General features: G+C 41.6%; 4 protein-coding genes and 2 long non-coding RNA genes across 6 annotated transcripts in view; 3 read left to right on the top strand and 3 right to left on the bottom strand.

Annotated features, from left to right (window-relative positions):
* The window catches only part of LOC134453889 (E3 ubiquitin-protein ligase TRIM35-like), a 31416-nt gene extending 13009 nt beyond the window's left edge, over window positions 1-18407 (bottom strand). The window contains exon 1 of the mRNA XM_063204641.1: window positions 18273-18407. The gene's annotated coding sequence lies outside the window, so the exon portion shown is untranslated. The remainder of the gene's footprint in view (window positions 1-18272) is intronic.
* On the top strand, window positions 9087-12227 carry LOC134453975 (TBC1 domain family member 8B-like). The gene is made up of 3 exons (XM_063204723.1): window positions 9087-9448; window positions 10978-11109; window positions 11480-12227. Exons 1-3 carry the CDS (start codon window positions 9428-9430, stop codon window positions 11711-11713), a joined length of 387 nt encoding a protein of 128 aa, XP_063060793.1. The 5' UTR covers window positions 9087-9427; the 3' UTR covers window positions 11714-12227.
* LOC134438977 (uncharacterized) lies at window positions 12440-15423 on the top strand. The gene is made up of 2 exons (XM_063188783.1): window positions 12440-13074; window positions 13374-15423. The coding sequence occupies exon 2, from the start codon at window positions 13427-13429 to the stop codon at window positions 15347-15349; it is 1923 nt and encodes a 640-aa protein (XP_063044853.1). The 5' UTR covers window positions 12440-13074; window positions 13374-13426; the 3' UTR covers window positions 15350-15423.
* Window positions 18408-23014: 4607 nt separating the features above from the next.
* LOC134453746 (microfibril-associated glycoprotein 4-like) lies at window positions 23015-48123 on the bottom strand. The gene is made up of 6 exons (XM_063204524.1): window positions 48046-48123; window positions 32980-33032; window positions 32630-32830; window positions 32350-32446; window positions 25452-25616; window positions 23015-23279 (listed from the first exon to the last, which is right to left on the bottom strand). Exons 2-6 carry the CDS (start codon window positions 32983-32985, stop codon window positions 23026-23028), a joined length of 723 nt encoding a protein of 240 aa, XP_063060594.1. The 5' UTR covers window positions 32986-33032; window positions 48046-48123; the 3' UTR covers window positions 23015-23025.
* On the top strand, window positions 40498-47225 carry LOC134438932 (uncharacterized). The gene is made up of 8 exons (XR_010032692.1): window positions 40498-40576; window positions 41781-41850; window positions 42118-42210; window positions 42655-42739; window positions 42930-43005; window positions 43114-43327; window positions 43595-43739; window positions 45561-47225. It is a non-coding gene; the product is annotated as an uncharacterized LOC134438932 (long non-coding RNA).
* Window positions 48124-61763: 13640 nt separating the features above from the next.
* LOC134438874 (uncharacterized) lies at window positions 61764-68510 on the bottom strand. The gene is made up of 3 exons (XR_010032684.1): window positions 68402-68510; window positions 63116-63190; window positions 61764-62066 (listed from the first exon to the last, which is right to left on the bottom strand). It is a non-coding gene; the product is annotated as an uncharacterized LOC134438874 (long non-coding RNA).
* Between the last annotated feature and the right edge of the window lie 3579 nt (window positions 68511-72089).

Below are 72089 nucleotides of genomic sequence, written 5' to 3'. Positions count from 1 at the left end.
GCATCAATCAATTCATTTACAAGTGTTATGGTTTCCCTAGAATTTGCTTTGTCATTCACAGGGTAGCCATCTTGTTTTCACTATTAAGGTGACATCAGAGCCATGGATTTGAGAGTTGCGACAAGTCGGTTGGTGACATGGTCCTCATAGCTTCAAGTAATTGTAGCCAATTGAGATTTTGAAGTCCGTTATAAAAAGAATGAGGCAAAACACCATCCCAAATTTTTATATGTTGTTAAAAAAACATCCTCTTTCAGAAACACCAAACAGAAAGTTCCTAACTAGTGTCATAGATTGGAAATATTGCTCCAAACATTGGTGCAAATTATTTTTTTCCCATCTTTGGACCTCTGTATCTCAACAGCCATTGGAGCCTTTTTTTAGATATACTATGATGTGAAAGTCATGGTACATATCAGACCATTTACCAAGGATGAACCTTACATGTAGAACTTTGAGGTTTTTACAGAAATTTGGAAACCCTAGAACATATGATATCTACACAGAGTAGAGGCACATTATTACGGTGTGATTTGACTTACAGTGCTGCAAATTGTAATATATGATATTCAGGTCTGCGACTCTTAGCCCTGAAAATATAATGAATCTGACACAAATAGTTCTGGAGATAATTGAGTCTGAACATGGTCACTCATGCAATGACGCTAAAACAAGCGTAGGGGGTGTACTTATTTACAGATTTTTTGTGCCAAAAGTATCCAGAGCTGAGTTCTGATATTGTGGATATGATCTATTGGATGTTTAAGCCATCACATACATTTTTTCAGGCAAATCCGAGGGGGTTGAGTGGGAGATTTTTCAGAAATGTGCTGATTCCAGCTGGAATGACCTATGAGCGTTCAATGTGGGAGCAGGTTCGCACACCAAAAGAGACAGTAGGTCAGGCACAAAGAGTCATGTTGTTACTTTTTTTGACCAGCAGATGGCAGCGGAAGAAACGCATAGAAAACATATTGCTCTCAATGTGCATGGTTCCCATGTTCAGGGTGGAAATTAAATGAGAAAACATCACATAAGACAAGTCTCATTGGTATTTTTAAAAAGAAGAATTAATGGAGAATGAAGAAAAAAATAAAATAAAAATCTGTGGACAATCCCACAAGGGGTTCTGGAGCTCTGAAAATGACACCCAAAATGATTTGTCAGACTTGTGAGGTCTTCTTTTCAAACACTGATGGGGTTTCCTTTCTATTTATAGCTTTTTATGAGAGTGTTCCTACTTGTCTCTACAAAGGAAAAAATTCAAGAGGCTATGTTGGGCACAAATATGTCTTCTGAAGGCCTAAACAGAGCACAGCCAAAAACTCCAGTACAATTTGTATCATCTCTGAGGGAATGCTATGACAATGCACGATCATACAGACCAAAACTGACAGTTTAGCAACAAACTATTCCTATCTATGAACCAGCATGCCAAATTTGAGCTTCATACATGGTTTAGTTATTGAGCTAGGGGCTTGTGAACTTTGACAAAAAAAAGAGTGTGAACAAAATGGGCACCCCCCTCCCCCAGTAAAATTGGCTGTAACACGGAGAGTATACATCTTACATTCAAATAAATTTACAGTGTTTCTCTTAAGTACCATGGGTACACTTGGTAATATTTTCAGAATTTTTTGAGACCTAAGTGCGCGGGCACTTGTTGATTTGGCGTGGAATGACCCAGATATTTTCAATAGCAGCTATTCAGCTCCTATTCACACTGTACCGTCCTGTACTGAGGTGAAATTGCTTGTTGTTACCCCATGTATGCTACACCAGCAGTTCTTAATCTGAGGTGCACCAGAGATTTCAGGGGGTGTGCTGATTTTTTTGTGCTGAGGTTGTGACCAAAATTCTGCATGGAAGCATTATAATTAGGCCAAATCTAAACCAGAATACGAATGTAAAACATGTTTTGGTCGCCATGGAAAGTCATTAGGGTATCCTAAAACTTTGGACCACATTCGACACAGTATTTTGACATATGAGTAAAGCTTTGATGGTCTTCCAATAGTGTCAAACTAAAACAGATTTTTTTTTTTTGTCTTTTCTCTTCTATGTGGTGCTATTGCTTACATCAAGAAATGGGAAATGAAAACTTTGTGTGAAGTGTTATTTAAAAATTCTTTTCTGTGGTAATTTCGGGGTAGTCATGGGTAAGTGGTCAGGACTTCAGACTTGTAGGCCAATGGTTGCCGGTCCGAGTCCCGACTCGCCAGGTTGGTGTGGGGAGTAATTAATCAATGCTCTCCCCCATCCTCCCTGACTGAGGTACCCTGAGGATGGTACGGCCCCGCCACACTGCTCCCTTTCGGGCACTCAGTGAGTGCGTTTACATGCAGTTCAGTATCCCGAATATGAGGCTTATCCCGGTTATGATCATATTCGGGATAAGGTGTTTATATGAGCACAGAGTGTTATATGGCCGTTATAGAATTCTCTTCAAATGCGTGTAGCCTGGATACCAGCAACAGCGTTCCATGGGAAGCCCCTGTATTCGGGATAAGGTGTATACATGCGTCAGTATCCCGGCTTCTTTCGGAAAACCCCACCTAGCATATCCCGATTTCTCAGTATCCCGAATAAGAGCTTATTCGGGATACTGAAGTGTTTATATGCGCAACCGCAAATTCGGGATACTTAATATCCCGATCATATTCGGGATACTGAACTGCATGTATACGCACTCAGTGTACTCTTGTGTTGTGGAATGCTGTGTCACAATGACAATGGGAGTTGGAGTTTCCCAGTTGGGCTTTCACTTCACAGATGGTGTATTAACCCATTGATGCTGGATGTTGCGTAGCGCAACATTCACCGTGACCCTAGTGCCTGGAGCTGCATGACTCAACATTCAAGCTCATGAGATTTCAGATTTTTTTTATTGAAGGACAGTTTACACAAAGAAGAGTACCACACTGCTTCTTCACGGTTCACCACTTTTTATTATCTCCTCTTTTTCCTGCACATTTTATTTCTATGTATATGTTGTGTGTCTGCCTATTGGGCCCTGAGCCTGTAATAAAGTTTATATTTATTTAAGTCCCTTGAAAAGCTGCACCTGCTGAGAAAGAAGCCTTCAAGGTGTGCAGGCTCTCACAGAACTTTATTGAAGGACAAAAACCAACAAGGTCGGCTTCTGTGCCTACACTTTTGATTCATGTATTGCTTGGTGCGTCCGCTCCAAAAAAGTAGTTATCACTTGATCCAGTAGCTACTGGAGACATTGAGAATGGACTATGTCCGAAATGTCTGTTGCTCCAGTTTTAACCTCTGTTGACTTCTGTTGTACATTAAAGGAATGTACTCATTATTGGTTTGCACTGTAGCATTCAAATAGACTGTTAACATACATTACAATCTGTGTTGAGCTGCTGTAAATGTATTGAGAATTGTTACAATCAGACAATTGCAATTTACTTTTCACATGGAGATTTACTATGAGTTAGATGAAACCACTTTTGCCACTTGTGATAGCGCTCAGACAGTCATTGTGATGTAATCACACAGCATTCACATTCATACTAATAAGGACATACGGAACCTTTATATTATTTCATGCCTTCATCTTTAAGTAAGTTACGTAACGTACTGTGCAGTTAATTAACTGTAGGCTATTGTTCTGCAGAAAGTTGGGGTTAGGGGCATTGCTGAATTGAAGTTCGGTCACAGCAGAAAGTGTAGGGAGACCACACAATTTTTTTCCCCAACACCCCAACAATTTGGGCATGGTTAACTCAGTAGGCCTACAGTACATGTGACAGTAACGTCAAGCAGTACATTAATTACCATTCTTTTATGGCAGGGGTGGGGAACCTTTTTCATTCAAGGTGCCACTTCAAATTCATCCGAGGGACGTTAAAGTCCTGCGAGGGCCATATTATGAACACAAACCAGGATTTCCCTCTGCACGTTAGGACTATATTAAGCCCATACGACTTCATTGCGAGCGTCGACGTTGCGCAACGGACGTCAGCGAGAACTTGTTGTCACGATGTGGGTGTTATTAAATACAGCGCATTTAAAGTCGGCCACAAATATGAACGAGACGATGAGCTCGCACCGGTTTGCTCTACTAACACACCACGTGTGAGGAGTGGGGGGACAGGCAGTGAGGAGGAGCTGAAGTGGGGACCTGCGCAAACTTGTGTAGAGGTGTGAGACAAGACCCATATACACACGTGAGTGAGTTGTTGACCAACCAGTTCATGGGCGCGTGACCTCGGAGGCAGTCCGCCGACGAGCGCCGACGAGCGTTGAAGGGGATAAGCAACTGCAGAGGTTGCAAGATCTGACTGCAGCCGCATTCATCCCGCGATAGTTTTACACCATGTGACATGTCACCTCGTCAACGCAACGTCGACGAAATTTCGAAGTTTGACAGGAAATCTAACCGTCATGCAGCATTTTCCACCCAGGGTGCATTGCTGTCTAAATGCGCATACATGCGTTGACACATCTCGATCGCACCTATTGAAGCAGTCACCTTTAAAACAGACCCCACCTTCTCTAGGTTCCCTAAATATAACTTAGCTGTATTGCAAATGTGTTTTCTAAAATTGCTTTACAATGTCATATTTCATGTGAAGCTGCATAACATTAAAACTATATGGGGGGGGCAGATAAAACTGCCTCAAGAGCCGCAAACGGCCCTCGAGACATAGGTTCCCCATCCCCACCCCTGTTTCATGGGCTTTAGCTGTGGGTGTACCCTCCCGGATCGGCTACTAAAAAGCCCTTGCATGCAAGCCCAAACAGCCACCTTAACAGTTTCGTCAGAACGACGCTAAACGAGGATGGGATGACTAATCGTTCCCTGGCTGTTTAGATATTGAATCAATACATTTCACTCAAAAATAGAAGCTCAAATATTGTAGTTCCAGCGCTCAAATGTGATTTGACGAAGGCTAACCTAGCCTGCCCATCTTGACAACAAGCTTGACGAACGGCATATGAAAAACAAAGTTTGACACGACCCAGCTGTCAAGAATGCCAATGCATGTTACAAAAATATTGATAGTTTGATAGTTGATAGTTGATAGTTTGATCCTATTAACGGCATCAATGTAGGCTTACCAATAAGGACAAAGAGAGAACAATTTCACCGTGGAAGCAAATTGTCAACAACTTGGCTGTCAACTGCTACAGGCATCCGCAAGGAAATGACATCATTGCAAGCGCAATCATTTCCAAACTTCATTTATTTATTTTTTAATCCAAAAAAACAATCACGTCCATAAAAACAGCAGTAGGTTAAATACTCAAAAAATGCGACATTATGGGCAACTATTCGATTAATCCAGCACATTTTTTTCAAATTTCATAGGCGCACGCAAGCCCTCTTCAGGAAATGACATCATTTCTATTACAGTAGGAAGCAAATGTTTAGTTTTTAATTCATCCTGAAACTAATCCGATACGGTCCGAAGAACAAACATCGGGGGAATAAATATGCCTATTAAAAAGGTATGCAATATATGCCGCATCTACTGTATAAAACTTTATTCGGATAAAATATTATTTGCATAGTCTATTAATCAAATTGTCCATAAAGTTCGATATTAAATCGTGGCTTTTTAGGATAGGGCTTCGATGGAAATGCTGTTGTAGTGAGAAAGCAGGTAGCCAAAATAAATGTTTATTTCTGTTATAAATGCTTGCCTTCATGGACCAGAACAGCCTTGCTGTGCATGTGGATAAGAAAGCTTTTCGTTGTGCAGATTGCAGCATGAAACTGCCTTCGCATCGGATACAGACGCAAATGGGCTGCCTTTCACTCGAACGCCGACGCCACGGGTCCTGACAAATCGTCTGTATTCGAGGTAATGGGGGTGAGAACGTGTTGGTGATTGTGGTACTGGCAAAGTGCTACATGCTATTGTGAACTTACTATGCACTGTCCTATAAATGCACTTATTGAAGGTCAGAAGTTGCTGGTCACATTGTTATAAACAGTTTTGATGATTGGCAGCATGCCCTTATTACCATTTAAAATTTCACAGCTATTTCATATCACACTTTAAAGACTAAGTGGAATTATACCAATTGTATCAGCCTAATCCAGCCTTGTGCTTACTACAAGATAAAAATCAACCTACTTTGAAAACTTGTGATCACATGCTAGTAGAACTGTAGGCCTATGATTAGTGAAGGGAATGTAATGATTTTGACCAACAAAACTGAAACAACCACAGAGACAACCATATGGTTAGGCCTGTTTTTTGCCTACGATGGTATGCATTATTCTCATGGGCCACTGGTTGGCCTTAGCGCTGTCGGCTGAAGCGTGAAGCGGCATTTCCTTCTAGGAAAATCACTATCACCGTTGTTAATCAGTCTAGGCATTGCTGTCGGGCTTTGTGGTCCATCTCGCAACTGGGGTTAAATTGAGTGAAGTGTAATGCATTTGACCAGCATTGTGAACTTGCACAGCCACAAATTCCATATTGTTTTGGCGATGGTAGCCTACCTAGCCTAATTAATTCGACATTATTGTCAACCGAAATGATCTGCGGTGGTCACTGTCCATCTCACAGCAGTGCACCTCCACTTCACACATAGGCCTATTCTAGGCAGGCAGCGGTAATTCATTTCACAGGACTGTTTGTTAACTTCAACGAGGGTGTAGCCAAAAGGGTGCCTGCTGATGAGCAATTTTTTAGGTTGATGGCAATGGTTTTGGAGCTGGCGTCAAAGGAGACAGTCCTTTTCCTTATTGCTTTGGCGGCACACCCGATTGGAATATTCGCCGGTGCTCGGCCATTATGCAGACTGTCGGGCTTTCTGATCCTGGTCCATCTCGCAAACAACTTGGGGTTAACTTTAAATGTAGCGAAGGGGATGTAATGAATTTTACCAGCATTGTGAATGTAAAGTCATAAATTATTTTGGCAACGGTAGCCTAATTAATTCGACAGCATTGCGAACCTCAGTCACAGTCCACAATAGCATTGTGAACTTACACAATCACATTCCATATTTTTGACAATGTACTTAATTCGACATTATTGTCAACCGAAATGATCTGCGGTGGTCACTGTCCATCTCACAGCAGTGCACCTCCACTTCACACATAGGCCTATTTTAGGCAGGCAGCGGTAATTCATTTCACAGGACTGTTTGTTAACTTCAACGAGGGTGTAGCCAAAAGGGTGCCTGCTGATGAGCAAATTTTTAGGTTGATGGCAATGGTTTTGGAGCTGGCGTCAAAGGAGACAGTCCTTTTCCCTATTGCTTTGGCGGCACACCCGATTGGAATATTCGCCGGTGCTCGGCCATTATGCAGACTGTCGGGCTTTCTGATCCTGGTCCATCTCGCAAACAACTTGGGGTTAACTTTAAATGTAGCGAAGGGGATGTAATGAATTTGACCAGCATTGTGAATGTAAAGTCATAGGCCTAAATTATTTTGGCAACGGTAGCCTAATTAATTCGACAGCATTGCGAACCTCAGTCACAGTCCACAATAGCATTGTGAACGTACACAATCACATTCCATATTTTTGACAACGTACTTAATCCGACAGCCTTGTGAACCTAAACGATCTGCGGGGGTGGTCTCCATCTCGCAACAGCAATGATAACATATGGGCCACAATCACACATTCCATATTTTTGGCAGCGGTGGTAGGCCTAATTAATTTGACAGGTTTGTTTCCTGCATGCGGATGAACAACTTTTTAGGTGAAATCAAATGCACTTTGTGTTGGAGCTGGCGCGGCAAAGGAGACTCTCTCCCTGTTCCTTATTGTTGCTCAGAAAGGCGCAGGCACGCCGGTGCTCAGTAGCCAGGCTGCACCCTCCTAGTGACGAAACACCTTCGGCGGCAAGTCTATGATAATCAGGCAAGGTGCTCAGTGCTCACCGTGCGCACCTTGTGACAGGCAGTGAAATAGCAGCGCACGAACGAATGAACAAACAAACACAGACAACACACAAACCCAGGCGATCACAATACAATAAAGTTTCCCCGCTGTCAGCCTAGCTACAACAACGTTTTGGGGACTTTTCCCTATTCAACATCTCGATTGCAAATTAGAAAATGATCTTTGAATTGCCCTTTTACGAGATCATCATCATCACCATGAGTCCACAAGCCCAGGGGAAGACAGGATAATGGAGAGAACCCATTATCAGTCCTAGTAGAGTTGTGAGTGGCACATTAGCAGCCAATGCCACCTTATCGTCGCAGTCTCAGAGGTGAGGGACACATTGGCTACGTTTGCATGAGACATTTAATTCTGAATTAACTCCATTTAATTCTGAATAAAGCTTAGTTCTGCTTTGAAAACATCATGTAAACACCTTAATTTGAAGTTTAAGGAAAGATCGAAGTAAGCTCGACGGAACTATTTAATTCTAAATTATGAATTCGGAATTAAAAACATCATGATACTGATTAAGAGTTAAAGGGGAGGTGTGAATGACACATTAAGTGTCCAAGCGGAGGGGTGAATGCCACATTACCTGCCCATTGGAAAATGTGAGGGCCACCACATCATTGGTGCGATCAGATGTGAGTGCCAAAGGATGCTTTAGCAATACGGTGAGAGCTGTGAGTGGCGTGTTCTCATCCCATTTAGAGGTGTGAGAGAGACTCATCTACGGAGAAGTGGGTCACTAATGTAGCACTGCAACACTGCAACTGTAGCACTGTAAATAGATATTTTTGACCTTAGCAACCCATATATCCTGTGGGCTTATGATACATTTTGCGACAATGTAGACTGTTGTCACCTGGGTGCAAAAATGTGTCTTTTTGTGACCCACTAAAGGATGTATATTCTCCTTTGTGTGGATGTGTGCATGCCTGTGCCTGTTTTTGTAATGGAGAAGCCGGCACACAGCCACATTTACTAGAAGTTATTGTGTTGCTAACCCCTTTCCTGTTCTTGTGTGTATAGGTGCTGTGGTAGCAGTGTTAGCCGAAGTTACTTTGTGTCAAGTAACCCCTTTTGTGTGTGTGTGTGTGTGTGTGTGTGTGTGTGTGTGTGTGTGTGTGTGTGTGTGTGTGTGTGTGTGTGTGTGTGTGTGTGTTTGTCAGATCCTGAGTGTGGAAAAGACCACAGCAGCAGGGCTCTGAGGTGTATGTGTGTGTGTATGTGTGTGTGTTAGATCCTGAGTGTGGAGAAGCCAGACCGCAGTAGCAGGGCCCTGTAGTGATATGTTAAGTAACCCCTTTCGTGTGTGTGTGCGTGTGCGTGCGTGTGTGTGTGTGTGCGTCTGTATGTATGTATGTATGTATGTGTGTGTGTGTGTGTGTGTGTGTGTGTGTTAGATCCTGAGTGTGGAGAAGCCAGACCGCAGTAGCAGGGCCCTGACAGTGTGCCTGCGGGGGAAGAGGGCGCTGCGCTTCTCGGAGGTCAGAGACTACGAGCGGCTGGCCAACACCATCCGCAAGAGGAGCGGCAACACCGCCAGCCCCATGCACTCCGCATCATGCCAGGTCACATCACACCTGTCTCTCTCTCATGCACTCTGCATCATGCCAGGTCACATCACACCTGTCTCTCTCTCATGCACTGTGCATCATGCCAGGTCACATCACACCTGTCTCTCTCTCATGCACTGTGCATCATGCCAGGTCACATCACACCTGTCTCTCTCTCATGCACTGTGCATCATGCCAGGTCACATCACACCTGTCTCTCTCTCATGCACTGTGCATCATGCCAGGTCACATCACACCTGTCTCTCTCTCATGCACTGTGCATCATGCCAGGTCACATCACACCTGTCTCTCTCTCATGCACTGTGCATCATGCCAGGTCACATCACACCTGTCTCTCTCTCATGCACTGTGCATCATGCCAGGTCACATCACACCTGTCTCTCTCTCATGCACTCTGCATCATGCCAGGTCACATCACACCTGTCTCTCTCTCTTTTCTACCCCTGTACAGCGCTACTTCTCCCCCTCTTTCCTCCTCTTTCTCCCTCTCTCCCTCTCGCTTTCAGTTTCTCTCTCTCTCTTTCTCTCTCTCTCTCTCTCTCTCTCTCTCTCTCTCTCTCTCTCTCTCTCTCTCTCTCTCTCTCTCTCTCTCTCTCTCTATCTCATGCCAGGTCATATCACACCTCTCTCTTCTCTACCTCTCTACAGAGCTCCTTCTCCCCCCCTCTTTCTCCCTCTCTCCCCATCACTCCTTTCCATTGCTATTTCAGTCTCTCTCTCTTTCTCCTTCTCTCACTCTCTTGCTCTCTCACTTTCATTCTCTCTCTCTCTCTCTCTCTCTCTCTCTCTCTCTCTCTCTCTCTCTCTCTCTCTCTCTCTCTCTCTCTCTCTCTCTCTCTCCCTCTCCCTCTCCCTCTCTGCATGCCACTGTGAATTGGCTGACCTCTGCCTCTGCCCTACATTTTCGCCTCTCTGCCCTCATGCTGCCTTCTCGTAGTTGGCACATGTACGCAGGTGCAGTTGGAATATTGATGCTCTTGGAAAGCCTGAAAAGGCTTGGTGAACAAAACTGTTTTTGTATGAACCTTACCAAAAAACATGGATATCCATTCACAAACAAAAAAATGTGAGTGAACGAATACAAAGTACATGCACTGTGCTCCAGTTACGTTGCATACTCAAAAATGAGAGGAAACAACTAACGCACTTGATGGTTTGGAAATGTAATATATACAGTATGCAGTCTGATCAAGTTTGTTTGTGAGAACTAAGAATTATGCAAGCAACTCAGAGTCTGTGTGTGTGTGCGTATGCATGTGTCCGTGCGTGTGTGTGTTTGTGTGTAGGCACTGCTGTGGAGTGCAGTAGTGTGTGTGTGTGTGTGTGTGTGTGTGTGTGCGTGCGTCTGCGTCTATGTCTGTGTGTGTGCGTATAGACACAGCTGGGGTGTGGTGAGGATGAGGAGGGTCTGATGATACTAATGTAGTGTGTGTGTGTGTGTGTGTGTGTGTGTGTGTGTGTGTGTGTGTGTGTGTGTGTGTGTGTGTGTGTGTGTGTGTGTGTGTGTGTGTGTGTATATATAGGCGCTGCTGGAGTGTGGTGAGGATGAGGAGGGTCTAATGGTGGGTCAGAGGGACAGCAGTAAGACGGTCAGCACTGAAGCCCTCATGAGCGTCTTCCACCCCCAGGACGCAGAGAACCTCGACCCCAAAATGGTGAGCCGGCTTTTCAGTGTATTTTGTGTTTTGTGTGTGTGCATGCGTGAGTGCCTGTGTATTTGAGCCCCATTAATCAATATTAATAGCAGAATGCATGTCATCAGGGATTCTGACTTTTGGTGTTCAGACACTGTTGCAGTTTAGTATTTCATCCGTTAGCCTATAAGAAAAGGGTTCGGTGAGCTGTATATTCGCTTTTGTTAAAAAAAACAACTATATAATATAGTAATAATAATGATCTTTTATAGTAATAATGATCATCTTTTGTCTGTAGTGCATTTCGTACTGCAAAGTGTTTGAACACTTACACCAGCATGAGAGTTTTGTTTGTCTAGGGTGTTAACTTCTGTACTTGTGTGCTCATCAGCTGAAGGAGAAGATGAAGGAGCAGTCGTGGCAGATCCACTTTGCGGAGTACGGCCGCGGAACCAGCATGTTCAGCACGCGCAAGACCCGCGACCTGATCGTCAGGGGGGTGCCTGAATCTCTCAGGGGGGAGCTGTGGTTGTTATTTTCAGGTACGTGTTGTAGTAGACCGCCTACTGAATTTATCAGGGGTGGTTTACGATTGCCAACAGCCATTTATTGGCCGTATAGGTAGTCCATAGCCAATCGTGTGTCTGTTGTATTCAAACAAACTGCAAGCTTCCATTTGTCAAGTAATACGTACCATCATCTTTCCACCCCTCCCCACTCTCAGATTGTCTCCCTAGTACCTCAGGCTAGTGCTCTGGGACAAACATGTCTTGTCTGTCTTTCAGATGGGAACGATTGTGCAATTCAGCATGGGATTTTCCAGGCTAGTACAACACAAATAGTAGATAAATATCCCACACATTGTCCATTACACATTTTTATAGCTGACACAACATGAAAATTCACCTGTAGAAAGTCCTTCACGTATCTGAATGTTAAAAACGCTGTGAGGAATAAAAATGCAGTGTTGAGTGTAATGGACAGTGTGCAGACAATAGATGTACAAGACAGTACTTAAGGTAATGGAAAGCATACAAAATTAATGTACTGAAGCAAAACTGCACACACCTGTGGTGAGTCCAAGTGAAAATGAAAGATAGCTTCATTGTCAATTCCTCCTCGTAGCAAATGTTACAGAAAGGGATGTTTGGGTGACTGGCCGTGTGTATTGACCTTATGGAGCCAGAGCATCTTGTGTGTGTGTGTGTGTGTGTGTGTGTGTGTGTGTGTGTGTGTGTGTGTGTGTGTGTGTGTGTGTGTGTGTGTGTGTGTGTGTGTGTGTGTGTGTGTGTGTGTGTGTGTGTGTGTGTGTGTGTGTGTGTGTGTGTGTGTGTGTGTGTTGAGTGGACATGTGAATGCTTCAATCCTGCAGTCGCAATGAATCATCAGTTGAGTGTACATTTTATACTTTTTAGCTTAATATTTTCTATATTTTATTATTGTTAGTTATACTGTTAATATGATCTTTACTTTTGTGGGCATCTGTCGCTTACTTCCAAACAACATATCACTGTATCTATGTAATGACAATAAAGCACTGAAATGGTGTTACAGTCCATGTTATTTTATAAACGGAACTTGGTGATGATGTCACATTGGGGACTCCCCTCAGCAGAGAGGCTATAGAATCTTGGGCCTCCAATACCCAACATGATGTCATGCACTGCTTTATGGGGAAAGAATAACGGCCACTTTTTCCATATAATATATTACCTATGTTTTGTGGTACCCAACCAATTCAAATATGATGGATAATACCTAAATGTGTACAACTAACAAGAAAGTGGTGAAAGTTCTTTTAAATTCTGTTCTTTTAAACCTGCACAACCACCTTTAAACTCTGTTTAGACATACAGCTGTATCTGTATTATGACATCACAATAGCTGAATATTCCAGTTTCACGAATCTCATGGTTCACTCAAGATTGATCATTTCTGAAAAGCATTTTCCTGGAATCGGTTGCTGTATTATGTATTTGTATTATGGTGAGTAGAGTAATTATTATATTTTTGAAATACTGAGTTCTTTTAATTCCTGCTCTATGACTTACTTATATTAGAAGTACTAAACCAGTACATTTTGTGTATTGAGTTTATGAACAATTTAATTTCTTCTAGTTTCTGGCCTAAATGTTAATTAAATGTTGTGTGGTTTGGCACAGGTGTACTGTATAACACCTTGGCTGGGTGCACTGGTCTTATTAATGTAGAAATCAAACTCTCTTGGCAAATATGTTTTCTCATTATTGTATGTCCTCTCTGCCGAATTCATTTGTCCCCTTCAGAGATCAAGATTTGAAGCCTACTGATACACGTGGCTGTGCACACACAAGCCATAATGGCCAGAGGGCCAGGGGGTGACTGCCCTGCACAGCACCCCAAGACAAAGGACACGAAGGCACACAGATGGAGGCTACTAATCCTCAGCTTCCTCTGCTGTGCTGTGACACCTCCCACGGAGGACAGTGTGGAGGTGGGTGAGGCCCGCCAGAAGACCCACACTGTTCTCAACACCCCCGACACTGACAACGGCCAGAACATGCTGACTGCCCGAGAGATTAACAGGAGAGTGAGGGAGAGGAAAGCCAGGAGGAAGCTGCAAGGCAAACGCAAAAGATCCAAGGCTGCCCCATCCGCTGACGCACACTCCACTTCCGTTCCACACACCCAGCTGTTAAAGGAAACAACCCCTGCCAGCAAAACCAAAGACACCGAAAGCCAAGACCAAAAGATCATGGATGCTGAGACACATACCAACCAGACTACTCTTCCGCATACCCAGCTGTTGATGGAAACGACAACCCTTGCAAGCGAATCCAAGAAGATTGAACCACACCAAAAGATCGAAGATGCCAACAACCATAAGAGAGTGGGGAGCTTCCCACACCCACCTCTGAGGAGCGAAGAGCAACCAAAGCCCAGCAAGAAGGACATGGAGACGCATCGGATTGTTGACGAGGGCAGAAAAGAGCAAGAAGCAAAGCCTACCAAGAAGCTCAAACAGCACCAGGTTGTGGACGAATTCTCACACTTTGAGTTCATGAAGGACCTCGCCAAGCTTCTCCTGTACACCCTCTTGGTGTTTGGCTTGGTCTTTGCCGCCCTCAGCTTGCTCTGCTGTGCTGTGGCACCTCCCACGGAGGACAGTGTGGAGGTGGGTGAGGCCTGCCAGAAGACCCACACTGTTCTCAACACCACCAGCACTGACAACAGCCAGAACATGCTGACTGCCCAAGAGATTAACAGGAGGGTGAGGGAGGGGAAAGCCAGGAGGAAGCTGCAAGGCAAACGCTGGTACTACCGCCTTTTTAGAAGATCCAAGGCTGCCCCATCCGCTGACGCACACACCACTTCTGTTCCAAACACCCAGCTGATGAAGGAAACAATCTCTGCAAGGAAAACCAAAGACACCAAACAAGACCAAAAGATCATGGATGCTGAGACACACACTAACCAGACTACTCTTATGCACACCCAGCTGTTGATGGAAACGACAAGTGCTGCCAACAAAACCAAAGTCACAGAGCAAGACCAAAAGATCATGGATGCTGAAACACACACAAACCAGACCACCATTCCGCACATACAGCTGTTGAAGGAAAGAACAACCCCTGCCAGCAAAACCAAAGAGACCAAAAAAGACCAAAAGATCATGGATGCTGACACACACACACACCGGACTACTCCTCTGTACACCCAGCTGTTGAAGGAAATGACAACGCTTGCTAGCAAATCCAAGAAGATTGAACCACACCAAAAGATCGTGGATGCCAACAGCCATAAGAGAGTGGGGAGCTACCCACACCCACCTCTGAGGAGCAACTTGGAGGAACCAAAGCCCAGCAAGAAGGACATGGAGACGCAACGGATTGTTGACGAGGGCAGAAAAGAGCAAGAACTAAAGTCTACCAAGGAGCTCAAACAGCACCAGGCTGTGGACGAATTCTCACACTTTGAGTTCAAGAGGGTGTCCAGGAGAAGGTTGGTGAGGTCCTTCATGGTGTTTGGCTTGGTCTTTGCCATCCTCAGCTTCCTCTGCTGTGCTGTGGCACCTCCCACGGAGGACGGTGTGGAGGTGGGTGAGGCCCGCCAGAAGACCCACACTGTTCTCAACACCCCCGACACTGACAACGGCCAGAACATGCTGACTGCCCGAGAGATTAACAGGAGGGTGAGGGAGGGGAAAGCCAGGAGGAAGCTGCAAGGCAAACGCTGGTACTACCGCCTTTTCAGAAGATCCAAGGGCTGCCCCGTCCGCTGACGCACACAGGACTTTCCAGGACTTTATAATTTGAAATAATAAATCCTGTAACAGAGTTATGCAACATCACCTCAATTATATTACCTCAAAATAAATATTTTCTGTTTTGATTTTAAATGATGATGTGTTCTCTGTGGTGATCTGTTTTCATTACATAAACATGGTATGACGATTGTCTTTAATCTTACAAAGCTTTAGAGTTAGGCAAACTCAAGGCTGAAATGGGGTCCGCTGATTTTTACCAGCAAAATTAAAAGCTTACATAGGGCTACCTGAGAGAGGAAGAAGCCAAGGGAAATGGCAGAGGGAATGAATAGAAGAGAAGAACACATTTACATGTATATTATAATCAAACCAAAGACCAATGTAGATTGTTGATGTGTGATAGGATGCCTTTGTGCAGTAATGGTTTTGTATGAACAGCTCTGTAGACTTGGCATTCATGAGAAGGGTAGTGTAACCCGGAGAAAATTTAGGAGAAGAGTGCAACGGAAGTCTATGATTTTGATATAATCACAAGCGGTAGAAAGAAGAAAGCTTGGTGGATTAAGTCAATATAGTGTAGAGGGAATAGAGCTCAAAATACCCCCAAATCTCCACCAGCTGCATTGCTACCCAACTCATACTTCAGCTTGATTCATAAAGATTCATCTGATGGCGACGTGAGGCTCTGCACAGCCATCTGTTGTGATCAGGGACAGATTATAATTCCATGGGCCCCTAAACCAAGAAGAAAGCCCCCCCCACACACACACACATACATACAGTGTTGCTAGTTTGCAAAGCGCTTAAGGGTTTCAGTCCAGGTGTGAGAGTCTATGATTTTGGGGGTTTGTCCTCAGAGAAAATTAGAAAATTCAGTTAGAAGTGTAATTTCTAGTACAATATGAGAATGTAAATATAAAGGCTTGGGCTTCAGGGCCTACTTGACTCTTGGGCCCCTGGGCCTGGGCCTGGTAGGCCCGTTCAGTAATCGGTCCCTGGTTGTGATTAGGGATGTTAACAGGTAACCGTTTAACCGATAGTCGATCAGATCAACTTTAAGCGGTTAAAATTTTCTGCCACCGGTTAACCGGTTGTAATAACAATAATAACTAGAAATGCACCCAGAGTGTGCAGACCTCCGCCGAGGACCTTCAGTTTATTTTTAGACAAATAGGATAGTATTTGTGTGATGATGTGGTGTCATTTATGCAGGTTTATACACCATTAGTGTGGTCAGAGAATTAAACAGTGAAGTTGTAACTAAATTATATCTGTCTTTTTTATAGGGCCTAATTAGGCTAGGCCTACCATGTCCTTGATTAACTGTGGTCTGTTAACATGATTAACCTTAAATGCAGTGGTGTAGTCTACGTAGAACGCAGGTATACGGAGTATACCCACTTCTAAATTTTAGGGGCTTCAGTAGGCCTATCCACTTGAAATTGATTGATCCATTATTTTGAATGGCATAAATATATACAGTATACCCACTTCAAAAAATGCTCGAATATACAGTATACCCACTTCAAAAAAGTAGACTACACCACTCCTTAAATGTAATGAACTGGATAGGTCTACCTTTCCCTCCTTGGCGCTGCTACCTGATTAAACTGTTCGTCGTTATTAATTTCTCCACTCATTCATTATTCATTCATTATTTGTAAAGTAGCCTAGGCTAGAAGAACCAGTCTGTGTTTCGCATGCTGTTAAGCAAAAGGCTTGCTGTAGCCCCTTAATGCGTGCCGTACCTCATGTGGCACGCTGTAATAGTCATTGAAATGTACCAACCTACCATAGCACTACAATAGTATGACACAACACAGGCCCTTTAGTAATGCACCACGACTTGGTCACCATACTGGTAACAACAAATGAATAAAGCCGCGTCTTAAAACTGACAAACTTCAACTGGACAGACGAGACAAGGGTGATTTGTTGACAGGGAAAAACTCGGAGAACAATAAACTCAGAGAAAGCTGCGACGATATGCCTACGAAGGGTGGATATTAAAAAAAAAAAAAAAATAGGGCGGTGAACAGTTCCAAGGATCCAGTTCACTACATTTAGCCTACATTTGTAAGCTACAAACTTCAACTGGACAGACGAGAGAAAGCTGATTTGGTTGACAGGGAAAACACTCCGCGAAAGCTGCGACGATATGCATCACCCTGATTGATTACATTGATAAGGCTACATTATGTTTTGGTGCTATTGGCTACCCACGCACCTGGCTTCAGCCATGCAGGCACAGCAAATCCGCGCGTTCTGTGTGCACTCTGTCTGCCTGGCTTTGTGGTGACTGTCGCAGCACAACTTTGATTAACCTTTCATGTAGCCTGTAGTGAACCGGGTACCTTTCCCTCCTTGGCGCTGTCTGTTATCCGTTATTCGCCGTTATTAATATTATCTCCAGCCTTCGTGAACTTCAACTGAGCAAGGAAACACTCGGAGAACAATTAACTCCGCGAAAGCTGATTTGGTTGACAGGGCAAACACTCTGCGACGATAGGCCTATGTGTGTGTGCCATATTGTATATTATTATTATTATTATATATCATTTGGTGTGCTATTGGCAGCCACGTAGGCACAGCAAATATGCGCGTAATAGCCTACATTCTGGCTGTGGTCACTGTCAATCAATCCACCTCGCAGGCACGCCCTGTCATAGCTCAATTCACCTCGGCCACCTAGCTTGGATAATGTGGTTGGGCAGCTTTACTGATAACACTAGAGTGGACCCCGCCCCCCCTTTTCATGTGCTCAGTGCTCACCCGGCCACCTCTTGGCAGGCTGTGAAATAGCAGTGCGAACATACAATAACGAACACACACACAAACCCAGGCGATCACATAACCTCCTGGCGGAGGTAATAATGTCAGGTCACATACCCTAATGTACAGTAATGTAACGTAACATAATACAATGCCATGTAATTACCCCCAGGTGTCCCAGGTGAGACGAGGCCCAGGCTAGGCCCAGGCATGGCCCACACAGGCTGTGGCCACAGGAGAGGAGCAGGGGGTCATCAAAGACCTCCTGACACACTGGGCACGATAACTCTGCCTCCAAAGACGCCATTGCTGCACAGAATAGAGCAGTCAGGTAAGGGTGTGTGTGTGTGTGTGTGTGTGTATGTGTGTGTGCATGCGTGCTTGTGTGGGGGTTTGTGTGTGTATGTTTTTTTTTACATTATAAAAGTACATTTGATCCATGAAATCCAATTTAAAAAGCAATCAAAGTGTCTGAGAGTAATTTTTTTAACTTACCACTGTCTTCTTATTTCAAATCCAGTGGGCCTATACTGCGTCATGTGCTGACCATGTTACTCCATCAGCCTGTGAGAAGCGAGTTGCTTTTCCTCCTGTTCCTTGTTGAATTCTACACAAACATTCTACAGCTTTCATGGAACCTTTCATGGAACCTTTTTTTTTCAAATCCGTCATGAAATCATAGTGAGAAGTTTTGAAATGTTCTAAGTTCTAAGGTTGTGTTTTTTTTCATCAGCATACTCCCCTCCACATTGTTGTAGTCTAGTTGTCTGTCTGTCTGTCTCTCTCTCTCTCTGACTAAAATGCCCCTCAGCTATCTTACTCTCTTCCCTCCCCTCTCCCCCTCGTTGCTCTCTCTCTCTCTCTCTCTCTCTCTCTCTCTCTCTCTCTCTCTCTCTCTCTCTCTCTCTCTCTCAGCTGTGGACCAGATATGGTACTGTAGCTCCTCACTCCCTATAGCACGGCAAACTATTTGTTGCTCTCTCTATCTGTATTTGTATCTGTTTATTTCTCTATTTCTCTATTTTCTATATTTCTCTCTCTCTCTCTCTCTCTCTCTCTCTCTCTCTCTCTCTCTCTCTCTCTCTCTCTCTCTCTCTATCTCTCTCTCTCTCTGAGCCATAGACAGCCATATCAGTAGGTCAGCAGTCACGTCCCAGTACAGACCCACATGAGGAGAAGCTAGATAAGAGGGTGTATGTACGTACTGCCACAGCCACCGCCACAGCCACACAGCGCGCGTGCGCACACACACACACACACACACACACACACACACACACACACACACACACACACACACACACACACACACACACACACACACACACACACACACACACACACACACACACACACACACACACACACACACGGCTCATTGATTGATTGATTGATCTTGATCTTTCAATCCCTTACAATAAGGCCACAGCCGGGTAGATATGACAGTCAAGACTTCAGCTTTATGTTGGCTTGTTGTGCCTTTATTGACAACAGGACGGCACAGATAACAACAGGAAGAGACTAGGAGAGAGAGATTAGAGAGAGATATGAGGTAGGGCTGGAAAATGATATACAGAAGGCCGGACGTGAACCTTATCCTCATGGGCATACAACCCCATTTGTATTTGGGTGGCTTCGTGCGCTGTGCCAGAGCACTCTGACAAACAACTCTTGACAACTGTTCTCAGACGACTATGAAAAGAACAGACCAAAAAGAAAAAAAATACACAGACACGTTTCTAAAGAACACTATGTCTGACTGTGTCAGACTGTTGATTGAGACAGTAAATGACAGCAAATAGTAAATGCAAGTGGTTTGATTAAATGATGACAGTTCTACGCAGAGCATTTAAAATGTAAACAATTTGTTATTTGATTCCTTAGTAAGTGGATAGCCTAGATTAAATAGATGCTAGTCTTTCAATTAAACAACATTAAGTTCTACACAGGCCCTTCAGGGTAGTGTTGCTATGGCATGCCCTCTGCCTCCATCTAGTGGGCACTCTGCTGAACTAAAGGAATTTGATTTTTTTTTTCTTGCAGTGGAAAGCACCAGAGGAGTATTAAGAAATTGTGAAGTGTGAAGTAAACCTATCTAAATTAACCTACAGGGAGTTTTAAGCCTGCTAATACATGGTCCACGTGTGCCCTTTAGTTAACGGAGTACAACAGGCTTGGCTAACTTCACTTGGTCACTGCTCGATGTTCATCTCTATATGATGTGAGACACAGCCTCCTGGGCCTGGAATAGCCATATTGTGTGACATACACTGTAATGTTCATCTACATGGAGGACAATGAAATAATCAGGCATTTCATCCCAAGAGGGCATGTTTTGGGTTGCAAGTATGCTAATAAACTCAGAATCTGCCTGACAGTCTCCATTTGACCAACCGGCGGGACGGTACCATGCTCAGGGTACCTTAGTCATGGAGGAGGATGGGGGAGAGCACTGGTTGATTACTCCCCCCACCAACGACCTGGCGTGTCGGGAGTCAAACTGGCAACCTTTGGGCTACAACTCTGACACCCTAAACGCTTTCCCATGACAGCCTTTTGGATCTCCCTTTTGAACTTTCACCATGTAGTACACCTTCAAAGCCCCCAAAGTGGTAAACCACTTCCAGGTTTTATTAATTATTTTACATTGAAAAAATAGGTAGGCTAGCTGTGAACACAGCATCGGACAAATGTGCTATTTTGCTTGACTAAAACAAAGCTCTGACTTGCTCCTCCTGTGCTATTGTCTCACTTCAAACTATTTCAATAATTTACAGACTTTTGACGTCCCCATCGTTGCGATTTGAATGTCAGGGCTACCTACAAAGTCTTAAACAACTTTGAGCTTTTTAATTGTTATTTTACAAACTAAGTCTAACTGCTTTCATAGCACTGTTGAGAAATCTTACCTTTAAGTTCACGAGCAGGCTTGACCGTGCAGCAAATGAGCTCATTGCAAAACTAGTTGATCCTATTCATAGCTTAAGATACATGTCTCTAGGAACAATTGTATATGTGTGTCATTGGCTTCCCATTTTATTATATGTATGCAGGTTTAATGTATTGTACAGTATACAGTAAATGATGTAATGTTTTCACTGTGGGCCTTAAGCCTATAATAAAGTTTATAATTGTTCAATGGCCCCGACCAGCAGCTGCTTGACTATGAACTTCAAATCGTTTGCCAAGACTAGATACCCGCTTTTTTCATTGTCTCAAGCTACAGTGCTGCCAGTTAGTATTGGCACCCTTGAAGCTTAAGCACATTATGGGGCATATCTCCAGACAACAAATAATACCAACCATGATTTTTCTATAGATAGCTTGTGGTTGATACTAAATGTAAAAATGATCAACAACAATGAATACTACATTACGAGAGGGGAAAATTTGAAGAAGCTAAAGCTCCTGGAACCACTGGTATTGGCACCCTTTACTGGATACCGTTGTGGAAACCTAATTTGACTCAAATATGATAGATAACAAATGGGCAAATTGCTATTGCCCATAGGACATGAATTAGGCAAGGATTTTTTTAATATTTGTGTTTTAAATAGCCACCTGTTACATCTTGTGCGTCTTTGACAAATGTGAAGACAGATGGGCTGCCTGAGGACACCATAAATACAATTATTTGCAAAAACAAGACCTCCAAATAATAAAATGTCATCTCAAAAGACCCTAGTATACCATTTCCAACACTGTGTTGTGTTATTCAGAAATTTGCCAAACAGGGAGCTGTAAAGATCATCCTTGGATATGGGGTTAAGGGCAGAAATGATGATAGAAGTCTGTAGAAGTCGGTGCAAATAATGACAAAACACAGGGTCTAACATCTACAGACCTGAGGGTCAACTTTGAACTATAGGAAGTTTTTTTCCAATAAGCATCACAAGTTTACACTACACAAAGTTTTGGTTTTTGGTTGGAGGCAAAGGCAGAGCACATTGCTTAATGAAAGTCATAAAAGGGAACACCTGAAGTCTGTATAAGAGAATACAGGGAAAGCACAGCCCTTTTATGAATGTTTTAAGGTCAGATGAAGCAATAGTACAGCTTTTCAGTGATGCACACAAACAGCATGGTTGCATATTCTGCAAGAAAGTCTTTAAGGAAAAGGACACCCTACCAAAAATCAAGCATGGTGTCAGATCTACTGTATAATATTATGTCACCCCATTGATGCATTAGGTATTGGAGGCTTTGACCATATCACAGGTATCATCATTTACAGGAAAATGTGTAACCATGTACAAGAACACTTGGTTTGAGGTGAAGATCATGTTCAGCAAGACAAAAACCCAAAGCACACATCCAAATGCACACATCAAAATGCCACTAGAGAAGTGCAAGAAGCTCGTAGACGAATACCAAAACCTTTGGAGGCTGCTTTTGCTGTCTAATGGTGTGAGACCAATCTGTTAAGGAGGGGTGCCAATATTCATGGACATGCCCTTTTCATGTTTTTGCTTAAAATTCGAAAATTAATTTGGAAAAAAATACTTTGCTATTCTAAATATCTTTGGATCTTCAATTAAAAGATCCTGTTGGTAAAAGGTGTTTATATTTTCATTTATTTCTGGATATACTGCACATTTTGTAAATAAATTTAAGGGGTGCCAATACTGACTGGCGGCGCTGTACATGCCTCATCTACAAAGAGGAGAGAGAGAGAGAGAGAGAGAGAGAGAGAGAGAGAGAGAGAGAGAGAGAGAGAGAGAGAGAGAAGAGAGAGAGAGAGAGAGAGAGAGAGAGAGAGAGAGAGAGAGAGAGAGAGAGGAGAGAGAGAGAGAGAGAGAGAGAGAGAGAGAGGAGAGAGAGGAGAGAGAGAGAGAGAGAGAGAGAGAGAGAGAGAGAGAGAGAGAGAGAGAGAGACCTTGAGATACCCTATCAGACACAAACCTTGCCTTGCATCATGACTAAGCTACTACAGGTTTAATCTTCATAGTGATAGACTTGAGTGAATAGCGGTGTCCCTTAAAGGCATACCAATTTACCCCGAGGGCATAGTGGCTTGCAGCACCCCACAGGTACACCCCATTTGGATTGGAAGAGTGGCAATCCCCGTACCAATATCCTCCCAAAAACAGGGCAGCACAATTTGAAGATGATGGGTCTTGATCCTTATCAAAAGTGCTGAATTTCATATCATTATGGCCAGAGAGTGAGTCCCCTAAAAAAAAAAAACACACACACACACACACACACACACACACACACACACACACACACACACACACACACACACACACACACACACACACACACACACACACACACACACACACACACACACACACATGTGGCTCATTGATTGATTGATTGATTGATCTTGATCTTTCAATCCCTTACAATAAGGCCACAGCCGGGTAGATATGACAGTCAAGACTTCAGCTGTTTATGTTGGCTTGTTGTGCCTTTATTGACAACAGGACGGCACAGATAACAACAGGAAGAGACTAGGAGAGAGAGATTAGAGAGAGATATGAGGTAGGGCTGGAAAATGATATACAGAAGGCCGGACGTGAACCTTATCCTCATGGGCATGCAACCCCATTTGTGTTTGGGTGGCTTCGTGCGCTGTGCCAGAGCACTCTGACAAACAACTCTTGACAACTGTTCTCAGACGACTATGAAAAGAACAGACCAAAAAGAAAAAAAAATACACAGACACGTATCTAAAGAACACTATGTCTGACTGTGTCAGACTGTTGATTGAGACAGTAAATGACAGCAAATAGTAAATGCAAGTGGTTTGATTAAATGATGGCAGTTCTATGCAGAGCATTTAAAATGTAAACAATGTGTTATTTGATTCCTTAGTAAGTGGATAGCCTAGATTAAATAGATGCTAGTCTTTCAATTAAACAACATTAAGTTCTACACAGGCCCTTCAGGGTAGTGTTGCTATGGCATGCCCTCTGCCTCCATCTAGTGGGCACTCTGCTGAACTAAAGGAATTTGATTTTTTTTTAATTGCAGTGGAAAGCACCAGAGGATTATTAAAAAATTGTGAAGTGTGAAGTAAACCAAATGAACAAAGCTCTGGCTTGCTCCTCCTGTGCTATCGTCTCACTTCAAGCTATTTCAATAATTTAAAGACTTTTAAAGTCCCATCGTTGCAATTTGAATGTCAGGGCTACCTACAAAGTCTTAAACAACTTTGAGTTTTTTTTAATTGTTATTTTACAAACAAGGTCTAACTGCTTTCATGGCATTGTTGAGAAATCTTACCTTTAAGTTCACGCGCAGGCTTGACTTTATTGAGCAAATGAGCTTATCGAAAAACTAGTTGATCCTATTCATGTCTCTGGGAACACTGGTATATGTGTCTTCATTAGCTTCCCATTTTTATTATATGTATGAATGTTTAATGTATATACAGTGAATGATGTAATGTTTCCACTGTGGGCCTTGAGCCTGTAATAAATTGTTTAATGGCCTCGGCCAGCAGCTGCTAGACTATGAACTTCAAATCGTTTGCCAAGATACCCGCTTATTTCATTGTCTCAAGCTACGACATGCCTCATCTACAAAGAGGAGAGAGAGAGAGAGAGAGAGAGAGAGAGAGAGAGAGAGAGAGAGAGAGAGAGAGAGAGAGAGAGAGAGAGAGAGAGAGAGAGAGAGAGAGAGACCTTGAGATGCCCAATCCTGCACAAATCCTGCATGAATCATGATGACTAAGCTACTACAGGTTTAATCTTCATAGTGATAGACTTGAGTGAATAGTGGTACCCCTTAAAGGCATTCCAATTTACACCGAGGGCATAGTGGCTTGCAGCACCCCACAGGTACACCCCATTTGGATTTGAATAGTGGCAATCCCCGTACCAATATCCTCCCAAATACGAGGCAGCACAATTTAAAGATGCTAGGTCTTGATCCTTGTCAAAAGTGCTGAATTTCATGTCATTATGGCCAGAGAGTGAGTCACCTAAAAAAAAACACACACACACACACACACACACACACACACACACACACACACACACACACACACACACACACACACACACACACACACACACACACACACACACACACACACAAAACCATGAACACACCCATATGCAATATTTTCTAGGAAATGTCAGTGCTGTATTTATTTGTGGCTGTGTGGTAAGACAGTGACACTGTCACATACAAAGTCCCCCATCCTTTCATTGCATATTTTATGTGGCTTGAGTCAAGACTTCATAATTTTCGTTATTTCATCAGGCAAGAAGTAAATTAAGATGTGTTAAGATGTGTTATTGTGATTTCAATCAGTTTACCATGCTCTTCCAATCTCAAGAAACTACACTGCTCACCGTTTTAACGTTTTACTTTTCCATCTTTGACTTACCAGCGCCTCCATTGGTGAAACCACTGATGGTCAGCTTGTATTGGTCTCCTGGGCCGACAGCGAAGGTGGAGTATTTGGCAAAAACCCTGTTGCCCTCAAAGTCCTCCATGTCCACTCGCAACTCGTAGTTCTTCTTTCTGGTCAGCAGGTAGAGCATCTCCAAGCCTGAAGCCGAAAAACAAGAGGTGAATTACACTGATGCACTGGATGTGTTTCTCGAACGTAGATTAGCACTGAATCATTATGGTTCAAACCTAACAACACACCCAGAATGACCGTTTCTCACAATCTCAAACCAACATCAATCCGATCATGTTACAGCATGCCATGATGACACCAAATTTCTCACTCAAAAGCAATGACCAAACATCAGTGTACATCACTATATATTTTGAAACAAATATGGATTAAAGACAACTGATTTTACATTTTCGGAATGTTTCAGTAGGTGCCCTTATGAAAATGGACCATGGTTTTACTATAAAAATGGACCATGGTTTTACTATTAGAACTGAACCATGTTTTTTAGTCACAGTTTTTGAGCACCCTAAACCCATGGTTTACGTATGATTCAACAATGGTTTGACTATGATTTGCCCATGGTTTAACTATGGATGTAACCATGGTTTAACTATATATTTACTATAATTTAACTAAGGCAAAATTTGGGGGCGCTGTGGAGCAGCGTGCTTAGCACATTTGGGCTTGCATGCCCACGGAGACCCCGGTTCGAGTCTGGCCAGGGTCATTTCCCGATCCCACCCCGTCTCTCTGTCCCACTCGCTTCCTGTCACCATCTCAGACTGTTTTCATAGTAGAACCATTGTTAATCTTTGTAAAGGCTATTACTATGACAGCTACTGTACTACAAAGCGGATTCCAAAAAAGTTTGTATTTTGTGAATAATAAAAAGGCTGGCATTTTCAAAACAAATCAAATCAAATATGTTAATAAGGTAGAGGATTATGTACAGACAACATATCACTTGTTAAAGTCGAGCAGAATTATTGTTTTGAGGTAATTATGTGATCATTTAAAATTTGACCCATGCAACAAATCTCAAAAAAGTTGGGACAGGGCCAAAACATGTTGTAATAGTTAGATAATTCTAAAAATTAAACAAGGAAGAATATTTTAAAAGGAACGATATTGACTGCCAACATGAATGCACAAATAAAATACCACCACATAGAGGCTGTGGCACTCAGCAGCGAAGATTTTGGGGGACTAATTACTTATCTATTACACAGAAAGATTGAATTATCAAAATTGCAGGCATATAAGGCCTATTTCCGTAATATAGAGTTCTGTGTAATCATTGCACGAGTTATGAGATCATGACATACCTGTGGTAAATAAGCAAACTATGACACTCCAACAGTGACAGCTCCCGAAAAAAATGACCATAAACACAACACTTGATTAATGCACATGATGCAGACATTAAACAGTGTTGCGTGCGGAAAAGCTCATTCTATAGATCAGGGGTGCTCAATAGGTCGATCGGAGGCAGTATTGGTAGATCGTAGGAGGACACTTTAAAAAATAAAATAAAATAAAAAGTTCCCTATGGATACCCAGGATCTGACAGGCTAACTCCAGGCGTCTACACTGCCCTACACTGTATGGTATAGCCTACCATAAACACAACGACGTCTTCAGATAAGGAGGATAACTGTCAAGCGCCACACTCAAACTCTTCATAAGTCATAACATCGGAGCACAAAAAAATAGGACGGCACGAGACGTTTGCCGATACCGTGCGCTATATGTTCAGTTAGTAGCCTACAGGCAGCGTCACCGCTCAAAAGAAACAGCCAGAGAGGAAAACAACTGCCCGAACACCGGCAAAACCCTGATTTCCCCCCTTTTAAACAATGCTCTGAGAAGTGCAGGCAAGATGCAACTCCCGCATTGAGCGTGGAGTTGGCTACTTCGATTAGATTTCATGGGCACGCGTGCGAGGGGAGAGTGAATGATGTGTGCCTGTTTAACCTGAGTGCAGGCGCGTCTTTTCAAATGGTCTGTTCAGCGCGGCCGCTAGACAAAGAGCGCGATTTTCGGTCCATTCAGTAGATGTCTCCTTGTTTATTTTTTGGAACTAGGGATGTCTGTAACGTCCACGAAGACAATATCATCCACGTGAAAACGCCAAACGCCCGCAAACCGCTGTTCTGTCTACTTCTCACAGCGGCATTAAAAAAGTCCTCCACGAAATCCCAAACCAACAACCCTTCAAATAGGTGACAACAAGCATGCACACATGAAATAACACTTCAGGGAGGGAGAAAATAGCTCTGCACTCATATTAAAGTGAAAAGGGGATTAGGCCTACATAAAATCTGTCCAAAAACCAAGAGGGCACATCAATAACTTCATTAATATTATGTTAATTTATGAAAATTACATTTATCATAAACTTGATAGCCTACTATGGTCTCCCTTTGTGATCAAAAACAGGCGTAATTTACAGTAGGCCTAAATAAGGTCTGTATGAGGTTGTTATTCACCGCTGATTCACCTTTCATTATTATTGATGTGTAGGCCCATATAGGCCTACAAATACATTTTCATATTGTGTTAAAATTGCATTTCTAACAACTGTATTTTCAAATGTTCTCCCCCGAACCCCCAGTAGATCACTTCCACACACCCATCTCAATAAGTAGCTCACATGTTGAAAAAGTCTGAGCACCCCTGCAATAGACCTAGGAGACATGTGAAACTGTCCTCTGATTACAGAATGGAAAATATTTAATCCTTTTTGAAATTTATGGAATCATGCACCCTCCAGGTTATATAGAAAATTAATACTTCAGCTTGATTTAGTGGTCAGTCTGAAAGACAGCATATATGATGTAAAGGGTTGCAGAGGTGACTTGGTTAGGGTCTTCTTACTCATGTAGAGCATTAAAATGAATGTTGAATGATAAATACAGACTTTAAACAGCAAACATAGCTACCAAGGCATTATATTTTGCAGCACTGCCTTTAGATATTGCCCCATAATGGTGGCAAATTTCAATCTCTACTATGTTCCAAAGTGTGGTTCCATCATAAGAGTAAACAGGTAACAAAATTGTTTTCTTGCAGTCAGGATATGCCACATATTAAGCATAACAAAAAGGTAAACAAGTTGAAGAACATACCTATTAGTTGAGCTGCTGAAATCATGTCTCGCACATCAAAATATCTCATTTTTGAATAAAATTATGCCATCAGTCAAAGTATTTAACTGTACAGTCTCATCCCTTGTGTTGTGTTTAGTCTTATCCATATAAAAAGCATTTTATTGGCCCTGTCCCAACTTTTTTGGGATTTGTTGCAAGGGTGAAATTTTAAATGATCACATAATTACCTCAAAACAATAATTCTGCTCGACTTTAACAACTNATATGTTGTCTNTACATAATGCTCTACCTTATTAACATATTAGATGTTTTGAAAATTCCAGTATTTTGATTTTATTCACAAAATACAAAGTGTCCCAACTTTTTTGGAATTCGCTTTGTATAACTATGGTTGGTTGATAGTAACTTAGAATCACCATGAAATGTGGTAGTAAAACCATGGTTACTGCATTACAACCATGGTCGATTTTCGTAAGAGTAATAATGACAAACCATGTTACTACATAAAAATCACAGTAATACCATAGTAAGTCATAGTACAATTATGGCAGATTCAGAGTACTTAGAGTAACCATGACATACCATGGCAGGACCATTTTCGGAAGGGTGACTGGTCAGTGTGTCTGCGAGATAACATTGCATAGATAAATGAATCGGACCACTGGTGGACTATCTAAGCGCGATTTGCAACAAATGTCACTGACCGTATGGTAATTACAAACCACGCAAGGCTTAGACATCGGAAATATTTCTCTACAAGCCCTTATACATACTGATTCAACCCTAACTAGACTCTTTTGATCAATACATGTATGAAGTCTAGTTGACATATTAATATAATCTTAAAACTTACCCTGGAGCTGAAGTTTGTTAGGTAGACCAGACCAGAACCCCGTTTATCAAAAGCATTGTTGCTTAACAGTTAGCAACTTACCTACACAGTAAAAATTTACAAGGATTTCAGAGTAATTTACTGTGAAATCTCACAGTTAATTACTCTGATGTTCTGGTACACTATGCTACTGTGATGGTCACACGGCACACAGCAAATTAGTCTGAAATCATTGTATCACTTGACATTTCTCACCTAACTTGCACATCACAGTATTTTACTGTGCTCTTCAAGGATAACCAGCATGACAAAGTGATAAACTAGGAAACATCACAGTAAACTACTGTGTGGGCGGAGCATCTATTAAATTATTAGTGCATTGGGGCACAACTTCAGTCAAAGACAGGTTGGGCTCTTCATTACAATCACACCTTTCATTGACATTTTCAGCAAATTATTTCATTCTTAATGTCTTGTGGTACACATGTATACACCCATCATCAGTTGACTATTTCATCCCCACTCTCTGTCAAGTAACAGAAGAATGAGCTTATATATATTGGGAGATATACATGACCATCTTCATGATGGTGGGAATATGGTCATTTTTCTTGTGTACCACTTTAAATAGTACAACCCCTACAATAAACACAGAATATAACAAGGAGTAATATTTTGAAGCACACTTAATATATTCCTTCTAGATAAATGGCTCTCCATAAGTGCATTGCATGATGGGACACGATCTGAAGCACGTATGTCCTAAGCCCCTCCCCCTCAGGTTGCACATATTGACATGAGGAAGTGAGAAAAAAGATGACCAAGCATGGGAAGACATGTAGCAAACAAGAAGTTGATGACTAAATAGTTTGGTGTAAATGTCGATGAACTGTCTGAAGGCCCAGATTGCGCTATATGGCAGTCTTGGCCTAATGGTTAGGGAGGTGGACTTAAGTTCAGAGGGTTGCAGGTTCAAATCCCTCCGAACCCTACATTGCCCTAGGGACAGCAACCATTGTTGTATTTCACTTTGAGTAAAGGCGTCAGCCCTCAACCCAACTGACATGCCTTCCCATTGAACTTTCGCCCACTTCAAGTGTGTAACAATATCTTACTGTGAACTCACAGGGAGTTACTGGCTACTAATTGCATTCATTTCACAGTAACATACTGTGAATTCGTCATATCACAGTTAACTACTGTAAAGGCGTCAGCCTTCAACCCAACTGACATGCCTTCCCATTGAACTTTCGCCCACTTCAAGTGTGTAACAATATCTTACTGTGAACTCACAGGGAGTTACTGGCTACTAATTGCATTCATTTCACAGTAACATACTGTGACATTCTGCCATAATTTGTTACTGTGAAATCCAGAGAGACTTTTCGTCATATCACAGTTAACTACTGTGCGGCATTACCCTAGGGACAGTAACCAATGTTGCATATCTGTGTGTCACTTTAGGTTGCTCCTGGTGTAATTACTTATTGTCAGGCCTAGAAGAAGGTCTATGATTGGAAATGTTGCTGGTTCTGCTTCCAATAAATGAAGTTGCAACCAATGTGCTACACAAACACTTTTTTAAGTTGGCACCTGCTAATGCCTTTGTCTTGGATGTGCACGCCAAAACTCCAGCATCCAATTTTAAATCAGAATATTGCCACCTAGTAAAAAAAATAGGCTATCTTGTGAAGTGCCATTGCACAATTGAAAGTCAAATGCTTGACCTGATTGACATTGCCTACCATCAACCAGGAACAATGGTAGTGCCCAATCAATCTGTCAATTAGTACCTGCCCTCACTTGAGTATATATGACTGTTACAAGTTCATTGAATTACTTCCTGCAGCTGCCACATGCCTGATTACTCTGGTCACATGGTTAACTTTCACCTCTATATAAACTCAGACTGTCACAATGCTTGAGTTGCTTGCCTAAATGACTGGGTCGCTGGCTCTCTGTCCGGCTTGTTGGTTAGTGAGCTAACTGACCGACCAACTGACTGTTTGTTGGCCAGCTGGTTGGCTGGCTAACTGACTCTTTTGGTTGACTGTATGGCTGGTTTGTTAGCTGGCTAGCCATACAACTGACTTGTTTGTTGGTTAGTTGGCTGACTAACTGAGTGTTAGTTGGTTAGCCGGCTCTTTGGCTGGCTAGCTGACAACTGACTCTTTTGGTTGGCTGGTGGACTGGTTTGTTGGCTGGCTTGCTATTTAGTTGGTAGTGAGTATTGTGGTAGCAGGTACCCTTTTTGGTGTGTTGCTTACTTGATTAAGAAATTTCAGGATTGTCTAATTATGCTCAACTAGAGTATTCTATGCACACTGGTTAATGTACTCTCATCCAGGAGATAGCAATTATTAAGTGGTAATAATATTACACATACTGCAGAAACTTGAATCTCTCTGTGGTTATGGATAGATTGGATGTTGGATAGTATGGATAGTTGGGTAGTATGGATAGTTTTTGTCTATCAATACAAGAGAACAGTGTGATGGACTGGTTCCATGCCACAGTTGTCTCAGTCATGGTGGAGAATGGGAGGTGCCACAATAACATGGTAGCTACCTCTTTTGTGGTGATGAATGGAGGGGCGGGATCATGGTAGTGTGGGTAGGGTGACAGTAACTTACTGTGGTGTGGCCACAGTAAACTACTGTGAGAAGATCACAGTAAACTGTGAGGATGGCCACAGGGAATTACTGGCTACTAATTGCATTCATTTCACAGTAGTTTACTGTGACATCACGGGAATATTTTTTACTGTGTAGTTTCCAATGGGAAATTGCCTATTGGAACCAAGTAAGTTGCTAACTTAGGGTATTTAGCAATGATGTTGTTAAGAAACGCAGCCCTGATCATAGTTCACATGTGATATGGTCTGGTGTGAACCAGAGAGATACGTAACTGCAGTCAGTCATCTACTACATCTTACCCAGCCAGTACTCCCCAGACGCGTCCCCGAAACCTTCTTTATACTGCTGCCAGGGCCTGTAGAAGTTCACTGTACCATCCATTCGTCTCTGAAACACCTGCAGAAACACACACGCGCGCACACGCACACGCACGCGCACGCGCACGCGCACGCGCACGCACACGCACACACACACACAGAGTCTAATAATTTCAATTGAAATGTATTCATTTATTCATTATTTATTTGTTAATTATTTTTCTCTCCATTTCTGAATAACTGATGTGACATGTTCACTCACAGTCCATCCTGCTCCCTCATCCTTGTCGTTCTCACAGCCCATGTCACAGTAAACATTGACAGGGAAACTGATGCCATTGGGGAAGATGGTGTAGACTTCACTGTCCGTCTTTCCATGTGAAAACAGGTCTTCACAGTCCAAAGGAAAATGGATATCACCCAGTACCAGCAAAGGTAGCAAGAGTACTTCTACAAACCTCAGCTAGCCACAGAAAAAGCAAATGGACAAGCATGAAAATAAATGTTTTATTTTCTTTAAATTCATTGATTTGTTATGTATTTCAATTTATTTAATTAATAAACAATAATGAGAAACGCACAATGTATAACGTCTAAAATGAATCATCTTACCATCATACTGAAAGGTAATGGAATCTTTGAAAAGTAAACTTTGAAATGAAAACCTGGAACAAAGAATTTATCACATAAAAATGTATGAAACAAGGACTATTCTGAAATTAATATAGGCCTACCGGTAGCTTGTTTCTTTTCCAATGTATACACTCAACATGCATCATCAGGATAATAGCAACAAAGCCTTTCCGAATATGTCTACATTATTTATCTACCATAAGTTTATGGTATTGCACTGTTCGCACTGTACCTTAGGGCTAGAGGTATGTTGTGATTACAATATTAAGTTTGTGGAAAAATAAATGAATGAATGAATAGATGAATGAATGAGAGAATGAATGAATGAATGAATAAATAAATAGATTTTAGAATTTAGAAATGTACAAACCGCATTCCATAGAAGTTGGAACACTTGGTATTTTGTGAATAAAAAAACATTTTCAAAACATTCAAGCCATATATAAGATCGAGAATTGTGCAAAGTGCAAAGTGAAAATATCAACTATTATAATTTGCAGGTATGCAAGAACATACATTGCTAAAATATGACGTTCTGTAATGTTGTAGAAGATCATGGCATTCCCTTTGACAATAAGCACACTTGGACACTCCAACAATGATAGCTGTTTAAAATTTGACCATAAAATGCTTCATAAATGCTCATGACGCAGAGACTTCACAATTTTGACAAGGATGTGGCAAGGATCATTCCAGATGGACACTGAAGACATAACTGTCATCAGATTACACAGAGGAAAACAGTTAATTCTTTCTTAAATCATGGAGCCTTGATTATGTTGAAAATGATTAAGTTTTGGTGATGATTATGGAGCAGATGTGTATGTTGTGTATGTGTTTAAATAAGAAAATATTTTCCTCAAAACAATAATTTTGCTGGCCTTTTAAACCTGATATGTTGTCTTTGCCCAATACTCCATCCTATTAATGAATTGATTTTTGTTTTGTAAATGATAACATTTTGTTTTCATTCACAAAAGTCCCAACTTTTTTGGAATCCGGTTTGTATGTTGAAGAAGATCTATTAAAGGATAGTTCCGGCGTAAAATGAAAGTTTCACCATCGCTTTCCCATGCCACATAATGTATCTAATGATGAGCCATTCCGGGCAATGCCGCGCCGTTATGGAGTTAGCTTATTTTAAGCTTTTTGGTGAAAAACGCAGCCAACGCATCACGGCGGGGCCAATTATAAACCTATTCTTTTCTGATGTTTCCCCGCTATAAACAACTTCAAAAACGCTACACACTTCATCACAAAGGTCTCGTCAATCAAACCGAGGCACAGAGAATGTCATCGGACCACACAATCTTTCACTGGCCAGTGTTTTCAGAGGTGTCTCACTGTTGCAACTCTCTGACCCGGATGCAGGCTACTCAATCAGGTGGCTAGGTAGGCTAAAGCCCCCTGCACACTGGGCAATACGGAAACCGCATCACCGGAGTGGTAGCCACCTAGTGGACACCGTATTACCTCAGAAAAACTCCCGCAAGCAGTCTAGTATAGACCAGGAGCCCAGGGGGGTCAGCCTAGTTGGGAAGGTTACCAATTTTTATGGGTACTATGATGTCTGGTATGGTCCCCAGATAGAGGATCAGCACGTCTGCCGGGTTCCCTCTGGTGGGTGTGGCCAGGGGGGCTGTAAAACTGGCACCCCAAAAATGGGCTAGATCAGTTGGTGAGGTTACCACTTGGAACCTGTTGTAAATTGTTCATCATAGTCCCCTGATAGACAAATGACCACTGCCAGACATTTTTAGTGGTGGGTTACCCCCGGCAGACGCCCCCGTATGATGACACCCCCAAAAATGGGCTAGATCAGTTGGTGAGGTTACCACTTGGAACCTGTTGTAAATTGTTTGAGATGGTCCCCTGATTGAGGAATGGCCACTGCCAGACATTTTTGATGGTGGGCGGGGCTTGCCAGACATCATTAATTGGGGGGTAAAAAATGGGCTAGATCAGCTGGTGAGGTTACCTCTTGAAACCTATCATGAATTGTTCATCATATTCCCCTGATAGAGAAATGACCACTGGCAGACATTTTCAGTGGTGGGGGACCCCCGCCAGACGCCCCAATATGATGACACCCCCCAATATAGGCAAGGTCATTCACATAAGGTTTGAACCAGGCATGGTACAAAAGACAAACGACACATCACCTTTTTTTTAGATAATTCCAACGTGGGGAATTGATTGGAAGGCTCAACATGTTCATAGAAACTTGTTGTGGGTACTTTTTAGGACAAAAATGACTTTAATTTAACAAATATTACAAATCTGGACAGGAACCAGTTTGTAGGCTTTCAAAATCAATGCAAAGATGACATGTTTCTCACTTAAAAGTGCATTGTGTAGAATGGTGGCCAGAATATTTCATTAATATTTACAAAATAATAAACCAATATGTATCATTATGAACAAAGTACAGTACGTTTTGCTGCACAAATGTCTCTTTCAAAATGGCAGACAATGGAGAACAATGGAAAGTGCAATTTTCCTAGTCATAATGAATACTTAGAATTTGATGTTGGTAAGTATTCATAAAAAAGGTAATATTTTGAATGGGCGGTATGAATTCTGGGAAATAAACAACTAAAAATATTACCCTGGTGCATCTTTAAGTAATGCATGGAGAAATTACGCTGACATTGAAGGCCTGTGAATTGTACTAAGAAACAGCAATGTGAAATTCCCACTTTGCAGCAGTTCTGAAGATTTAGAATCAAAATACTCGGCATAGGCATACACAGGACTGACATTAACAGACAGACATTGAAGTGGAAGACAGGGCTTGTAACAGTATATAAGTATTGAGAAATAATTAAGTGAACAAATAAAAAACAACTGAACATTTGACACTGACAAAGAAATCCTTCCTATCCTGTTAAATTACTACCAACCATAATGCATCATGAAATGCTTTGAAGGGCATGTCAGACATCCAATAATAAAGTCATTCACCCTCCCAGGACCTCTTCTTGTCCATATAGCAAACAGTGCAAAGGCATCAAGAAAGTTTTAGTGGGGGTCATCTGTGTTCTTGGGCCAATCCCATTTATACACTGCTGTTGTATTCCGCTGCTAGATTGCAAACTCTCCTATGGCCTCATCCATGTCCCTTGGTGTACTGGCATGTCTCCTAGCATCTCTCCATGCTGTGGACTGTGGTAGGGGTCACAGCAAACCTACTTGCACAGAGCACATTATGAGACAACTTGAATGAGTGGCACTAGCTGAGCACAATGTTCATGATGGATGGGAGGAGAAATACTTGCAAGGATTGGGATTGACCCTAGAACACAGATGACCCCCACTAAAACAACTTTCTTGATGCCTTTTTTTTTTTTACATGTTTGCACATATAGACACACACCTATAGCCTACCTATGGAATTGGGGTGCACAGTAACTGCATCTATACCTGCAGTATTCACAAGGACTGTCTGGGCCCTGTAACATACAACACACCATTATTATGCCCCCACATGAACATGCTCTATGTGGTTAAGAACAGAACCAAATCTTAACCTTGAAGGACAAGACACATCTTTTAAAAGTTACCCAACCTGTGGGGTTTTGTTAAAGTACACCAGGATAAGACGTTAACAAACTTAATATTAAACAAAGTCCAAATCATAATGCCTAAATAAAAAACCCTGACTGGTGCGGCAGCAGCCACAGGTCAAAATAGAACACCTATGAAGAACCGTCAGTTCCTTCAGCTTTTAAAGGCAGCTTGATTGCAGAGTCAGGTGCCATCAATTAAGCCACTCCTTAACACCTAATCGAGGTCAATTTGATAAGCTGGAGAACAAGGCAAAACAGGACATGCATGCAGTCTTCTTAACACCATACATGTCTTCTTGTTGCTGCTGCCCCCAAGGAAAAGACTGTGTGCACGCACTTGCACACACACAAACATACATGGAACTGCACTATACGCATAAATGGCGTGACTTTTGTCATGTGCATTACACCCCTTTTTGGTTGAAAACATTGGGGGGAAAGCCAATGCAAGTCAATTGACCTGTAGACTAGCGTTGTTTATGCTCAACATGCCGAAAATGTGTTGTGTTGCCGGCTATTCAAATAATAGAGCCAAATAGCCGTGGCTGAAGCATGGACTGTGTTCATTTAGGCTAGGCGATGTAGCATGTAAGTTAATGAGACATTCGATTTGTTTTCCCCCAAAAGGGGGCTTAACACACATTCACGAGCAAAGTACCCAGATGGCAGTTCATACGTATGTGACTGCAATACTCACAACAACTGCCTGGGCACCTGCAATATGCAACACACCCTGCTGCTTCCAAATATTCCGACTTGATAACTGGAACAACAAGTATTTCTTAGTACTTGTATACTGTTACTGGTCCTGTCTTGCGCTTTAATGTCTGTCTGTTAATGTTGGTCCTCCTGTAGGCCTATATGCCGTTTGCCAGGGTTTATAAAGGTGGTAAAGTGTCTTATTTTTCATGTTAGGCGTTGTCTTGCTTTAAGACAAGTTAAAAGAGGGAGTATATCGCTAAGCTAGTGAAAGTCAATGGATCACAGTAGCATTTGTGATCCATTGAGTCTCACCAGCTTAGATACTTACTCGCTCCTTAAAACAAGACAACGCCTAACGTGAAAAATAAGGCATTTTACCACCTTTATAAACCCAGGCCAACCATTTTAACCGTATTCAGCCCCAAAATAGTGGCATACCCCTTTAACTATTTTGCTTCTAAATCTTCAGAACTGCTGGAAAGTGGGAATTTCAAATTGCTTTTAACATACAGTGGTGCAGTAATGCATAGTTCTGCAATTTATTGGTATAATTCATAGGCCTTCAATGTCAGCGTAATTGGTCCCTGAATTGCTTATAGGTGTATTGTGTAATATACTTAGCTGTTTATTTCCCAGAATTCATACTGCCCATTCACAAATATTAGGCTACCTATTTACCACCACCATCAAATTCATATTATTATTCAAGTATTCATTATGATTGGGGAAATTACACTTTTCATACACGTAAAGGGGAATCTCCTCAACATCTTTAGCTGCAAAACCTACTGTACTTTGGTCATAATAGTAAATATTACTTTATTATTTTGTAAATATTAATTCAATATTCTGGCCACCATCCTACAAAATGCACTTTTAAGTCAGAAACATGTCATCTTTGCATTGATTTTGAAAGCCTACACACTGGTTCCTGCCCGGATTTGTAATATTTGTTAAATTAAAGTCATTTTTGTCCTAAAAAGTACCCACAACAAGTTTCTATGAACATGTCAATTCAAATCAATTCCCCATGTTGGAATAATCTACAAAAGTGGTCTCATTTGTCTTTTGTACTATGCCTGGTTCAAACCTTATGTGAATGACCTTGCCTATATTGGGGGGTGTCATCATATTGGGGCGTCTGGCGGGGGTCCCCCACCACTGAAAATGTCTGCCAGTGGTCATTTCTCTATCAGGGGAATATGATGAACAATTCATGATAGGTTTCAAGAGGTAACCTCACCAGCTGATCTAGCCCATTTTTTACCCCCCAATTAATGATGTCTGGCAAGCCCCGCCCACCATCAAAAACGTCTGGCAGTGGCCATTCCTCAATCAGGGGACCATCTCAAACAATTTACAACAGGTTCCAAGTGGTAACCTCACCAACTGATCTAGCCCATTTTTGGGGGTGTCATCATACGGGGGCGTCTGCCGGGGGTAACCCACCACTAAAAATGTCTGGCAGTGGTCATTTGTCTATCAGGGGACTATGATGAACAATTTACAACAGGTTCCAAGTGGTAACCTCACCAACTGATCTAGCCCATTTTTGGGGTGCCAGTTTTACAGCCCCCCTGGCCACACCCACCAGAGGGAACCCGGCAGACGTGCTGATCCTCTATCTGGGGACCATACCAGACATCATAGTACCCATAAAAATTGGTAACCTTCCCAACTAGGCTGACCCCCCTGGGCTCCTGGTCTAGTAGTGGCTGGTTTGAAACATGGCGGACGGAGCAGAAAATGCCTCCAAACTTCTTTATTTGAACACTAAAAACGCTTCGTTTCACTTTTTTGTAGTGTCTTACTGATAAAGATCATGTGTGAAAACTATTGGTGTGTTTGGTGATGAATTTGGTTTTCGTAATTTCGTATCAAATCATAAATGCTTGTTTTCTTGTCCACCTATCTAGTGTGGATTATATAATGATAAAGTTTGAACATTATCGCCGTTTTTAACATCTTAAAACGGCGTAATTTTGATATTTATCTATTATTTTTTGAGAAGATCCGTGGGAAATCCTAAAGTGTTTATCATCACCATAGCAACAGCTCTCTTTACCGCACGGTCAGGCACGGAATTTTCCGGAGGAGTTGAAATATTTGAACGTATGCGGAGGCTCTCGGATGCGGACTTTCTTCCGCACCGGACTGTCCGGACTCCAACCGCATACGGAGTGCGGTTCTCCATAGACAATGAATGGTTAACGGTCAAATCGGATTCGTATTACCGCATGTAATGTGCAGGGGGCTTTAACATGGTCCGCGGTTCGCACCGGCTACGACCGTAAAATGAAAAGCTGGAACCCCGACCGTTTTCACCGACTGCCACTGTCTAAACCAGCCATATTACGGGAATGGCTAATAGCATTAGAAGTGGACGAAACTGGCGTAAAAACCCGGAGGGATCGCTACTACCGTGTGTGCAGGCAGCAGATTTGAAGAGTTGCATGGAGAGTACAGGTAGGCAGACTACTCTTACAAAGTAATTGCAACACGGTATAATATAACATGGATTCAGCTTTGTAATAACACACCACTGGTGGTGTACTTACATCTGTAAGAGTACTTCTAGTACGACTTTATAAATTCCTCCAGCCTTCCTCCGTTGCGTAATGGTCCTTCTGACCTCGCGCGCCCTGGCATCCGGGTCAGAGAGTTGCAACAGTGAGACACCTCTGAAAACACCCCACTAAACATTGGACGTCGTATAGACGTTGAAATTAGGTCTAAATTGCGTCCGTCGGTCCATGACCAGTTTTGGACCCTAGAATGACGTACAAACTAGGTCCTTTATTTGGACGTCTAATAATGACCCTATTTGTACGTCATTATGAAGTTCAAAGTTCGGACGTCAGTCTAGGTCACTTTTTTGGACGTCAAAAACAGGTGAGAGAAATCGACATGCTTGTTGTTGCTGTTGCTTTTTTTTTTGCTTTGATTTTAAATAGGCCATAGTAGTTTTCCTAGGCTATTTTTTCTGTTCACATCGGGTGGGGAAAGAAGAGATACTCTCCAACGTGCAATGCACCGTGGGACACACTGCCTAAACAGATGTGTCAAAAAAAATAACACATTGGGATGTGTAGACAGCATTGACAGATTATGTGTAAGATTTCACATGTGTGAAACCTGAAGTTAAGAGGTTCATTTCTGGGTCGTGCTACAAGTAAGAAACTAACGGCCGTTTGGCTGTCCAATCGCGTGACTGTGGAGATTTGAAAGCAGACTTCCGCCCGCCTTTTCTACCGTTGGAAATGCAAGATGCGGCGACTTGACTTCAGACACCGAGAGAGGCTGGCGTAAGTAATTCGCTTTATTGGTATAATTTCGTAACAATTACGTGTGTTACCGTTAATGTATGGTTAAAATCAAACCCTGCTTCATTAGTTTTGCTGTACGAACATTTGAACAGCCTCAGTGATTCTGTGAACATTAAGCTAGCCTACAATCAGATTTAGCTAGTTATTGATACTCAGTTAGCTATTGATCTTTAACGCTTGCACTATAAATTATATTTGTTTTCTTTTAATTCACATGTGGACAAACTTAATGGTTAAAACGTGTTGTGTTGGGAAAATTAAAGGTTTGAAATGTGATATTGGATGGTTTGCTAACATTGGTTGCTAATAGGGTAACTGATAATTAGCTGGTGTGGAATAAATCAGGCGGCACTTTACTGATGTGAAGTTTGAAAGCTATTTTCTGAACATAAAAGAAAGAAAGTCTGACAGAATGTATGCAAGGATACTGAAACACCACGGATGGATTGACGTAGAGCTAGTACTGGTAGTGGGGCAAAAGTGGATGCTGCTAGTAACAGGTATCGGAGGGGGCAAGACAGGGGCTAGCTAGCATAGAGGCGATTTTAAACTTCAGCGCTTCAAAGGTAAGCAGTTCTGCGTCAAATCATGTAAATCAGACCATCCGCCACCCTCGTACATGATAAAGAATAGCACCAGTAAAAGCAAGCAGTATCCCACTGTTTTGTGTTGGCTCGATGAAAGGTGATACAAACGAATTTCCGAATCACATTATGTCGGCTTGGTTGTAGTTGTTGTGGCCAGTCAATAGACAAGCTTTGAACCGTAGTTCCATGTAAGTGTCGTGGTTTTCACCGTTTCAGTATGTAGTTGAATATGGTAGATCTGGGCAACTGGTCAACGCTGTCGTGTTTTGTCTCGGTAGACCTCGTATGACGGTCTGTTGTGAAAATACCGGCAGTTGTTTCAGATGGAGGGTGCGACGTGCCAGATGTACGCTGTTCGAGGGATAAAACTGCCACGCACGATATTTTGTAGGCAATGGTAATTGGTGACGATACCATGACATTTGAAAAGAAGATTCAAAGTTTGAGTTTTAGGTGGCAGAGTAGAACAGCTGCGTGTGAAGTGTGGCGACTACCAAGGTATCAACACCAGTTATGGCTACGGGATTTTAAAAGTACCTTCAATGCACTGGGAACTAACGTGCTCTCCCCCTCTCTCTCTCTTCTCTCTTAATCAGGGCCCAGGTCTTGTGGCCACATCTGTCCAAACTCCTACTCTGATTGAACAGTTGGATGATCAGACTGATGGTAAGTGTGTGTGTGTGTGTGTGTGTGTGTTTCCGTGTGTTTCCGTGTGTATATTGTCTATGTGATCATGTGTCTAATTGCCATCCACTTACAGGCCCTCTGCCTCCTTTCATTTGTTTTTTTAGATTATTTTTTTTCCAGATTTTTTTTATTGTTGTATTGTATGCAATTGTGATAAATATGTTACTGTGATATTGTTATAACACAGAGACTTTGGTAAATGTGAAATTTAAGTGCTGCTGTACAATTTTCTGCTCTCATTTTCAGATGAAAAGTGCTACACAGTTCTCACACATCTTCTGACTCCGAAGCCGCTGCAGTGTAAAATCTGAGATGTCTTTTCTGGTTGATTTTGTGCAGGTATTTTTCAAAGGATAGTTACTTTTAAAACGTCTTCTAATCTTTAAAAACACTTTCATGCAGAGCCTCTGTTAGGACCTCATTGCGATACAGAGTTATGACCTTGTCACCAAAATGTCAATGACCATATTTTAACCTGCTATCTAAGGCTGTCATAGCCATATTCTTATAACAATGCAGTTAAGTTCAAGAGAACTATAGTTTGGTGATATGGATCCCAAACGGAAGGGAACAGCAGCGGTCTGTAGTTGTAGAGAACTAATTAGCGCCAAGTGTTGTTAACCTGTTGTTTCTTGTTTACCTGTCACAGTAGCCCATAGCACTTTTGTCATAGAGAGCAACTTGGTCAGTAAATATGTGCCTGCTGTATAAAGTAGCAGTATTTGGATGAGTTACAGCTAACACGGACGGCAAACTTGAGACTGTATATTGTGTGTTTGACAGATTTCTGACAGCGATGGTGAGGGAAGCAGTGTACCGAACTCTCAGATGACTCGGACCAGGTGACCAAACCCATGCAAAGCACAATGTGAGTGTACACACACACATACACACACACACACACACACACACACACACACACACACACACACACACACAGACCATGAGTCAACATAGTAGCCCCTACAATATTTTTCCAATTTATTGCTGTATGCTTACCATATCCATCATGTTGATGTGTGTTAATGCATCCTTGTGTGTGTATGTGTTGGTGTTAGGACTGTGCTGAGGCGTTCCGCCCCCCTCCCCCTCCACACCACTCAAGGCATGGCGGCGGCCCAACCGCAAACTAACGTGAGTACACAACACACACACTTGTGTGCATGCCACGCACTGACACTTTCTCTACAGTTACTTGTCAACTTTCCTTACATTGTGTGTGTATGTGCGTGCGTGTGACAGGGAGATTAACATGAGGCTGGACGCTTGGCTCCCTGCTGCGTCCATCACCAGAGGGGCCGGGATTGCTGCGGCAGCTGGCCAATTAAAGGAGGAGGATGAAGGAGAGGAGTCTGACGATGCAGACATCGCCATCGTATGCAGTCCACGCCCTCGCAGGAAAACCAGCCAATGAAAACGCTGGCAGCAGCATCAGCAGAACACACCGGCACGACTGGTAAACTTAAAGATACGCCACAGACCAGATATACACCAAATACAACTAGCACAGGTACACACACACACACACACACACACACACACACACACACACACACACACACACACAGCAGTACATGTGTTTTGTATAGCGCTTTGCCTAGTCAAAGACTTTTTACAGGAAGTATTATAATTCTGTTTTATAGTTGGGGAAAGCCATGGAAAGTAGATAACCCTATACAGCTGATGTGTGTGTCAGTAATATTTATGTGTATGGGTGTTGCAGACAGAGCTTCTGAAGCATGCAGTGGAAGACCTGTCAGTCAAGCTAAAGGTCCCGCCCTCCAACCTGCTGCTGCTGCACGGAGAGGCGGAACTTAACACCTCACACACTATTGGCCAGCTAGGACTCTGCATCGCTGACATCTTTGGTAGGAACGTGTGTGTGTGTTTGCGTTTGGGTGTGTTTGCGTGTGGGTCTGTGTTGGTGCAAGTCAGTCTTGGCTCCTTTCTGATATTATACTGTATAAGTTCATACGTATACCGCATTGCAAAATGAATTTCATATACAGTATATCACGAAAGTGAATACAACTCTCACAGTTTTTGCAGATTTTTGAGTATACATTTTCATAGGAAAGCATTACAGTAATTTCACTTTGACACAATGATTAGTGACCTTTTAACAACTTATTTAACCGCTTAAATTTGTTGTTCACTCAGAAAAAAGCAAAATACACCCATTAGTGTTTGAACATGTACTCACAAAAGTGAGTGCACCCCAGATTAAAATCCGGTAGAGAAGGGGCTGTGTTGGCTCGAATCGTCTTGAAATGAAAAGGGATGAAAAGGGAGGTCATCAGTGTGCGTTTCAACCTTTCTTTGCATTAAACTTTTACATTTTGAGTCTGCATCTGGCTTAAATAGATCGGTGTGAGATTTGAATGCAATCCTATGGAGAATATCATGATCTGCTTCAGTAGTCACAGTGCATGTTGACATGCATGTTTCTTTTAGGTGTATTTCAGATTGCCAATGTTGACAGCATTCATGCATCCCCAAACCATGTCAGTCCCACTACCATGCGTGGCTACTGAGAGGATACACTTTTTTTTTGTAAAACTCACTTGTTTACCACCACACATGCTTGACACCATCTAAAGCAAATTTGTTTATCTTGGTCTCAAGAGAGATGAACAGACCAAGGATATGGATCACTGGAACCATGTCGTGTGATCTGAAGAGACCCAGATAAACAAATATACTTTAGATGGTGTCAAGCATGTGTGGTGGTAAACAAGTAAGTTTTACAAAAAAAAGTGTATCCTATCAAAAGCCAAGCATGGTAATGGGACTGACATGGTTTGGGGATGCATGGATGCTGTCAACATTGGTAATCTGAAATACACCTAAAAGAAACATGCATATCAACATGCACTGTGACTACTGAAGCAGATCATGATATTCTCCATAGGATTGCATTCAAATCTCACACCAATCTATTTAAGCCAGATGCAGACTCAAAATATAAAAGTTCAATGCAAAGAAAGGTTGAAACGCACACTGATTACCTCCCCTTTCATCCCTTTTCATTTTGTTTCATTTCGAGCCAACACAGCCCCTTTTCTACCGGATTTTAATCTGGGGTGTATTCACTTTTGTGAGTACATGTTCAAACATTAATGGCTGTATTTAGTTTTTTTCCGAGTGAACAAGACATTTAAGCGGTTAAATATGTTGTTAAAAGGTCACTAATCATTGTGTCAAAGTGAAATTTCTCTAATGATTTCCTATGAAAATATATACTCACAAATCTGCAAAAACTGTGAGGGGTGTACTCACTTGCGTGATATACTGTAAGTTGAAAAAGTATGTTCTCAAAATATTTGAATGGCAAGAATTCACACATAGGTGATAGGACCTCTGGACAGCCATTTTCAATAATAAAATGCAAAAAAAGGTAGATACACCGTTTTGCAATAAACTCTTCATACGTATATATAAATAATGAAATGAAAAATGAATGAAATTAAATTCACTCAGTTTAATGAAGAGCTAAGAAGATGTCATGATATCAATGTATGTGTAGTTGATTCGGCTATACTTAGTTTGACTGGTATGCTTCATACCTTTCAATCAGTTAAGTAAAACTTGCTATTAAGTATTATTGATGATCTCTCTCTCTCTCTCTCTCTCTCTCTCTCTCTCGCTCCCTCCCTTCTTCTTCTTCCTCCTCTTCTACTTCTTCTCAGTCTGGAACCAACTTCACATCCCTCTTCACTGCACTACTGACACTGAGATGGAATCCACAACCCAACCACTAGTGGTCTGCATTGGGAACCTGAAGAGTCTGTCATCACCGCCAGGAATGACCGCGTGACCATCCCCGTTGCAGACGGCCTGACTTGCACAATTGACAAGCTGTTCAAGCTTTACTGGGTCTGCAACTTGTTATATCCAGCACAGCTCAGCTCTGTTTTCACCTTCTTTGAATATGTTTATGACGTTCCCATCTCAACCAACAAACGAACAAAGGCACTACAACTTCTCTCAAAGCTTCCCAGCAGCCCAGTGATCACTCAACATGTGTTATGCCCAAAATGTAAATAGTTACTACAGACATCAAGAAAGTAGTTTGGCATCTTTGTCATGTACACGCTTTGTCAGATGCACAGGATATGATGATAATTTGCAGCCAAGATGGCTGTTCAAGTGTACAAGGACTTACTATGTAGACACCACCAGTCCACAACAACAGAAATGGAAGTATCTTTCAATGACTCTTTTGAATCCACTGACATTCAGACAGCCTATGCAGCTTCAAGTAACACCTGAAGAAAGAGCATTTTGTGTCCCTTCTCAAGGACCGATTCTCCATAATTTACCACTTAATGACAATTTATCTGTGTTCATGCTTGTTAGGATTATTACAGGGAATTATTTTGATTATCATTTTGGCAACACTTTATTTTATCATTACATCTATCAGCTCTAATACATACAGTGTTAATGCCTGTATGCATACAGTGTTAATGCCTGTATGCTGTATAAGTAACTTGTAAGGCATGCACTAAGCAAAATCAAACATACGTTAGGCATGTATTCGCAAATGCCTTGATCATGCACAATTTGGGATTTATTACCTAATATAACCTCAGTAAGGACCTAACAAATGTTTGATTTCGCTTAGTACATGCCTTACAAGTTACTTATACAGGCATTAACCCATTGATGCTGGATGTTGCGTTGTGCAACATTGGCCCTGGCGCCTGTATGTATTTGTATGGCATCAGCACCCTTTTCTGCAAGTGCTTTAGGCATCAATGGGTTAACATTGTATGTATTAGTGCTTAGCGATGTAATGTTAAAATAAAGTGTTACCATCATATTTTTTAAAAAATATATATGTTGTAAAACTGGACGATTGTGAAATGATATGATGTGGCAGATGTAAGACCCATTGATGTAATGCAGAGTTTTCATTCAGATGAACTGTCTCTTAACCCAAGGTACAATGTCTTTTCTTCCAATATGTTGGAACCTATTTCATAAGAATGTTATTTTCAAGAATATTTAACACTACTTCGAATTTCAAGACTTTCGGGTTTTGTAATACACCGGTAATGTTGTTAAGACATGATAGTGTACGAGTCATAATCATCAATACTTCATGAAATTCGCAGTGGTGTTAATTATTCTTGAAAAAGATCACATTTGTTATCTCCCCCTCTTCTGAAAAGCCTAACAAAAAAGAATATGACAGTAAAGTTAATGTAATACAATTTTTTTTTTAATTGAATGTAAACACAACTCTACAAAAAAAAAACGTTGCAGAGGTATGTAGTCAAGACTTTTGAAGATTGAACCTTGTAAACAAAAGTGTTTGCTAAATAAAAGTAAACCCCCCCTGTCACTTTCCATGTGATAATTGTCTGTATATTTTGAAAACTAGAAGTTTCAAGGTTTTTAATGCTGTCACTTTTATGTTTGAATGACAACTCACAGAGTTAATTTGAAGTCAAAAAGACGTCCACAAAGATGACGTCAATAAAACCACCTACAAAATGACGTCAAAAACATGTCCTCAAAGACCCTATTTGGACTAGAGATGACTCTAATATGTACGTAGTACAGACGTCAAAAATGGACGTCCATTAGACGTCCGAAAAAGACGTCGTCTGGAGTAACAGTCTGCACCTTCAGATGACCTAAATTATACGTCCAAAAATGACCTAAAAAAGACGTCCTTTAAACGTCATTTTGTTTACTGGGACTGGCCAGTGAAAGATTGTGTGGTCCGATGACATTCTCTGTGCCTCGGTTTGATTGACGAGACCTTTGTGATGAAGTGTGTAGCGTTTTTGAAGTTGTTTATAGCGGGGAAACATCAGAAAAGAATAGGTTTATAATTGGCCCCGCCGTGATGCGTTGGCTGCGTTTTTCACCAAAAAGCTTAAAATAAGCTAACTCCATAACGGCGCGGCATTGCCCGGAATGGCTCATCATTAGATACATTATGTGGCATGGGAAAGCGATGGTGAAACTTTCATTTTACGCCGGAACTATCCTTTAAATGAAATTATATTAACGACTGAAATTAAATTAAGGACTTAATTAAAGGACTTAAGGATTAAATTACGGACAGTAGTTACTGATGCCTTGCAACCCAGCACCACATATTCTAGAGACACGCACACTGTTATTTATACATAGGCTATATAATTTAATGCAACTCACCGTACTCTGTGCTTGTTCCCAAAGCCTATCTTTGTCTCTGTCTCCTCGTGTAACTATATCGCAGGCAGCTGCTATTTTCTGCACAGGCAGACTGCTTATTTATAGGCCTAGTCTACATCCTCATTGGAAAAGAAGGGCAAAAATATTGACAAAGAAAAATATAGGCTAAGCAAACTGCCCCCCTACGGACACACAGAGTTTGCACACATCTTAAGATTTCTTCTTTTTCATGTTCCTTTCATCTGTTTTTTTACTCAAAGACCGCCACGTCAAAACTTCATCTCTTGCCAATGAGTAAATAAACTGCAGAAAAGAAAATCAAAGAAAGGTGTGTGCAAACCTTTATTACCCCATTGACTCGCATTATGGTAAACTGTGGCCAGATCAAACCCTAACCTGTCAGCTTTTAGTTTTACCAGTAAACATGAAATTAGAAGAAAATTAAGTCAGTTTTTTTCCGTGATGTTCTCTTCTTATTTACTCAAAGGTCGGGACGCCATGAGTGATATCCCACCAATGACTTTGGACCTCTAATTGACTCCCAGTATGATACATGTGCAAAACTTTGCCAAGGCTAAATAATACATCCCATAAACTTAATTTTAACTGCGCGCACACACACGTACGCATGCACGCACACACACCCACCTATTCAAAAACCCTTTTGCCAAGTGTGTGTGTGTGTGTGTGTGATGACCTGAGGCCTCATTATTGTCATCAGAGGGGCCTTTGTTTTATATAGCGCCTTTCAAAATACCCAAGGTTGCTTTACATACAGAAGTATCAGTGTAAGTGTGTGTAGGTGTGTGCTTGTGGGCAATAGAAGTCAAAGGCGAGATGGGTTTTAAAGTGTTGTTTAAAGATTGAATGTGGCTGGGTAAGTTGTTCCAGAGGAGTGGGGCAGCCACACACCCACACACACACACACGCACGCACGCACGCACGCACGCACGCACGCACGCACGCACGCACGCACGCACACAAGCACACACACACACACACACACACACACACACACAGGTGTGTTGACAATGAGAATAGATAGAGAGAGAGAGAGAGAGAGAGGGAGAGAGAGAGAGAGAGAGAGAGAGAGAGAGAGAGACAGAGACAGAGAGATTGGGAATGACTCAGGCTGGACTTGACCAGGACCCATTGGCAGGAGCCCTGTGTGTGTGTGTGTGTGTGTGTGTGTGTGTGTGTGTGTGTGTGTGTGTGTGTGTGTGTGTGTGTGTGTGTGTGTGTGTGTGTGTGTGTGTGTGTGTGTTTGGAGTGCGTGCGTGTGTGCAATGACCTGAGGCCTGGAGAGAGTGGATTTCCCATTCACCTCTGTCTGAATGGTGTGCACATTTCAAGGTGCTGAACAAAAGGTGTATTTTGTTTACACACTCATAAAGGTTCTTTTTTTAAACGTTATTGATTCAAAGAACACAAGGGTCTGAACACCATGAGTAGGCCTAAGTAAACGGAGGGAAATAACTTTTTTCTCTGATTGTCAATATGATAAATCTACAGACTGCTAAACTGTGTCAAAGCCAGGAAATATAACGCACACATGCATGCACACACGCACACGCGTACACACACACTCTCCAAGGCAGACATGGGGAACACTGATGCCACCTTGTGGATATTCGGGGTGTGGACAATGGTTGACAATTACACACAGTAAAACATATTCCCGTGATGTCACAGTAACTTACTGGCTAATAATTGCATTCATTTCACAGTAGTTTACTGTGATCTTCCTCACAGTAGTTTACTGTGGCCACACCACAGTAAGTTACTGTCACCCTACCCACACTACCATGATCTCGCCCTTCCATTCATCACCACAACAGATGTTATTGTGGCACCTCCCATTCACCACCACGACCGAGACAACTGTGGCATGGAACCACTTCGTCACACTGCTCTGTTCAGTTGATAGTCAGAACCAGAGCCATACAGAGGGGAAGGTTACACGATTGGAGGACCAAGAATTAAATTGCAATCTTGCCTTTCAACGAGACAAGGTCGTGCCTAAAGCAGCTGTCTTCCCATAGACTATTATAAATAAACGAATATAAACGAACTATACTGCGGGGTAATCACCACAAATATGTAAACTATCAACTGTCTCGGTGGTGATAATCACAACAGTTTTACCATCTGTGATGTTTATCTGAAGTTATTACTACGAACAGCAAGTCTTGTCATATTCCCTGCATTGCATCGCATTGCATTTGCTGTGTGCTACGCACACTACTAGGCACAAACATTTGCAACACTGAGCAGTACTGAGAAGCTAAAACAGCTAATTTTGCTAATGAGGAAGTCGGCCCTAGCACACAGCAGAGATTGCCTGACTCTGTCCTCTGTATGGCTCTGGTCAGAACTATCCATAATTAGTGAGAGACACAAGCATCTGCACTGTGTACAATATTGCGACCACACACACACACACACACACACACACAGGCAGCGTGTGTGGTGTCAAATGTCATGTATTAAGGTTGAGGTTAAGCAAAAGAGACTGTTCCCGATTTCTGAGACAACACAAGCAGTTTTAGTTCCTATGACACTGTCCAGATAAATCATTTAGAAACTTTTGTGGTTTTGAGTTCACTCTCTTTACACCAGGAATAACACCACTTCCCTAGTTCACACATAAACAGTGAAATGTGGAAATGTGTCCCCCACACACTACCCACAACCACCAAAGTGTGGCACACCCCACCTCTACCTCCTACTAATTCACACACATCATTACTGCTTGTTCTTTATCTCTATTTAACTCTGTTTAAAAAAAACGTAATTGATTTAACTTTTTTCTTTAATCATTTCCTTTCCTCATTTTCTTTAAACCTTTGCATTTTATATTTCAACAATCATGTATTATATATAATAATAAAATGTAATTTATATGTAATAATAATTTATACAATTATGTATTATTATACTATATCGCAGATTCTATATCCTTTTTTTGGTGAGGGCACATTCGATCATCACTCCACGATTTATTAACTCCCCATGTATAATATAGAGTATATCAACCTCCTAGGACACTGACCTTATGTAATGTTAAAAAAATACATTTTGTCATGGGTTAGGGTTTAGGGCAGCGGTTCTCAACCTTTTTAAACAGACCTCATCATGAGCCAATGCCCCAATAAGTATTAAAAAATAATGCCCCTGGGGGAGAGTGCTGGGGTGCAGGGCGCTAAGCTCCCTACATTTGGGCTTGCATGCCCACCCACGGGGACCCCGGTTCATGTCCGGCCGGGGTCATTTCCCGATCCTCCCCTATCTCTCTGTCCCATTCGCTTCCTGTTGCCATCTTCAACTGTCCTGTCGGTTCACTTCGGTTGTTTCTGGTGTACACGTACAGCGAGCCTCAGAAATTCAGAGAAATTGCACAATGTCTTTACAATGTGTCATTCCTGCCACACAAACTCAGATGCCTTACTACTGGACAATGAACTAATTAGGTATTTTGTCCCAAATGGTCATGGTTTGGGTCCCCATTTGACCGACTGACTAAGCTTGCTTCATTAGCCTATCTTTTTTAGATTTACATTTAAGCACAAGAGCGCAAACACAGTTTTACAGTTATGACATTCAACCATCCATGACAATGGATTACGCTGTGGGTTGTCCAATTGCAACAGAGACCATATGCCCATCTCACTATCCAACCTCCCATCTTTGCCTTGATCTGTGGCCTCGTGCTTTACTGACACCCCCGCGTCCGTGGAGAAATCAGTGTCCCTGCTGACAGCCTTGGCACAACAACTTTTTGGGGTCTTTTCCCCAATCAATCTCCCGACTACAAATGAGGAAAGGACCTTTGAATTGTGTGTTTAAGAGATATGGAATAAAACTTGCCTCACATGTACAGGGCCAAGATGGGAGGTTAGATAATGAAGTGGACCACTTAGCCGGGGAGCCAAAGTCCCAAAATTGGGTTGGACCTGACATGGCTTGCCATACTTTTTATTTGTGATTTTTTGGATAGTTCTATCCCTTAGGGAAAATAATTGGAGGGTCTGCTCGGGCGGAAATATCGCGAAAAAAAGTTGTGCCTATACGAATGTATGTACCCTTCATTTTTTTAGAGAAATTTCTGAAAAATGAAAAATGACCTGAAATCCTTGGTGGCTTGGGTAAGCTGTCAATAAAGGCTTTCCAGGTGCACAGGACATACATGCTGACAACATTCAATAGAAAAAATATTCTTAAACCACATTTCAATAGGATTTTGACTCAATTTTGTGCTTAAAAATTAGGCGTTTTTTCACTTTTTTGCTATATTTTCATCTTTACCTCATTGGCAATCAAGTTTTTCTTCATGTTTTGACATTAAACAATATGCCATTCTTTTTATTACGAAGTATAGTGATACCACAACAAAAACTATGAAAATACAGCCAAAATCAATGGATCTGCGATGACTGTAGTGTATGTACCCTTCATTTTTAGAGAGAATTTTCTGAAAAATGAAAAATGACCTGAAATCCTTGGTGGCTTGGGTAAGCTGTCAATAAAGGCTTTCCAGGTGCAAAGGACCCATCTACTGATGATATCCAATAAAGAAAATATTGTTAAACCACATTTGTACATGATTTTGGCTCAATTTTATGACCTAAAATTAGTCGGTTTTTTTCACTTTTTTTGCTATATGTTCATAATTTCTTCATTGGCAATCAAGTTTTTCTTCATGTTTTGACATCAAACAATATGCCATTCTTTTTATTAAGCAGTATGCTGTGATACCACAGCAAAAAACATGAAAATACAACCAAACTCAATGGATCTGTGGGGACTCCAACTCTAGTTGGTGATCAACAGGCCCAGAAAGTCAATAGAATTTCAGCCTACAATCAAAATGCTGAAATGCATGCTGAATACTGAGCAATATGACACACACACACACACACACACACACACACACACACACACACACACACACACACACACACACACACACCTAATCTGGGGATCCTACAATGATCTCCACCCCAGGTGACACCCTGCATACTGTACATGCTTCGTACATACCCCACACATACATAGCCCTACTTCCTGGATGTGACACAGTGAGCTATGTACACAGATGGGGGCAAAGGCGGGCCTACACAAAGCCTGGAAAGCCTATATTTTCAGGAATCACATAACCCATTGCAGTTTGCACACAGGGCAAACTGTTCTACATAGGACATCATCGCCAGCATGCTTCATACACTACTGGAGAACATGGAGCTGAGGAACACATATGCACATTTTTGGACCACAGTTTGGCCTCCAGCACCATCCAGCCATAGCGTCTTTGGTCTAAACCCCACTATCTGAGACTGTACAACCGTCATGTACTGTGGATTTCCTCTCTAACTGCTCCCTCTTGTTATCAACACCAGCACACCTCAAGGGTGTGTGCTAAGCCCTCTGTTCTACACCCTATCCATCCACAACTGCCTCTTTCTCCTCATTTGCTGACACGTTGTCGCACTAATTATGAATGAAGACAAGACATACTACAGGAACATCTTCCGCCGTGGTGTAACGACAATTACTTCGTATTGGACTCCAAAAACAACAAGGGAATCATTGTGGACTTTCACAAAAACAATCACAGAAGTCACAGACCCCTCTGGTGACTCATACAGTGGTGGAGAGGGTCAGCAGCTTTAAATCCCTGGAGGACGTGTCCTGGAGTATTCACATGGCCTCAGTGGTCAGCAAGGCCCAACAATATCTCTTCTACCAGAAGAAACTGATGGGCTACCAAATCCTGAAGCCACTGTTGATCAACTTCCACATCTGTGCCATCAGAGGACAAGAGTAGGCACTCCAGCATGTGATGACAACAGCTCAGAAAATCCCTGGGATGCCTCTACCAGAGATTAGTACTATCAACCACGCGCACTGTCAGGATGTGGACACCAAAAGCAGAAGAAGTGCTGAAATACTGCTTTGAGTCCACTGATTGGTCTGTTCTGCAGCTGCTGAAACATCTGCATGGGGGAGTTCCCAGTAGTTTGGTACAAATTTGTGTATGTGCATGTTAAATGGGCAAACATCCTACACGTTTTAATGTCATCAACGGGGTATGACGGGGGAACATTTTATCTGCAGCCTTATTCAATGCTTATATGGATGAAATGAGATATGACAAACAAGTTTTATAGTTGCTGATAGTTGGTGTTGACTAATCACTTGCCATATGCAGCCAACCTTACCATTCTATCCCCAAGTAAGAGTTAGTTCCAACAGCTCCTTTATATCTGTTCTGATTATGGGGTAGGCTATACCACCTACTTTTGCTACAACACTACCACATGCTTTTGCTATACCCCACATGCAAGTTTCCATAATGACACTGCAATTGTGAGGTGTATCAAGGGTGGGTAGGATGGGGAGTACAGGCGACAGGTGGATAACTTGGTGCCGGACCAACTAGCTGCAGCAGAATTCCATAAAAACTAAGGAGACGGTGCTTGACATAAGGAGAACCACCCCTCCACTCTATCAGAAAGGGTTCTACACAGTGTGGTCTAAAACGTCAGCATCGGAAAGGTCTCACACACTGTTGTGTTGTATGACCACCCTTTTCTTAAATTATGATACAAATTTGGTGTTGTATTGTCTTAATAAATGTATACAATGTCTGGACTTACTTTCACCAAGTTTTCACCAATGCAAGATCTTGTATTGATGATGGTAGAGTCTGGACACTATGTAACACCTTCTCCAGCATATCCCAAAGATTCTCAGTGAGGTTGAGGTATAGACTCTGTGGTGGCCAATCCATGTGTAACAATGATCGCTCATGCTTCCTGAACCATGATTTTATAATTTGAGCCTGATTAATCTTGAAATATGCCTGTATTTTTTTTTAAATCCATTGATATAATTGCATATTGATTCAGCTTTCCAAATACAAAGTATTTCAGTGACTGTTGATGGAAATTATTTAACCCCTCAAACAGACTAGCATATTTTATATGACCTTATATGGTCATTTCTTTAAAGAAGTTTTAAGAAGTTAGAAACAAGTTGTTGCACCTATTGGTTCAGGGAACACAATTGGTATTAACCTCCTCAGAGTTTAGATCTCTCATTCAGATTCTTGAGGTTGGTTGGAGAAGGCTTTACATAGTGTTCAAATTCTACCATCATACAATACCTTGGTAAAAACTTAAAGCAACACTAGATGGAAAAAGTCCAGATATTGCAGATTGAGTGTGACCTTATAATATGCACCATATGCATTTTTTGCCTGCCTGAATTTGATACATATTATTATGGTTACCCCACTCTCTGGAAGATGAGGGCCCACAACTTTCAAGCTATAAGTGAGCTTATTCCTGGTAATGAATGGGCATTTAATCGCTAGAACCTCATCTCCATGGCATACTGCTGTATGTATAGGTGCTGTGTGTATATGATGTGTATTACAGAACAGTATGTGTGTGGTTGTGTGAAATGCCTTATGGCTAAATGTGTGTTACATGTTAAATATGTTGTGCAATAATATGTATCACGTTTTGCATATCTATTTATTTATGCTGCTAGAGACCTTAATTTCCTTCAGGATTGATAGTTATGTACTCTACTCAACAGTACACACAGTGTATCTTTCAGAATTTTGAGAGTAGTCTAGGCTTTCCTCTGGGTTACTGTGCCTGCAGATGGCAGAAGGTGTTGAATGGTAGTTGTGTAATTCTGCGGTCTCCCCCTTCTGTGAAAATAGCTCACTGTCACATCCACAAAGTATGTACAGAGTGTACGGGTGATGTACTGTACGTAGTAGTACATGTACGTTGTGGGGGGTGTCACCTGGGATGCAAATCATTGTAGAATCCCCAGATTACTTGTGTGCGTGTGTGTGTGTGAGAGAGGATGTATGTCATTGCTAAGTATACAGTGTGCTTTTCAGCATTTTGATTGTAGCCGGAAATCCTATTGAGTTTCCGGGCCTATTGATCACCAACTAGAGGTGAAATCGCACAGATCCATTGATTTTGGTTGTATTTTTTATATATTTTTTTGCTGTGGAATCAGTATACTGCTTAATAAAAAGAATGGCATATTGTTTGATGTCAAAACATGAAGAAAAACTTGATTGCCAATGAAGAAATTATGAAAATATAGCAAAAAAGTGAAAAAACGCCTAATTTTAGGTCATAAAATTGAACCAAAATCATGTACAAATGTGGTTTAACAATATTTTCTTTATTAGATATCATCAGTAGATGTGTCCTTTGCACCTGGAAAGCCTTTATTGACAGCTTACCCAAGCCACCAAGGATTTCAGGTCATTTTTCATTTTTCAGAAATGTCTCTCTAAAAATGAAGGGTACATACACTACAGTCATCACAGATCCATTGATTTTGGTTGTATTTTCATAATTTTTGTTGTGGTATCACTATACTTCTTAATAAAAAGAATGGCATATTGTTTGATGTCAAAACATGAAGAAAAACTTGATTGCCAATGAGGTAAAGATGAAAATATAGCAAAAAAGTGAAAAAACGCCTAATTTTGAAGCATAAAATTGAGTCAAAATCCTATTGAAATGTGATTTAAAAATATTTTTTCAATTGAATGTTGTCAGCATGTATGTCCTGTGCACCTGGAAAGCCTTTATTGACAGCTTACCCAAGCCACCAAGGATTTCAGGTCATTTTTCATTTTTCAGAAATTTCTCTCGAAAAATGAAGGGTACATACATTAAAATAGGCACAACTTTTTTTCGCGATATTTCCGCCCGAGCAGACCCTCCAATTATTTGTCCTAAGGGATAGAACTAACAAAAAAATCACGAATAAAAAGTATGGCAGGCCATGTCAGGTTCCTCCCATTTTAAAGCACTTTTGAGAGTTTGGCTCCCCGGCTAACTGTAGTAGTGGAATGCAGAACACTGGCCCCACCTTGTGGAACTTTCGGATGCAATGTTTGAAGCTCCAATGCACTGCACTATGAACTGAAAGGTGTGTTTTTGTCATTGCATTATATTACAGTACCTTTCACCTAGCTGACAGATTTATCCAAAGCAACTTACAGTTTTTTTTAAAGTTATTACAGGGTTTGGTGCATTGTTCAAGGGCACCTCAGTCATGGAGTGAGATGGGGAGTGAAAAAGTGGGGTTCGAACCTGCAACCCTCTGATCTTAAGTCTTGACCGTGGGGCCAAAGCTGCAGGTGTGTTGTTAAAGGCGAGTGCACAACTAGCCGATCCGACCAGACGTCCCAACTACGACTAGTCAGTTGTCTGTCTGCTCCCCTCGTGCTTGATTGGACACAGTTTGCTCCACGAAAAAACCGCGCAGACTGCACCTGCCGTGGACACTCCCCCGGGTAGCACCCAGAGGGATTTTGTTATAGGGCCTATAGTAACTTCCGCGTTTGAGAGCTCGCGGTTCGGCTGTCCTTGTTTAATGTTTTCATGTTTTTGCGAAGTCAATTCTCTACTTTTCGCAAGGTAGTCACAAGTAGGAGTTGAATGCATTAATGACTCTAAATAGGCTAAATAGGCAAGACCGCATTCTATGTCTTGTCTTTTGAGCACAAAACTCTACGACTTTCGCGGTTTCATTAGCCTACTTCACTGTTGACTAGTTGACTACGAGGAAAATGGGCATTGTCTTAACAATCACAGTGTAATGCTACGCAACATGCACGTTGTCCTTTTTTGGCTTTGTAATAGGACATTTTGTCAAGGGGTAGAATGAATGCAAAGTGGAACACATTTACAATAGGCAGACGGTAATTTTCCAATATCTAGCTGTATATTAATGCGGATGAAAATGATGCTGTCGAATAGACTATCCTGCTAATCGACCTCAACGTTTGTCCAATTTCGGGCAGCACTTAAGCGATTTCAAGCTGGTTTATGAATCTGGGCAGGCGGACCATTTCGCCCTCTCTCTCCCCCTCCACTCCAAAGTCAATCTCCACTCATCACACATCGGCGCATGCATGAATCAAAAAATCTTAACACATTTGTAAAAGCCTTATAGTCTAGGTCAGTAGTTCATTTCTGTGCTTCATCTTCCGATTTTTGCCCAAGTTTTTCGTCTCGCAGAGGTTGCTCAGATACAACAAATGAAGAGTTTTTTTTTCCCCCAAATGAGATATAGGCTATCCATGTGCGTGGATATATCTCATTTTGGAAAAGAGCTCTTCATGTGCTGGTTGGACCGTAGCATTTCATTAGTAAGTAAGTAAGTAAGTAAGTATGCCTTTAATAATCCCGCCATGGGGAAATTCGTTTGTTGCAGCAGTAACATACAGATAGTGCAGAGACAATAGACAGTGTACATACAACAACACAGGATAAATACTTAAAAAGATGTTAGGGGAAATATAAATGTCTCTGTTAAAAACCACAACAAGTACATTAGTAAGAATGAAAGTGCATTGTAAAAAGTGCATTAGCAGCTTCATAAAATGGAGGAGAGGGTGCTAGGACAATAATAAATAAGTAAGTTAAAAAGTTAAGAAGATAAAAAGACCATCACTACCATCCCTACCACCACTACCACCCCCACCACCACCACCACCATCAACATCATCATCATCATCATCACCATCACCATCAACATCATCATCATCCCCAAGGCTACCGCAGGGACTTAGTGTTATTATATAGTCTGACTGCAGAGGGAAGAAAGGCCCTGCGGTACCTCTCTGTTCTGCAGGGTTGAGACAGGGTTGAATGGACGTTTCTCACACGTGTGCGCCTTTTCTACTTGTTTTTAAGCGCATATGCGGATCCTTTCCTGCATGTAGCCTGCTGATTTCTAGACTGAGGTAACAACTAGAGGTAACAAATGCCCTCCCACCTCCTGCCCAGTTAGCACAAACCAATCACAGTCCGGCATGGAGCCCGACCACCGACGCTGTCCTCAACCCAACTGAACATGTTCAAAGTCTCCCGACGGAGACCCACGACCACCAACACAAGTGTGTGTGTGCAGGGAAGAGGGAGACCAGCCCCAGGGAGACAGGGGGCCCAGAGTTGGGTACTTAATACATTGTATGTACTGGATTTGGGGCCCTTTCGGCTAAGCGAAAGCTGTCAGCGGCACTGCGTTTGTGTGCGTGCGTGCATGTGTTCAAGCATGCGTGTGTGCGCACTATCTGTGTGGCAGAGTCTTGGAAAAGTGAGTAGTTCGTTGAGGTAACATGCCCAGACTTGCACTTGCTGAGTGCCAAGACACCTGTGTGTGTGTGTGTGTGTGTGTGTGTGTGTGTGTGTGTGTGTGTGTGTGTGTGTGTGTGTGTGTGTGTGTGTGTGTGTGTGTGTGTGTGTGTGTGTGTGTGCGTGCGTGCGTGCGTGCATGCAGGTGTTTCAGAGGAGAATATATGGCAGGAGCTTTGCCTGACAAGCATGAACGGTGTGTGTGTGTGTCTGTGTATATGAGTGATTCTCTAATTCGCCTACACTTTTAAGTCCGTGGATTTTATTTGGCAATTCCACTAACTATTAACTGCATCCAATGATGTTTTGGACATGTAAAGAAACTTGTTTTGCCCAAGAATGTTGATTCACAGTAATCATCACATTATGACAAAACTGTCAGAAAGACCACTGTCCTTTCCATTATACATGAAATTTGCCATTTTATGTGTGTCCACGAAAACTGTGTTAACTGTGTCACGGTCTGAAACCTCCTCCATAAATCAGTAATGGTTTGGTCTTAGGCCATACGAATAACATCACGTGATGTCATAACCTCTTTGGCAGGATACGGGAAGACTTTTTGGTAAATTTTGAGCTCCATCCTTCCATAATTTAATCCATTCTTTTTCATGTTCTCATAGCGGGAAAATTGCCTGTCAACTGTGTTATCAACATATTCATACGAATCTGAATTAGAAATCACATGTAGAAAAACACAGATAAAGCATACAGATACATGAATTGATTAAGGTGTTGTGGTGGAACTTCTGAGGTCCTCAGTTAGCACAACACCATAAAAATGGCTGAAATGTCAACGGTGTTACCGTCAATGGTGTTACAATTAAGTATGACAGTCAGGGTTGCCAGATGAGGCTGATGATTTCCAGCCCAAAAAATGATCAAAATCCGCCCTAAAAACCCGCCCAATTCGCCAAAGGTTTTTCTGATAGATGCCATTTTTACCCCCACACGGCCATCCTAAGCAGCCCAATTGGGCGGGAACCAGCCCAATCTGGCAACACTAATCCTTTTTCCATCCAATTCTGAAGCGACTTGTACCTTGTGTCGATTTTATTTAAAGCGACAAAAGTCGCACCAGAACCGTTTTCCATCAAAAAAGTACTTGAAGCGCATTGAAGCTACGTCACAATGCCTCTCGCTAATCCACATATTTCTGTCGCGCTTGGTCGTTTTCCATCCACTGCGTCGCTCTTTTAGAATGTTTGTGTCAAAAGAAAAATAGACTTTATCGCGCGTGAGAATATAGCCTTGACCGACAAAACAAGATGGACAGTCTACGTGTCGTGTTATTAATAATCAATATACTATCCGCAATAATTGTGATCAGGAAAAGGATGACAGCCCGGAGAAGGCGACTCGCATAGCCTACTGTGATTTTTACTAGTAGACTACTCGCAGATAGCCAGTACTAACCTGGCAGCACCAGGTGCTGTTTGTGGTGGGAGATGGACGTGCCAACATAGCCTACGGACCGTCAGTTTATGACTGATTTTCGAGTTAGCAAACATCTGTTTCGAGAGAGAGACTATGTGCTTGTAGAGCCACATATGAGGCCTGACCCTGCGAGCAGGGAGAGCAGAGGGAAACGGGTGGCACAATAGCACTTTTTAAGTTAGCTTTAGGCACTACAAAACAATTACAATTTTACAAACAGCCCCTGGCAAAAAAGTATGGAATCACCTGTCGTGGAGGTTGTTCATTCAGTGATTTTATTTATTTATTTATTTTAAGAAAAATGAGACCCGACCCAAAACTGCCTAGTCTGAACAGCAAGGGCATCGGAAGGCAATAAAGGACTATACAAACGAAATAACTTCACACTTCTCTGACAGCAGACAGAGACAGGGCATACAGGCCATCAGACTACAGTAGGCCTAGACCCGTGAGAGCAACACCTCCCCGCCCTCCATGACCAACCCCTGTACCTGTCCTCCTGTCTGAAAAGGACTAGCTAACATCAACTGAATGAACATCTTACATCAGTGTTTCCCAACCTTTTTTGTCTTGTGTACCCCTAAGCCTTTTTGTCATACCATGAGTACCCCCTCACTCATGCTCTATATCCCAATGTGACTATGCTCCATGCTTTTTTTTTTTTTTCATTTTTCCAAGTACCCCCTGCAGTGTGCTCACGAACCCCTAGTGGTACACGTACCCCTGGTTGGGAAACACTGTCCTACATGACAGGTGATTTTTTATTTTGTCTGAGGCTGTACGCCTAATCACATGGTAAAATTTGCAGTCTCAAGTCAACACTGCTTAGAGCATATGGTCCCACTCATTTTAGTGTTATTGTACTGTTGAATTAACACTTGAAGAGTTGAATTTAACATTATAAAGCAGAGGAGAAGATCCTGAGTCAGCTGAGGAGGACACTGAGGCAGCGGCAATAAGAGATACCCTGATGCGTCACCTGATGCCTCACATGCATTTGTGAAAGATCACAGAATTCACATCAAGTGAATATGTATATTAAAAGCAAACAAACATGGGCATTTTTCATAAAAATACATTTAATAAATATTCATAATTAGTATTAAATATAAAATAACATTAAATGGTAAGGCCACTTGGCTGCTTGAAGAGGCAATGGGCGGGTTATTCTGATGCTCCAAACTGGCGCTTGACGGACGTTCTCAGAGAAGTTAGCATCTCTCCATCTTCCTCCTCCTGCCTCTTGACTTTTCAGTAAGTCCGACAGCTGCTGACTCTATGCAGCTAGTAAAGACTTTTTCTTCAGTGGCCTGCGAAACAGGCGACTACCTCCTGCTGCACCTGGGGTGGGGCCTGGGGGCTCTGAATCCTCCATGGTCACTTGTCCACTGTAGTCTTCTATTACATGAGGAAACACATAAAATACAAACACATTTAATTAAGTTATCTGAGACATGGTATTACACTAGAGTTTTTTTTTAATCCAAGTTAAAGGGTGTCAACTACATATTAGCCTGAAGTAAGCGTGAACATATTCAGTTCCAATGATTTAATGGATATCAGTGTTAAGAATATTTTGAAGCTGTTTATCAAAATGACACCTCAACCTCTGACAAGAGAAAACTGAGTACACCCCTATTTGAAAATGCATAGAAAGGTCTTCAGTGAGGCATGATTTGCTTCAGTGTTTTGGACCATTTCTTGTGGACTGATAATACCAAGATAAACAAATTTGCTTTAGATGGTGTCAAGTACGTGTGACAGTACCCAAGTCAGTAGTTCGAAGACAACAGTGTGTTTTGCCTCCAGTGAGGCATGGTACTAGTACTGACATGGTTTGACATGAATGCTGCCAACATTTGGATGCTTACAATACAGGTAAGTTAAAGTGAATAAAGTCCTAAACACTGCTTGTCTTCTGTTAAATTGAATAGTGAGAGCGTAACGTTTCGTCCCTCAGGTCTTAATCAGGCAAAGTGCATCCTTGACAAGCAGTAGGCCTACCAGCACTATGAGTACCAGTGATGAAAGAAGTGCAGGGCATAGTGTCAGTGTCAGACAAGTCACCTAGAGGCAGTGACCGAGGCAAAAGGTTACTCCAGCAGGAGACCTTTTGCATATGTACTATTTAAACATGATGTCCCCCAATGGTGTTATTGAAGATTTTGACATCAAACCATTCTTGTACATCTAAATTTAACAAAAGAGAAGCAGTGTTGCAGACTTTATTCACTTCACTGGACTATTCTATTACTCTTTCACTGGATTAATACTTTTATTGTCCTGCACCTGGCTCTTTCAGGGCATTTTTGCATAGGGGTGCCGGAGTACTCACTTTGGTCAGATGTTGAATTGTTTAAAAAAACAAAAACAAAAAAACAACTTTTGTGATACACAATGTTAGCATGAATAACATGACATTCAAAAGCATGATGATCCTGACTTACCAGCACCCTCTTCTTCCTCATCATCCCCTTCATCCTCTTTCTCGTCTTCCACACCAGATTGGTCATCAGGGGGAACTATTTGTACAGAGCCAGACGAACAATGTAAACAGTGAGAAATCGTTTATCAGATCCATAGCTTCATTAGCAAAAGTCAGTCCTCGTCTTTCTGTTTACTTAGCTACTGCGCTATTTCTATTTGAGTATCGTGTCCTGTTTGATACAAACATATCATTACTTGTGCGAACGATATACGAGGGGGGAAGATTACAAAGTAGAACTAGTAGTCAGCCTGCCATCAGCAGCTAAGGTGCTTAAATAAACTTTTGATGGCATTTTTTGTTAAAAGTTGGCAACCATGCCAGAAGTTATCAGCATGGGCTAAGGTTTCAGAATCACCTGGTTGCCAACGCGGAACTTGACCTTTAAGGTCAAATATGAAGGTCAAGAGGTCAACCACGGTCAAATAACAGTGTTATTTAGTTAAAAATTGTTACAAAGGTGTTAAAAGTGGGCAACCATGCCAGAAGCCATCAGCACGGACTAAGGATTCAGAATCAACTTGTTGCCAACACTGAACTTGACCTTTAGGGTCAAATTTGAAGGCCAAAAGGTCAAAAACAGGGTATTTTCTTGCTAGTCTTTGTTGGGAACTGTATATTCATGGAATTCTTTTTCAAAAGTTGGCAACCATGCCAGAAGTTATCAGCATGGGCTAAGGCTTCAGAATCACCTGGTTGCCAACATGGAACTTGACATTTAGGGTCAAATCTGAAGGTCAAAAGGTCAAACACGGTCAAATAACAGTACCAATATGTTATTTAGTTTAAAAAAAAAAGATGTTAAAGTGGGCAACCATGCCAGAAGTCATCAGCATGGACTAAGGATTCAGAATCAACTTGTTGCCAACACGGAATTTGAGCTTTAGGGTCAAATTTGAAGGTTAAAAAGGTCAAACACCATGTGAGCGATTCTACGATTTCCCTACGCTTTTGGCAAAAGCAAAATGTCAATTATCAGTATTTTTTTTCAACTAAATGACCTAAATGTTTACATAGTGTATATATTTAAGTTTCCAAACAAACAAATTGCCAAGCTTAATCTTAAATCATTTGATAAATACTCTAATGAAAGCGAACATTTGCTTAATTATTTTGTCAACAGTGTTATGGACAAATACTATGTCATTTCAAACATATATAAAAATACTACAGAGTTGAAACAATATATGTTTGAAAGTGCTTATGTCCCTTAGCAGTAATGTTGTCATTAATCTGTGCAACTGATATAGAAAATGTGATTGTTGAGCTTCATAAGTAGGATTTTATGAGTCACTGTGATACAGACTGACACATTTTTCATTATAAATCCCTGTAACGTCTGATTTGAATATAGTCACCCTCCTTACACAAGACTTCCTTCTCCAGAGATAATCCCTAGTGTATGTTCATAGGATTTTTCCAACACATAAGGGATCAATAGCGCAAAAACACTTTCAAAACAGTCAACGGTGTTACTCAACTGTGTTACGGTCAACAGTGCAGGGGAACAAGTCGGCACTTTTTTAGGAGAAAAAAACAGAGCAGACAAACCCATCTCCCTAGAACACAAATTATTTTGTTTGTTTGTCTGTCAATATGGATATAAATTGGCAAAAACATACTCCTCAACTGTCATCAGTGTTGCCAGATTGGGCTGGTTCCCGCCCAATTGGGCTGCTTAGGATGGCCGTGTGCGGGTAAAAATGGCATCTATCAGAAAAACCTTCCCACTGCCATATAAATCAATAGAATTGGGCGGGTTTTTAGGGCGGATTTTGATCATTTTTTGGGCTGGAAATCATCAGCCTCATCTGGCAACCCTGACTCTCATACTTAATTGTAACACCATTGACGGTAACACCGTTGACATTTCAGCCATTTTTATGGTGTTGTGCTAACTGAGGACCTCAGAAGTTCCACCACAACACCTTAATCAATTCATGTATCTGTATGCTTTATCTGTGTTTTTCTACATGTGATTTCTAATTCAGATTCTTATGAATATGTTGATAACACTCTTGACAGGCAATTTTCCCGCTATGAGAACATGAAAAAGAATGGATTAAATTATGGAAGGATGGAGCTCAAAATTTACCAAAAAGTCTTCCCGTATCCTGCCAAAGAGGTTATGACATCACGTGATGTTATTCGTATGGCCTAAGACCAAACCATTACTGATTTATGGAGGAGGTTTCAGACCGTGACACGGTTAACACAGTTTTCGTGGACACACACAAAATGGCAAATTTCATGTATAATTGAAAGGACAGTGGTCTTTCTGACAGTTTTGTCATATTGTGATGATTACTGTGAATCAACATTTGCAATCGTCTTGGGCAAAACAAGTTTCTTTACATGCTAATATGAAGACTGAATCTGACATTTGGAAAACAGGACGGCATGAAAACGCCAAAAACCAGTATTAAATATTCATTCTTGCTGAGGTAAATAATGCTATGTCTACACTTTCTGTATTATATGAAAGATAAATGTTTTCTAATGTCCAAAACATCATTGGATGCAGTTAATAGTTAGTGGAATTGCCAAATAAAATCCACGGACTTAAAAGTGTAGGCGAATTAGAGAATCACTCATGTATATTAAGGTTTGACTTTTTGGGGGATTGTGTTCCTGGAAATCTTTTTCAAAAGTTAGTAACCATGCTAGAAGTTATCAGCATGGACTAAGGTTTCAGAATCACCTGGTTGCCAAGAGGGAATTGACCTTTAAGGTCAAATATGAAGGTCAAAAACAATGTATTTTCTGGTTAGTCTTTTTTGGGGATCTTTATATCCATGGAATTATTGTTTTCAAAAGTTGGCAACCATGCTAGAACGTATCAGCATGGACTAAGGTTTCAGAATCACCTGGTTACCATATGGAACTTGACCTCTAAGATCAAATTTGAAGGTCAAAAGGTCAACTGAGATCAATACAAAAAACAGTTTTTTGGTGATGTGCTTTCATAAAATAGTTGTTTGCATGGTACTGTATATTGAGGCCTATAATTTAATGTTTGATTTGGCTTATCATGGTGGGGCTCTGGCCTGTCAGACTTAGATATTCATCATAGCTCATTAGCATAAAATTAACTTAAACTTGTATTTTTTTTTTATTTTCATTCTGGTCATCTCAATTACTTTATTCTTCTTTGTGAAGCACATTAAGCTGCTGGTATGAAATGGGATATGCCTTGGCTCACCAGTGAATTTGCTTCTTTCCATAGAAAAAATAATGACTTCAGTTATTTCTGATGTGTTTCAAATGGTTATAGCAATGAAGGACACTTGCTGATTTGCTATGTCATATCATGGTTAGGAAATAACCTACAGTAAGAGTAGAGCAAGTATTGCACACTTCTCTTGATGTTCTCATGACTACTGTAGAATGTTCTGTTACAATTTCCCAGGCTTGAGTTTTTGTGTCACCTGTATAAAGCACCATGCTTATCTTCGGGTATTGAACTATTTTCAGAAGACAAAAAGGCAATTGATATGTTACCACCAAGTGATGCATATGGATTGCATCTTGCATAAGCAAATCAGCAGGCAAATATATGGCTGCAGTCTGACAAAGTACATATTAACAAAGACACTGAGGAGACAGGTGGTTGGAAAGTTGTAGACTTGATGGCTGTGTGGTAAAGGAAACCTCCAGTTCCACATAGTAGCTTAGGACTGATAAGATGTGGTTGTGGAACCAAGTGGGCAATACATGCCTGCAGTTGCCTGAGGAATGGACAGCCCTGTATACCTGCATGTGATTAAAATGTAGAATGTTTAAACGCCGTAGGGATAGAACATGATCTGGATGACACAACCTTTTTGTAATAACAGCAACAATAGCTCCTTTAAATACATAAATATCCAGTATGTACTGACATCACATTTGAATTTGAATTATTGTTTTAATTATTATTGAAGTAAAGAAACAATATGATCAATTACATTCTTGTTATTGACAATTTGCAATAATCACTTTCACTCATACCCTAATAATAAAGACTATATAACTTCTAAATATACAGTCCCCTAAAGTATTGGAACAGAAAGGCAAATGTCCTTGTTTTTGTTGTTCACTGAGTACTTGGGGCTCTAAGTAGAATTAAAAGGTTAATTAATCACTGTCCCGAGTCATCTGATACTTACAGTAGGTGAAGTGTGACTCTCGCGACCACTTCCACCGTCCACTGTCAGAAAACCCCAAATGCAACTTTTGACAGCGCTGTCCGCTTCGGGAGAAACCTCATCAAAGCAGTGTTTTATTTTCTTTACAATTATTTGTTCCAATACTTTCACTCATCTAAAATGATTTAAATAATATGAAATATCTCCTCCAGGTACTAATTATTCAATACATAATGCAAAAAACTTATATTTTATGGAAGCACATCACAAAAAAAAAAAAAAACACTTTTTTTTTTTCTTTATCCCGGTTGACCTTTTGACCTTCAAATTTGACCTTAAAGGTCAGGTTCCATGCTGGCAACCATGGACCATGAAACCTTAATCCATGCTGATAACTTCTAGCATGATTGTCAACTTTTGAAAAAGAATTCCATGAATATGAAGCCCCCCTCCAAAAAAGGCAAACAAGAAAATGCATTATTTTTGAAATTCAAATTTGACCTTAAAGGTCAAGTTCCATGTTGGCAACCAGGTGATTCTGAAACCTTAGTCCATGCTGATACCATCGAGCATGGCTGCTTACATTTGAAAAATAATTCCATGAATATACAGTTCCCAAAATAGACTAACCAGAAAATACATTGTTTTTGACCTTTTGACCTTTAAATTTGACCCTAAAGGTCAAGTTCCGTGTTGGCAACAAGTTGATTCTGAATCCTTAGTCCATGCTGATGACTTCTGGCATGGTTGCCCATTTTTAACATCTTTTTAACAATTTTTAACTAAATAACACTGTTATTTGACCGTGGTTGACCTTTTGACCTTCATATTTGACCTTAAAGGTCAAGTTCCGTGTTGGCAACCAGGTGATTCTGAAACCTTAGCCCATGCTGATAACTTCTGGCATGGTTGCCAACTTTTAACAGAAAATGCCATCAAACATATATTTTTCGGGCTTGGCAGGCTGACTATAGAAGACATTTATGTAAACAGCTGTACTACCTGGAGTCTTATGTGACACCTGAGGCTATCTATTAGCAAGTTTACAGTAGCAAGTTCCCTGTCGGATAATGTAGCCAGGTTAACACCAGCCTCCTACCAACAACAATTAATCCACTCACCGGTGCTGTCAACAGCAGAGGACCTCGCAACCACGACCGGCCTGGCACCCAGTAGCTAGCTGGTCCATTTCTTCGAAAAAATCAAAACAGCGTTTTCCCCCAGCCCCATTCATTGACGCCTGCCTTTTCTCGACCAAACTTAGCTTTCAAATTCTCGCGCATATAATAACAGCACTGCGCATGTACGAACTTCCTACGTCGCTTTAACGCTTTTCCATCAATTTTATGTCGACTTATCTCTAGCCAATCCACCTTTTTAGAGCGATATAAATGAGGTCGACAAAGCTGGCGTTGAAGCGACTTAACCGCTTTTCCATCACTTGTGTCGCATCAACTTTTTAATGCGCATTATTTTAAAGCGACTTTATATTGGATGGAAAAAGGATTACTGATGACAGTTGAGGAGGAGTATGTTTTTGCCAATTTATATCCATATTGACAGACAAACAAACAAAATAATTTGTGTTCTAGGGAGATGGGTTTGTCTGCTCTGTTTTTTTCTCCTAAAAAAATGCCGACTTGTTCCCCTGCACTGTTGACCGTAACACCGTTGAGTAACACCGTTGACTGTTTTGAAAGTGTTTTTGCGCTATTGATCCCTTATGTGTTGGAAAAATCCTATGAACATACACTAGGGATTATCTCTGGAGAAGGAAGTCTTGTGTAAGGAGGGTGACTATATTCAAATCAGACGTTACAGGGATTTATGATGAAAAATGTGTCAGTCTGTATCACAGTGACTCATAAAATCCTACTTATGAAGCTCAACAATCACATTTTCTATATCAGTTGCACAGATTAATGACAACATTACTGCTAAGGGACATAAGCACTTTCAAACATATATTGTTTCAACTCTGTAGTATTTTTATATATGTTTGAAATGACATAGTATTTGTCCATAACACTGTTGACAAAATAATTAAGCAAATATTCGCTTTCATTAGAGTATTTATCAAATGATTTAAGATTAAGCTTGGCAATTTGTTTGTTCGGAAACTTAAATATATACACTATGTAAACATCTAGGTCATTTAGTTGAAAGAAAATACTGATAATTGACATTTTGCTTTTGCCAAAAGCGTAGGGGAATCGTAGAATCACTCCCCATGTCTCATTGCCTGAGGCCTTATTATTGTCATGTGCATCAGAGTGGCCTTTGGGCACCAGAAACTGGCTTTGAGCCTTACCCGAGAGAGAGAGAGAGAGAGAGAGAGAGAGAGAGAGAGAGAGAGAGAGAGAGAGAGAGAGAGAGAGAGAGAGAGAGAGAGAGGGTGGAGAGAGAGAGAGAGAGAGAGAGAGAGAGAGAGAAGGGATGGGTAGGTTAGGTATTCAGGTATTCAGACTGTTGCGTCAAGAGAGGTGTCCTGACACAGGTCAGAGAGAAATATAAAGGGAGAGGAAAGAGAGAGGGGAGGGAGAGAGAGATATACAGAGACAGAGATAGACAGACAGGGAGATAGGGGGGAAGGAGTTATGAGAGAGAGAGAGAGAGAGAGAGAGAGAGAGAGAGAGAGAGAGAGAGAGAGAGAGAGAGAGAGAGAGAGAGAGAGAGAGAGAGAGAGAGAGAGAGAGAGAGAGAGAGAGAGAGAGAGAGAGAGAGAGAGGTGTGTGCATAGAGGGAAGCGGGACAGCTGTGTCAGGTGAAGTGTAGAGGTGTGTTCAGAGAAGTGTGTGGCTGGCCACCCATTGCAGAGCTGTTGGGAGAAACTGAAGGATTGCTACTTTCAACAAAGCACCAGGCCACATACAACAAGAGTTAAGGAGGGAGGGACATATGCGTTGGGTGGGTAGAGAGAGAGAGAGAGAGAGAGAGAGAGAGAGAGAGAGAGAGAGAGAGAGAGAGAGAGAGAGAGAGAGAGAGAGAGAGATGAAGAGAGAGAGAGAGAGAGAGAGGACCGGCAGGTGTGTCTGACAGGTGGAACTGTAAAGGTGTAGCTGACAGCAGGTGTGTTCAGAAAGGTGTGTGGCCACATTGTAGTACGCTGAGCTGCTGGGAGATGCTGAAGGATTTCTATCTTCAACACGGTACATAACTCCACAGTAAGTTACGGACCTTCATATTGGTGTGTGTGTGTGTGTGTGTGTGTGTGTGTGTGTGTGTGTGTGCGTGCGTGCGTGTGTGTGCGTCCGTTTGTGCGTGTGTGCTGTTTAAATGTATGTGTAATTCCAGCTGAACTGTCAGTTCACTAAGTCAAGAACAGAATAATAGTGTCTGGCTGCATATGCATACATTTTGTTGGACGTTTGCAAGAGTTTGTTTATGTCGGTTTTACGCAGCAGTAGCTGTGTGTTTTCTCGCTCAATCACCAGCCTGTTTGTTTAAACAGACCTACTCTTTACAGACCAAACCAACCAGGTCAGCTGCTTTACTTACTACCTGGCTACCTGTCATCCTCTTAGCACACCTTGGGACCTGTTGCAGAACTATGTTTGTCCCCAAGTCTGTGTGTGTGCGAGCGTGTGTGCGTGTGCGTGTGTGTGCAGGATTGAGGGAAATTGAACCAGTGACTGCATTACTAATGTCAACCACATATACATACACAGACACATGAAGAGTTGTTGAATTAGCGTTGACTTAATCCTTTCTCTGCTCACTTGCACACACAGAGTAGAAACAAATTGTAAGCTGGGCAGTATCAGAAAAAAGTGGGCACGTGTGCACGCACACGCACACGCACACGCACACGCACACGCACACACAGTATCGTAGAAAGCGGGTGGGGCAACAATGGTAACGGCTTGACTATACGACTGGCAGAACTTGTGGGGTGACTTCAGGAAGCATGTCACACTGCGAAGAGACGTTGACAGAGAGAGAGAGAGAGAGAGAGAGAGAGAGAGAGAGAGAGAGAGAGAGAGAGAGAGAGAGAGAGAGAGAGAGAGAGAGAGAGAGAGAGAGAGAGAGAGAGAGAGAGAGAGAGAGAGAGAGAGAGAGTGGTGGTGGGGGGAGTGAATGAATGAATGAATGAAGAGTTGCAAGAGTGAATGAATGAATGAATGAATGAATGAATGAATGAATGAATGAATGAATGAATGAATGAATGAATGAATGAATGAATGAATGAGTTTGTATGCGCTCATGTACCCAAGTGAGCAAATGTTGCCCATTGTGGACAGGCTGTGTGCGGTGCTGTCTGAACACCTTTAATGTAGGCCTATACCCTCAACCCTGCAGTTAAAAACCAAAACAGACGGGTCACACCCCTCCATTTGCATAATAACAGTTCCCGTGTTAACAGTTTCTCTGAAGCTTGCTACACTGCACCGACTGTTGCCACAAACAACTGTTGCCTACTAACAGAATTAGCACCCAAGGGCACAGTTTTAGCCTACTGTGCCATCATTTGTTTACATGTACACAAAATAAATCATACAGGGAAGTGCTCGATGATATCTAGTGTTGACGTACTTCAGATTGCACGTGCAACAAGGTACGAATATAGGATATTATATTGAAATTTATTTGAGTATTTGACTATTGATATTTATGCAATGTTATGTATCCATACACCCAGAGAGACAACTTTATTTGCATAACGACAATCCCTGTGTCAATAGTTTCTGTGGAACTTACTTGCTATTACACTGACTGTCGCTACAAGAAACTGTTTTCTGCTAACAGAATTAATGCCTGAGGGCACAGTTTTTGCCTCATGTTCTAGTATTTGTTTACACAAACACAAAC

Source organism: Engraulis encrasicolus, chromosome 1 (genome assembly GCF_034702125.1).
Source record: "Engraulis encrasicolus isolate BLACKSEA-1 chromosome 1, IST_EnEncr_1.0, whole genome shotgun sequence".
Taxonomy (NCBI): Eukaryota; Metazoa; Chordata; class Actinopteri; order Clupeiformes; family Engraulidae; genus Engraulis; species Engraulis encrasicolus.
Note: the sequence above shows the minus strand (reverse complement) of the source record. Positions and strands in the feature narration are given on the sequence as shown.

What these genes read in the sequence shown, in the direction of transcription:
- LOC134438977 (XM_063188783.1), top strand. Translation starts at nt 13,427, where the DNA reads ATGGCCAGAGGGCCAGGGGGTGACTGCCCTGCACAGCACCCCAAGACA.
- LOC134453746 (XM_063204524.1), bottom strand. An exon ending in ATGAGGGAGCAGGATGGACT is followed by an intron (nt 32,447 to 32,629) that starts GTGAGTGAACAT and finishes GTGTTTCTGCAG; the next exon opens with GTGTTTCAGAGACGAATGGA. An exon ending in TTTCACCAATGGAGGCGCTG is followed by an intron (nt 23,280 to 25,451) that starts GTAAGTCAAAGA and finishes TTTTTTTTTTAG; the next exon opens with GGGACTCACTCTCTGGCCAT.
- LOC134453975 (XM_063204723.1), top strand. Translation starts at nt 9,428, where the DNA reads ATGCACTCCGCATCATGCCAG. An exon ending in TGCACTCCGCATCATGCCAG is followed by an intron (nt 9,449 to 10,977) that starts GTCACATCACAC and finishes GTGTATATATAG; the next exon opens with GCGCTGCTGGAGTGTGGTGA. An exon ending in AGAACCTCGACCCCAAAATG is followed by an intron (nt 11,110 to 11,479) that starts GTGAGCCGGCTT and finishes TGTGCTCATCAG; the next exon opens with CTGAAGGAGAAGATGAAGGA.